The sequence below is a fragment of the Girardinichthys multiradiatus genome, chromosome 4, assembly GCF_021462225.1.
Source record: "Girardinichthys multiradiatus isolate DD_20200921_A chromosome 4, DD_fGirMul_XY1, whole genome shotgun sequence".
NCBI lineage: Eukaryota > Metazoa > Chordata > Actinopteri > Cyprinodontiformes > Goodeidae > Girardinichthys > Girardinichthys multiradiatus.
Window position 1 is genome coordinate 16346482 of NC_061797.1, and position 72089 is coordinate 16418570.

Here is a 72089-nt window from a genome sequence, read left to right on the forward strand (position 1 = left end):
TTTTGAGCACTACCAGAGAATAAACAAAGCCTTCGTCAATCAGAACTTCTTCTCAGTTTTGGGCCAGCTACCCATGGCTTAGAAAACGGCAAGACAAATTGGCCAAATATAGTGAGCTAGTTACAATCATAGAATTACCTACTTTTCTTCGTCAGTAACCTCAGCTCAAACTGATAAGCCACAAGGAAACAAACCATTCTAGAAAAAAAACTGTTTTATTGATTTATTACCTGTACATTTGTTTTCAGTGCTGACAGTAATTGCTACATACTTTGGTGTGAATCAGAGGTGCAGTTCGCCCCTTTTGTTGTACATGCCGGCAGGATGAGAAGCACAGTAACAAAAACCAGAAGTATTTACCGTCAGCTTCATTTGCTAACTACAGTATGTGTTTACATGTAAGTGTGCTTCTCTCTGTCCTCGAAAGCATTTACAGGCACTGAACATTTCTGTGAAGACAGACTGACATGTACAATGTGTCTTCCTCTCCATCACAGCCAAATAAACATAGTCCAAGGATATTGGTAGGATACAAAGGGCACGGGAATTCCAGCAGCACCGGACTGCTGAAATTTAGTTTCAATAGAAATCAGGGGAGCAGCTAAAGAATCAGTATAACATCAAGTTAGAAAAAGCACACAGTCATTCAGTTTGCGCCTGTTGCAATGTTTCTGCTGCCAACTGAGGTCCAAGGGTCAGACTGAGCTTTAACGTCTCATCTGCCACAGGCGATCAATACAGACAGGGAAAGCCCCCACAGACCAGAACATTAGGACACGTGTACAGTTTTTATACAGAAAGTAAATTTACATCCGTCTCTTTTCCTGAAGCAATGTCCCACTTGATCTTGTAGAGGTTCCACCTGAGTCAGATATCCGACCACAGTCTGTCCATTAAGAGCAATGTGACGTAAGGCCATTTTTTTTAAAAGTCTTTATGAAATGTTCAACATTGCAAGTTTCAAGCGCTTCTGGTCGATTCCTGGAAAGATCAGCCTGCAAAATGTTCTATAGAAAACAGTCAGGGTGCAATAGTTAAAAAGTTATGGTCCGTGTTTTGGTTTCTCACTCAGATGAGAGCAACCAAAACGATAATCACAAGTACACCCAGGACATGAAAATATATATTTACTTTTATAATATATAAAATGTCTTATTTAATCCAGTATGTACACAATGTACATGTTTGAGGAACTAGTTTCTCAGAAAAGAAGTTCTGCTCCGACTGATCGGATCCAAAAAATGTACAACCCTAAAACAAGGGACAAAAAAATCCTTCCAGGATAAGTTTCCACAGGCCAACAGTGCAGCTGATATCCAAAAACAGTTTGAGAAAAATGTAGTTTGCCTCAATCTGTTGTAGTCCACATTAGATCTGGCAAATAATCTCAGTAGAAGTGCTGAAGCAGAGTGGGAGCTTCATATCTTCAGTAGATCACCTCATAGACCGTGGCCTTCTTGTCACCAGATCCTGTCACAATATATTTGTCATCTGCAGAAATGTCACAGCTCAGGACAGACGATGACTCCTTTGACTGAAAGTAAACACAAACAAGAGTCAAAACATTGTTTTTCCTTCTGGTTCAATGAGTGCATATTGATGAAGAGTCTAATGTGCAGCAGTGCTCTGTCAAGGTAAACACCGCCCTAAAACTCTCATTTCTGTATGAGTGACTCTTGTTGAATGGCTCCAAACATTCTTACTAGAACCTGAGTTTATTTACAGACTGTCCCGATCCAGTAAGCCTTCAACCACATCGATCAGAAGGACATATACAAAAAATTTGTAGTACTGTTTTATTAGAACACGCAACTAGTTATAAAGTTTTTCACGTGGTTCATATCTGTTAGGAGCAGTATTTGGACAACATTAATGATTGTTAAGACTTACATCTGAACAATTTCCAAAGAGCTACAGAAATGGGGTCAAGACATCACAATGTTCTAATTTAAACCAGTGAAATTACCTGGAATATGCTGGCACCATAAGGAGTCCGCCATGCATTCAGCAGGTTGTCCTTCCCCGTGCTCACAAACCATTTACCTACAGGCACAGATGAGACACATTTAACAAAAAGTGAAGGTAAGGGTCCTCACAGACATAACAGAGCCACTGTAACCATTTTAAACATAATACTTTAATTACCTCATCAACAATCATACAACACATAATGAAGACTCACAGCTCTAACCCAGTTAATTATTGAAATGACCCTCTGATTAATTAACCAACTCACTAGATGGCGGCTGATTTAATCAGCAACACCAAGAGCTCGGTGTCATTTCAATTAATCAGTTCTGTGGTGAAGGAGGTGAGGCTGTTGATTTCTGAGGATAAATTAATGTGAACAGACATTTTTGAAGCATTGGATTTGCTGTTAAATGACCACTGTTTGAAATTTATAACAAATAACCCTACTGGTGTGACTTACAGCTCAATAAAAGCAAAACTGTGTAAAAAATAATCTCCCTTGAGACCTTCCTTGTGTTGCCAGATAATGACAACGCTATTAAGGCTCTGGACTGACTGATGATTATATAAAATGTTCAAATCTCTCTAATTCAGGTTTTAGTTTTTGGACATCCTCGCCATCATCTTCACAGCTGGAATCTGCTACGGGTAAATACAAAGTATTGATGCTGTAACATCTCTTCTTACATTCAGCTGTCGTCACACAAACAAACACAGAGGACCTAATGGTCAGAAATTTCAAATTGCAAAATATTTTATTGAAACAGCAAGTGAAGGGGAGGGTTCCTAAGCCAACATGGCCGCTGTGGGCATAAAATTCATAGTAGATGTTATGAAGGTGTTTGATAGTGAATGGTTAAAATATTTTGAATTACTAAATGGTCATATTTATATTTATAGCTCAATGAACTAGCTTGAATGTAGCAGTAGAACACTTTAATTAAGTAGTGTTTAATTCAGGTGTTGGGAATAAAACATTTTATTTATTAGTATAGTATATAAATGTTCCTCGGCCTACATGCTATTCAGTTTTCTTTAATGGCTTTGTTTTTACAATTTCCCAGATCATCCACCATTACAGTAAACCAGAGAGACACTATTGTATGGTTGATACTTGTGATATTGGTCCTTTAACTGTTTGTAAATGTAGGTTGAAAAAAAATACAATAAAAGCTCCAAAAATGTCATCAAAAAGTGAAAGTCATAGATTCATTAAACAGAGTGAAATATTTCAAGCATTTATTTCTTGTAATTTTGATTATTGCTTATATATAATGAAAAACCCAAAGTTCAGTGTTTTGGAAAGTTTGACTATTACATCAATTAGATCATAAGCAAGGATATTTTAAACAGAAATGTGAGGTTCTTGAAAAGTATGTTTATTTCTATCTACTCAATACTTGGTTGGGGCTCCTTTTGCATGAATTATTGCATCAATGTGGCCTTGGCATGGAGGTGGTTCTGCTGAGGTGTAATTAAAGCCCAGGTTGCTTTCACAGTGTCCTTCAGGTTCAGGCCAGTTGGCTGGTCAATCAAACACAGTAACACCATGGTCATTAACCCAACTTTTTGTACCCGTAGCAGTGCGGGCAGATACCAATTCCTGCTGGAAAATGAAATTAGCATCTCATTACAGCTCGTCAGCAGAGGAAAGCATGAAGTGATCTAATATTTCCTGCTAGATGGCTGTGTTGACTTTGGATTAAAAAAAAACCCAGTGGCCAAACACCAGCAGATGGCATGGTACCCCAAATCACCACTACACACATGGACCCTGTCCACTCCTTATGAAGCTCCCCCAAGTTCCTGAATGGATTTTGCTGAATAATCCTCTCAAGGCTGTGGTTACCCCAGTTGGTGCACTTTTCCCATCCACTCAACAGTCGATAAATATGCTATAACTTTATTCTAGATTCCTGAGACAGTGAATTTTTGTTTTTTATTATCACCAAGGCATAATTTTAAAAATGACAATAAAAGCTTCAAATATTTGACTCTGTGTAATGAATCTATAGAATATGAATTTCTGAATTGAATTACAAAATAAAGTGAACTTTTTCATGCTATTCTAATTTGGGAGCTGTAAACTTGTAAAACCTGATAGATAGCCTGTTTGTTGGCAGTCTATAATGTACAAGTGACAGAATTATTTACCTGAAACAAGCTCAGATGTTATTAAAGAGCATTGTGCATTTCCCAAATATATCTATTAAAGCAAGAAAACGCTCCACTTATGATTTGAGCAGTCTAAAACATAAACACCGGCTCTATTACAGTTTAGGCTAGAGGTTTGTTCAAAATTGTGCTTGTATATCTGCCAACACAATTTCAGCTGTGAAATCTTTAAATATACACTGCTGAAAAAAATAAAGGGAGCACTTAAACAACACAATATAACTCCAAGTAAATCAAACGTCTGTGAAATCAAACTGTCCACTTAGGAAGAAACACTGACTGACAATCAATTTCACATGTTGTGTAAATGAAATAGACAACAGGGGGAAATCTTTGGCGATTAGCAAGACACTCAATAAAGGAGTGGTTCTGCAGGTGGGGACCACAGACCACTTCTCAGTACCTATGCTTTCTGGCTGATGTTTTGGTCACTTTTGAATGTTGGTGGAGCTTTCACACTCATGGTAGCATGAGACGGACTCTACAATCCACACAAGTGGTTCAGGTAGTGCAGCTCATCCAGGATGGCATATCAATGCAAGCTGTGGCAAGAAGATTTGCTGTGTCTGTCAGCGTAGTGTCCAGAGCCTGGAGGCGCTACCAGGAGACAGGCCAGTACACCAGGAGACATGGAGGATGCCGTAGGAGGACAACTACCCAGCAGCAGAGTCTGGAGACACCGTGGAGAGCTATCTGCTGCCTGCAACATCCTTCAGCATGACTGGTTTGGCAGTGGGTCAGTAATGGTGTGGGGTGGCATTTCTTTGGTGGGCTGCACAGCCCTCCTTGTGCTCGCCAGAGATAGCCTGACTGCCATTAGGTACCGAGATGAGATCCTCAGACCCCTTGTGAGACCATATGCTGGTGCGGTTGGCCCTGGGTTCCTCCTAATGCAGGACAATGCTAGTCCTCATGTGGCTGGAGTGTGTCAGCAGTTCCTGCAAGATGAAGACATTGAAGCTATGGACCGTTCCCCAGACCTGAATCCGATTCTGGGACATCATGTCTCGCTCCATCCACCAACGTCACGTTGCACTACAGACTGTCCAGGAGTTGGCGGATGCTTTAGTCCAGGTCTGGGAGGAGATCCCTCAGGAGACCATCCATCGTCTCATCAGGAGCATGCCCAGGTGTTGTAGGGAGGTCATACAGGCACATGGAGGCCACACACAATACTGAGCCTCATTTTGACTTGTTTTAAGGACATTACATCAAAGTTGGATCAGCCTGTAGTGTTTTTATCCACTTTAATTTTGTGTGTGACTCCAAATCCAGGCCTCCATTGATTAATACATTTGATTTCCATTGATGATTATTTTGTGATTCTGTTGTCAGCACATTCAACTTTGTACAGAACAAAGTATTTAATGAGAATATTTCATTCATTCAGATCTAGGATGTGTTATTTGAGTGTTCCCTTTATTTTTTTGAGCTGTCTATATCATTCGCCATAGTACTGTTTCAAAGCTCTTTGCATGTTACTTACCACAGTAGGCAAACTTGAGTGAGAGGACACAGCTTTCGTGTAGATGCAGCTGGTACTTGTCTGGCTTGGTGTGGTGAAGTACTTCAACATTGCTGCTCTCCATTCCCACAGCCAGCCATTCTCCAGTGGGACAGTAGCCCAGTGAGAAGATCTGCAACAACGATAAACAATCCTTGAAGCAAGTCTGTTTTTTTGCCACTAAACACCTCCTGAAAGCAATAACTGAGCCACGTGGAGCCAGTGCATATTTAGTTGTACCTGTGAGGTGAAGTCATGTTGTTGAAGCTGCCGGCCCTCCCTCAAGTCCCAAGAGCGGACTGTGTTGTCGAGCCCTCCGGTCCACAGTTTGGTCCCGTCATGGGAAATATCAATACAGCTGGCTCCATCTGTGTGGCCCTGGAACTGTCTGAAACACATCAGGGCCCGAGGGACAGTTTCAAAATCAGACAGCAAAGCTAAAACTACCCATCACTGTGACAAGGCGCTTTAAATTTAGACGACTAATATGACTTAAGGCAACAAGTGGCTTTTTTGCCCTGTAAAATATACAATTTAGAGTTTGAAGGCGGAGGAAAGGAAATACTCCTTAATAAAAAACTAAAGCCTGGCAAAGACTTGAATATGAGTGGGATATGAATGCATCATACACAAATATGTATGAATTCAACTGAAGAGGACATTTGTATCACTTTAATTAAGCCCCCTGCTGACTCATTTGCACATTTGAAGTTTTTTTGGAAACCTAAAACAAAAACAAAAAAACAGGATTTCTCTTTTTGAGAAGAGAATAAAATATTTGGTAAACTTTTATTGGCCTTCTTTGAACCTTCGCAATACAAGGTGTGCAATGTTTTGTTTTGCCTCAAGTTTATGTCCAAAACACAACCATTTGAGCGAACTACAAACCTGACAAGAGTCTGGTTATGGAGGTCCCACACGGCAATGTTTCCATCGGAGCAGCAGGAGAAGCAGACCTTGGCGTCGGGACTGATGGCCAGAGCATAACAGGCTGGAGCGGAGGACGTGAGCTCGGCCTTTATGCGAGGCGTCTGCGAGGCCAGGTCCCAGATGGTCAGCGTGCTGGCCTCGCCGCCCACGATCAGGGTGCGGCCGTCGGGCAGCAGCTTGCACGAGCGGATGTAATTGTCTCTGTTCTGGAGAATAAAAAAGTTTGAAAATTGTTAGAATCTTGATAACTGGATGTAATGAATTTGCATAGATGTGCTAAATGTAGATGAAATAAAGATCTTTTGAGATGAACAAATACAATCAGGTTGAACCACATAGTATTACTTTAGTACATCCACTTTTAAGGGCTTTTCTTTAACAGGTGAAGCTGCTGACTCACTCTGGTGAAGATGTTAATGTCAACTTTAACAAGAGACAAAGACAGTCGGGCTGCAGGGTCCACAAGAGCAGAAAGACAAATCAACAGCACTGTAGAAGCTATTGGTCAAATGAAAATGGCACTCTGATGGCTTCATAAAACCAAACGACACTCTGGACACACCTTAAGGGTGTAGGAGGCCATATGAGCTGAACAGCATGAAGACACAGAGTCAAAATGAGAAACGGGAGGCAGTTGGGAGAAAGTAATGAGCTGCGTAATGGGAGACAGGGTTGGCCAATCAGAACGTCATTACTCAGCAGGGTTTTTTTTTTCCTCCACCAAGGATAATTTCAGCACAGCAGTGAGACATTTTACTGAATTATTCACATCTTTATCTGTTGGGATCTGTGGACAGCTGTAGTGGGATGGTGAGTCAGGCTACATTTAATACTAAAGAAAACTCTTAATGTATTACTCTGAGACTCATTAATACATTAGGAATCATTTGTGGCTGAACACATTGAAATGCATTTAGCATGGAGCTAACTCAACTCAGTTTCTCCATCTTTGTCTTAAAAGGAAAAACATAATTACCAGGCAGTCAAGTTGGGACACAGGGCTCTTGCTGCCTGGTTGACTGATGTCCCAGATCTTGACACAACCCTTTCCACCAGTGTAGACGTGACGAGTGGGGTTGCTGATAGTGACGGCGCACACCACTTCCCCGTGACTCAGCGTATTGATCTGACGAGCATGGCGCGGGATGCCGGGGCCCATCAGTGCATCTGGAGGGAAGGGCACGGGCTGCATCTGACCGTCTGCACTTACATGAAAAGAGTAAGCTCTGCAAAGAACAAAGAGGATGGAGGTGTGTAAAGTTTGGGAATAAAATCTAATTCAATACAGACGGTAAAGAAAAAATATGCAAACACGTACGGTTTTCCTCCTGAAATGGAAGTGAGACTTGTTGGCAGGCCTGGAGCTCGCATGTGAGGATGGGGGTCAAACCCTGCCTGCACAAGGAAAAGAATCAAGTAAGTAGTAACAAATCGGTAGATTTAAATGCCGACACCTCGAGGAACTCTTGAGCTATAATTTCCAGGAAAATCCCTTGAAATATGCAGATTGAGCTGTACAGAGAAGCTTGACAAACAAGTAAAACATTTACTCTGTAGCCAGAAAGGTAATGAGTTAAGTAAATACAGAATAAACACAGTAGAAACTCAAGATATTGTAGTCAAAAACCATTACCTACTGAAATGATGGGGTTACACATGTTTGAAAGGACTAGTGTTGAATTAAAGAGTATGGATAAAATTTATGTAAAATGGCAGGAGGAACCTGTTACACTTTGTATATCCACATCTTAGCTGAAGACTTCAATATAAAAGCCGTGGTACTTACAATTGGTGAGCGTCCATAGGCGGCAGCAGCTGCAGCGCTCATCTGTGGTGAGATAAGACCCGGATACACGCCTGGGCTGGTGAGGGACCCGTTCATTTCATGATGACCCATCATGGCAAATGGAGAGGCATAAGAACCAGCAATAGACAGAGGAGTACGGAGGGCCGGGGCAGCTGACGGTAAGAAGAAACCACCTTTGACCAATTAATATACTCTTTATATGGTTTATTGGTGTGAGTACAGTAAAACAGTTGTAGCTGTAAACAAGGTCAGAACTGCCACATGTAGAGTCTGTTGCTGATGTCAGTTTTCTTCTAGGATATACGGTGAATTTTGAGTATGACTTGCCTGTTGCAAAGGCAGCTCTGCTAAATGCAACATAATGAACAATGAGAAGGATAACTAGTTTGTCAGTAATTACCTAATGCTTCCATGCCGGGTGGTTTTCCCATGGACAAAGGCCGCAGTCCTGGTGTGGTGCTGGTTCCTGGTGTCGGGGCCTCGTTCCTGGGTGTCGGGGTGTTGGACTTCAGGCTGGGTGTTGACGACTTGTCGTTCTGTAACAGAAGCCTGAAAGTGTTATTTATAAAGTAGTATATCCCTCTCTCTCTCAAATGCAGACATACAAAATAAACTTCATCCGTTGCTGAAGATCAAAATCCCATGAAGAGTTAAAAACTCCCCCACCAGGCAGGAAAATCCACAGTGACAATCTGAGTGGACGTCTCCAGTTAATCCAATCCAACATGAGTGCATTTTCGCAACTGTGGTTGTGAGTGTGTGTGATAATGTGTCAGAATGTAGGCATAAACCTTTGCTTATAAAAACCTTACGCAAGATGGTGGCCCAAACCACTCTTTATTAATCCCTTGCCAATTGAAAGAGACAAGTAGAGCTTCAGCTGGCTGACGCGTTAATAAGGGAAGGATAGGAACTGGGTTTTATAGTGGGAGGAAGGAAGTAGTAACGTGTTAGCTGTGTTGCTAATGTATCGTTAGCTTCGGTAGAATGGTTTATGCAATACAACAATTCAAGCAAGGTTAAATCTCAGTTTTTTGAATAGTTCGTAGAAATCTTAACTCCTCTGTGTGTATTTACTCTAAGATAATTGTTGGTGTGATTATGAAGGACTTTGATCAACTGTTGTTGTTTTTAGATGTGCTATATAAATTCATTTGACTTTGACATTTTAGGGACAGAGAAGAAGCAGATCAGACAGCGTATGTCCCTCTGCAGAGACTCTAGGTTATTAACAGCCTCAGAGCAATGGAGAAATGACCATTTATTGGGTAAGCCATAAAGGAGATTGAGAGGACTGAGCCAGAGGGTTTGATTTCCTGAGAAGACATCCCCCCTTTGCTGCCTCACATCCTGCACATCAGCCAACTTCTAAGCCTCCATTTTAGTCCTTCACCCACCCACTACATTTGACAAATGCTCTTCAGTCAGTCAGTTCAGGCTTCATCACCTCCACCATAACCCCTCTCATTTCATCATCTTGCTACACTCACATGGGCGTGGTCCTTCGCCTTAGATGACGGTGTGCTGCCAGAAGAGGCAACCGAGGCAGGGCTGTTGGGGGCCGCGTCCTTCTTCAGCACTCGGGACTTGTCCAGACCGTTTTCAGGAGGAGAGTGAGCCGGGCTGACTCGAGGGGTGGCTGGATCCTACGGAGTTAAATGACACAGACAGAGTGCAAGACTGAGCAAATAGGCTGGAGGAAAGCCACTGCCATTTACATGTGGGTCAAACAAGCTGGGGCCTCATGTGCAAACACAGATAAATATACTCATGTATGCTCATACTCCCCCCTCACACACATGCATGCACTCCTCATTCACCTGTCACGCCCTTTTCTCTTTGTATTCTTTGTCTTATATTCTGCATGAATGGCAAAAGGAAATTCACCAAGTAAACACTCTCTAAGCACACAACCAATATTATGACAGCCGTTTGGGCAACACAGTGAAAGGTGTTGAGGCTTCACCAGACAAAAGAGGGCTGTGTTTGGTTTTTTTGCAGGCTTCCTGCTAAAGAATGTGGCTGAGCAGCTAAACACCCGTCTTACCTCGTTGGACACGTCCACCACCAAGTCGTCACTTTTCTCCCCGTCACTGTCCTGAAATAAAGGAGCAGCATCAGTCGCAAGGAATTTATTTAAACTGCAAGCATGGAAACAGTAAATAATGAGTGTTAATCTCAACTGTAAATTTGTCTTCTGATGTTTGCCCATACTTGTTTCAAATTCAGCCCGAAAGGCTAATGTTTTTTGAATTAACAGCTAGTTTTTAAGAGGACACTATCCCACCAGCCAACAAAAGAAATACAGAAACACTTACATATCCTCTGTTGCTGTCTTTGTCATCCACTTTTCGTTTCTTTGAGTCCAGGCTGTAGTCTGAAGAGCTGCGGTGCTTCTCACTCGCTACCCGCAGGCTGTCTGAAGGCGACACCGAGTTATTCTGCCACAAACACACAAGGACCACATGAGACTAAAGGTCCCATCAAGTTACCTTGGCATGCCTTGCATGTCTTAAATCAGTATGCTGTACCACGTACAGACAACTGTGTGTGCAGTATAGATTTACATCTTTAGCAAATATTATGCTGAGGATCTTGCTCCATCTTGGAAAAAGACTGTGTGTAAGCATTTCTACATAGATATCAGCCTTTAAACTGCTAACACAGTCCAATATTGCACCTGCCGTGTTATGCCAACCAGTTGTTAATCTTTAAGACTTCAATTCAGCTCGTGCCCAATCATGAAGGGAATGAAACCTACAAAATGGTGCATTTACATCAAGTCATATCTATGTAGTATTTTTCTTTGTCAGGTCAGCGATAATATTGACAGTAAAGCCATCTGCACAATGCTCTTGGACTGTTTCAAAATAAAAGGGGGTTGAAGAGGATTCTTGGAAAGCTTAGCCCTGTTGCTGCTGCCAAGGCAGTGGAGCAAGGAGGAAACAGATGAGGCAGCTCAGCAAAACCACAAAGCCACAAAAACACTGACTGCCAAGGTGACTTGTCACAAGTCAAACTGGAAAGAAAACATGAACTTTAAATAAAACCTGCCAATTTTGTAGACTACAACTGTGGCCAGGCCAAGGCTCAGTATAAAACTACACGAACTTTTCAAATCAAACCTCTGCTGCATTCTCAACACATGCATACAAAAACAACTGAGTATAAATCTAAAATCATGACTGAGACATGGTGTGATGTAACAGGCCAAAACTACAAAAGCAACTGACATGGAAATCAACCAAATTAAAACAGGGGGAGGAAAGAAAGAGAGCATTGAGAAATCCAGGACAAGAGCGATGTGGCGAGACAAAGTGCTGCCTGCAGAGAAGGGTCCTGATGGGGACAGAGTGAGAAAATTACTGGGAAAAAAAGGAGGAAGACAAGAGGCTAAAACAGGAAAGGAACTTGGCGAGCAGTAACTGCCCAGCAGCGTAATCATGAGCTCTCCCCACTAGTGGGAACGCTCAGATAGGTTGGCACTTTCTCAAAAGCTGCAAACTGGGTTTTTGTAATCTGGCAGTACCACTCCACAAACTCAATCAGACTGACTGGCAGGGAATGCGTAGGTGGGGGTAGACGACGTAAGAACATCTTCAGGTCAATTCTTATTGTGAATCTACTTAATAAATCCCTACAATCATTAGAAACATAATATAAAGAGAATGAGGGAAGTAATTAAAAGAACCTCCTGGGCTATGGAGAACATTTAACTGAGATAGAGCAGCTAATGGATTGCTGTTAACGGTCAAACTTTTCCCAAATGAGTTCAGCCTATTTTCTGCCTCCTCCTTAGTTCAAAACAGGACAATAATTTCAGCTGCTGCTGCAAAAACAAAGCCACCAGTCTGGCTTGGTGGGATGCTGTCTCCTACAGTATTACAGCCTGTCTGTGTCTGAGCCCGAGGCCTTTCAGAGATTGCTTAGTCTCAGTAACCCTGCACTTCCCTTTAACTGTGGTATCAGATGACCTGAGACAACAGAACAGGAAGACCTTGTGTGTGTCTCTGCACACTGAACAAAAAGAGGGAGGAGAGGCGAGCTGAGAGATCAGGTAAGGTGGTATTGCAGACGCTTGTCACCAAATGAGAAGGGGGAAGAGTTAGGGTTCCCTTCTGACATGAGTGAGCCCATTCAGGATGGCCAGTCAATGGGAACGTAATCTGTTTGAGCAGCTCCAACAGAGCGTTATACTCCGGCTAACTGAGAGCTTTAAGCCTGTCCAATAAACAAGGACTTTAACATGAGAAGAGATGGAGAGATGAAGAAAACACAAGACATAGGAAGAGCAAAAAATCATGATGAGGAGAAACAAAACACCAAGAGAGGAAGGCAGAGCAGTAAAGAAAGTACAAATCAGAAATATAATGTTTACTGAATGAGAAATAACAACAATGACTTGGACTCATGACTTGGTAAATCCTCTAAAGTGGTGAGGAAGGAGAGCCAAAGTCACTTTTAATTGTGCTGAAATTAAAGGAGGTAGCAGACTACTAATCCTTGTCCAGTGATTGGAGTCATTTTCCACCTGGATTAGAAGGCACTGACTTATTTAGCAAGAAGTCATTTGAATTCAGTCAGCGTATAAGTGTGTGTTCTTACACAGAGAGCATGAATGTCTATTGAACATCGAGCTTAGGTCTATGTAAAGTACACCTAATGACCAAACACAGTGAGCTAGGAACAGACCAAGTCTGGAGACACATAGGAGATGGAGAATCGTAGAGTCAACATACCGTGCTGGACTCACGCTCTTTCAGAGGAATGGCCAGAGGCGAGTGAAAAGATGAGGGGCCAAGAGGGAAGAAAGCAAAACACAAATTAGTATGGAGGTAACAAAGAATGCAATCAAAGAGCAGTAATAAAAGTCACGTTATTCTGAGACCGAACAGATATCTGCAGCTCTGTGTAACCAGGTTAGTTCCAACCTCCAACCTGCTAATAAGGATCTTGTTAATTCTCCAAAAGGTGCATCCTACAATTGTTTTATTTATATTAGAATAGTATTTACTCCACTTTCCATAAATGACTGCACAAAAACCTTAAACCACTTTAATCCCTCCATAGACAGAAGTTTCTTCTGTTATTTCCATCACATCAAATTAGAACACAAGGCAAAAAAAATAAAAAATCTTCTAAAACACCAAGCTCCTCCTCACAGTTGTTCTGTGTGCTGTGCTCCTCACCTCGGTGCTCTAGGTCGTGGTGGTTTTTCTCATCCTTCACAGGCAAGTGGGCCTGACTGCCAAGAGCGCCCAGAGCCAGCAAGCCGGAGCCGGCTCCCGTCACCGGGGGGAGGCCGGGCGGCTGGAGGCCCGAAGGGTGGGGGGGCAGCTGGACTGGGGGGCCGTGGGCAGCGTGAGAGAGGTGCTGAGCCTGAAGCTGCTGCTGCTGTAAACAGACACAGAGAGATGGCAGACAAGACAAAGGACAAGTGGGTCGGCTGGGAAATGACTCCTCCATAAGTGACCGCGCTCTCCCCATGCATTCAAGCGGGCTTTAGAGACATTTTGCTCAAAGCCAAACCATTTGTATTCAACTGTGGATCAGCATACAGAGCCAGCTTGCTTCGGTAGCAGACATGCTGTCTGATGAACAATAGAAGTACTGTTTTCACAGCCCTACATGTTCAGTGAAATAGTTATTTAGCCCAGATGGGAGTGAGGTAGAATAGGTTTAGCTCAGAACCTCTGCATGTGATACGCTCTAGTTGTTCTGTCTTTAGTACTTAGTTGTGCAGTTATCCAACAAAATAGCTTAAATATAATAATAATCATATTTAGCACATGTACATTACAACGAAAATTGTCCTCTGCATTTAACCCATCCCTTATAGGGAGCAGTGGGCTGACATTGTGCAGCGCCCGGGGAGCCTTCTGGGGCTAAGGGTCTTGCTCAGGGACCCAGATATGAACCTGGCCCCTAGTGTTCCCTCTGGAACGCAAACCTCCTGTTCTAACCACTAGGCCACCACTCCCCCAATATGACAACATGAGGAACAGATTACACATTCATGTTGTATTAATGTTCACTTAATAGTTAAGGGTTAACAATTAACACATTAATATTACAATATCAAGATATCCAGAAATAAAACTGCTGCCTTTTATATGACTTCAAACTGCAGAGTAAAATATTAAATTCCCAATATTCAAATATTACATAGAAGTAACTAAAACAGCTGAAAACTTCACTTTTAACCCTCAGCAACATATGTAAACCTTTAACAATATCTTGTCCATAATAATGCCATTTTATCCAACGTCCCTTTGAAATTATTATATATATAATTACTATATATAATTATAATTTTTGAACCAAACTCAATACAACCTAAAGCTGATAACTGATCTGTTAATCTGATCAGTGCTTTGTCATGTTGGGCTTTTGGAGTTTGTTTTTTCCCCCTGACCCACCTTTTCAGTTATGAAAAATGCCGTCTACCACGAGCCACTTCATGCTTGCTTTGATTAAAAAATGATCTAGAGTTACTTTCTAACATTTACTCACACTCTGCTGGAAGGAAATGTGGTTATGTGACTCCAATAAATCATATCTAGCAGCAGAAGATGAAGGTGATTTACTGTGGTTTAATCAGCGACCAGTCACTCAGATTGAATACTGCCCCAAACAGCTATTACACCCAGAATCTAAGGTGACAGAGTGCATTTCAAATTAGCCAATTAACCCAAATCATTTAAACTTGTTCATGGTAGTCTCCATAGAGAAATAAACAGGAAAACAATGGCTGAATTCATGGGAACAAAATTTGTGTAGAGATGTGAAATTTGACGTAGGAAGGCACAACACATGGTTAAGAAATGGGGCAAATTCCTAATCTAACAAGTCTAGCCTTGATTAAAGTTCACTGAAACAGCTTTGTTTTAAGGTTTTCATCCAGATGAGCAATATTTACTTTGCAACTTGGTTTGTGAGAAACTTGGTTTATTCTAGAGGCCTGGTTTTTCCTCAATATCTTCTCACATAAGTGGGGCTTTTACTACTGGTCATTTTCTTTTCTAATGGTGCATGACCTTCAATCAGCTATGTTTTGATTGAACATCACATCACCTCTGGCCACCAGATATGGTACCAAACAGTTACACTTAGTCCCAAACTGCTTCAATCATAGCTGGGACAGAAGAAGAAGAAAATCAATAGGTCTGCTCTTGAAAGCCCAAATCCTTTCAACACTCTGGAAAACCAAGCCAGCATGCCTTGCCTCGTAAAAATGGCACTAAGCAGAAGACAGTGGAGAACACACACATCTCTCCCAAGAGGTCATGAATGTCTGTGAGAGGCAGTCAGAGCCAAGAGAGTAGACAGACAGGAGTTAAATATCCACTCAGGCAAGAGGGAAGCAAGTGCTTTAAAACAAGGTTAAATAACACTTAGCACATCCATCAACTGCCTCTTCAAAAAGTGAGAGGAAAGAAAGAGACTGCTTTTCTGTTTGCAAGATAGAACTTCAATAACCTGATCCATACATCCATTATACACAATGGAGAAAGTAGAGCAATATATATAGGGTGGCTTACCACATTCAAAAGTTGATTTAACAGCTGGCTATTATTCAGGCGGCCCATTGTGTCAGGCTAGACCTGAAACTGTCACATAGATGCAAGCAAATAGGGGCCAGCTCTTCTAATCGATTTTGCACTAGTGAGCAGAGCTGCCCATTTCTGGTGAAAACGGGAAAACCGGGCAAAAAACAGAAAAGGGCAGCCAGGACAAGGCGAGCAAGGAGAGGGAGAATCACAAAAATAACGAGAGAATAAAAGAGGGAGTGGGTGAGGGACTGAGGCAGGGATGTCCCTATTGAGTGTGTCTAATGAGGAAAAGCGTGCAGGGATCATTATCAAGAAGCCTCATTAGCGTGCTATCGCTGAGGAGAAGAGAGACGAGGGAGGGAAGTCATGAGGGGCAGAGAGAGAAAAGCAGGGAGGACATTTTCAGAAAATAAATTGCTTCCAATTCAATATTCATGGATAAAGAGCTAGCTCTCTTTCACACATATCTTTTTTCATTATGTGTAAATGCTGCAGCAGCTCTGGCAACTTCCACAGGAAACAGGCAATTAAAGTTAACTAGGCGAAACTGGCTCCCTGCAGAACAGTACTGTCAGGTGGAACAAGCATCAACAGAACCAGCACAAACCAGCTGGCAGACTAGCTTAATAAGTCTGGCAATGATCGCCACATTACCCACTGTGGCTTACACAGGCTCTGCAGCTCATCAGCATTTCTTCACTCCTCTAAAGGAAAATTAGACTGTGGAATATTTTAAAAACAACAAAACTGAGAGGAAGGACAAAGAGATTTTTCAGCAAGGTAGCCAAGGTTCTGGGTAATCCGTGGCCTCTAAATCAGCCAGATAAAAAAATAAATTAAAAAATCACAAAACATCCAAGTTAACCTTTGTTTCACTTTACCTTGAAAAGGTTTAGAAAGAGCAAAAGCGACCCTAGAAACCTTGAATCTGAATACAGTCAACTAAGCAGACACGATGATTTAGCTGCTGGTGATGTATTACAGGGAGACTTCAGCCACACCAGGAACGCACCTGTTGGTTGTTTGCATGAACAGATTCTCTGGTGCTCTTTTTTTTTTTTTATAAAAAAGACAATGTCTTTCATTCCTATTTCGTTTGTTAAACAGTAAATCATCCAGACTCTTTCAACTTGTAAGACCTTGAACGATTAAAATCTTATAGAGTTTGTAAACAATCATTTTAAATAGGTGAGTAAAAAGAAAGTTCAGTTACGTAGTGAATACATATCCAGATAAAACATGTAAAGAAGAGGACATGGTGGTAAGCAAATGAGGCATAGTAATATTAAAAACAACCAGACTTCCACAGATTAGTATTTACATGATACGTGATGAGAGCCAAACCACCTGTAGCTGGCGCATCAACCAGTACCCAGCTACAATCATGCCTAATGTTGGACATATGGAAATGAAAGCAGGAGCAGGCAAATGATACAGCACCTCTGACACTTTTTTAAAAAGACGCAATCATGCATCGCCTCTGGCTACAAAACTATGCAAAACATTGGAGAAGAGGGACAGAAGATTTTCTGTCCTCTGCGCTGGGGTCCACAGTCCAAGGCTCAGCCTCCTGTTTTCATTTGATATCAAACCAGATTTTAACCCAAACAAAGAGATGGTGAGACACTCCTTAACTATACGTTAGAATAAAACCAGAGCGAACTTCTCCATAGTCTACTTGTCACTACTTGCTGCAAAGTTCTTAGAACTATAACTAAAACTAGATGTATTCCGGTACTATTTGGATGTTTTAGGATAAACAGTAATAAAAATCCTAACCAACAACAGGTGATAACCTTTATTTTTATTTAAAGGTTTGAGAGTGTCTGATGAGTCATCAATGCTTACAACCACAATCAAATAACCAGATATACTACACAGGTTATATTTAAAAACTTTTTGTGAACCTGGAACTAAAGAAACATTAAAACTAGAACATCTGCTACATGTTAAACCCATAGCTGTAGAGCTGTCAAGACTTTCCTGTTCTACGGACTGGGCTTTACTGGGTAGCCTAAACTTTAATCGCATACATTTCACAAATGTTCAGTACCTGCACAGTTCCCACTGCTGTTATCTCTGTTGCAATCATAAAGCCTGTCCTGACCTGAACACTTCACTTCTCTGATCCAGAGGTGAAGGTAAGCCTGTTGGCTGGAACCTTTATGTAATTAAAGAGCAAGTGAAGTGAAATGTGAGAAACTCTATAATCTGATCCCAGCTGGAACGCTGCTTTAGAGCAGAGGCTCACATTGGAGCGACGGCCTGTGGGCTGAAAGGTCAAAACTGCAACAATCAAGAGAAATTACAGTTGTGAACACCATACTGACATATCATGGCAAACATTGTGTATTCTAAAATTAATAAACCACTGAAGACAGGGACAAGTCTGCACAAGTGAAGGGACCGTGGCACAGCTGGTTTGGATATATACTTATACAACATGGCTACAGATTAAAACACTGACAAATCTTTATCCCTGTTATTCCTATTTTTCCTCTGAATCTGAAATCTTTTCAAGTATTTGTTTAAAATGTATCACTTCAGATGAAGAGAGGGTTGAAATGAATCCACAAGCACAATGTAGTACACCCCACTGGTCTATAAATACTCGAGTGCAGTGGTCCTCCGCTGTGAATGCAGTTTTATCCCAGCTTTTTGGTTAAATGAGAGAAGAAGAGGGGGTATACACACAGTCAGAGGCAGATTGGGAAGTCCACGTACCCCGATGATAGCATTCAGCTCAGTCATTGTCACCTGTTTAGCCCTCTCAACAGCTTGAGCCACCTGCTGTTGATGCTGCAAGACACAAGCACAAAAGATTTGAAACATGATAGAGTTCAGTAAAAAAAACAACAACAAAAACACATTGAGACATCTGCTGCTTCTCAGGGTTGAAAATAGACCCTTAGGTCCTCCTTAAAAGCCGTGATAAAAGTCCATATTGGGCGCCTTGTGAGGCACACAGAAAAATGGGTAAATCTTGCAGAGCGTGTGATGATGCACAAAATAATCCCAGGTTAGATGAATTAAAACAATGAAAACTTAAATGTCATTCAGGAGGTCAGAACAAACAAAACTTTTGTTTGGTGAATAAAACATCCAAATGTATCTGGATTATATTATCAAAGAAAGACATTTGTCTAAACATATGTCCAGATACACTGTGGGGAGGTATTCGAAAGTGTTTAACGGTAGCTTTATTTTGAAATCATTTTACCAAACAGACTGAGTTGTGAAAACAAGACACAGTTTGGTGGGTGAATGAGGGTGTAAAACCATTCTGGGGTAGCAGAAAAGAAGTTTTGAGCTAGTTTGACTGAACTTGTTATTTGTTTAAATAAAAAAAAGACTGAGAAGAAGAACATCAGCTTTTCAGTGAGTGTGTATCACATGTGTACACATACTATGAACCATAGCTGTAAAACAAATAGCTAACAGCTTTCCACTAGAACGGTGAATTATTTCTAAAGTAACTGCTGCCTTTGTTAATTTAAAAACACAAAATGTATAATAATAATCTAATCTGTTATTGAATCTCACACTGTGCAAGACTCTACGCTATTCACCTAATAAGCTCTGGAACAACAACTTCTGATTCTGCATGACGGAAATGAGCTTCAGTGTTTTCTTAAAGGTGCGGCTTGCAGGCCTGACACTCACCTCTTGTGACAAGAATGGCATGATCTGAGCCAGAATTGCATTTAGGCGTTTGGCAATTTCAGTCTGCAGGAGAGAAGAAAGAAAATGTTAGAAGAAAATGCTCACAATGTGCTGCATGCACCGAAGAACTGAGCCGTTTAATTACCTACAAAACCACACTGTTTGCAGCGTCCATCAGGATAAAACAAGTTGTTTTTTTTGTTTTTTTTTACCAAATTGCATTTCTAAACTAAATTGGGACCGCCCAAGAACAAATTCATTTCCCCCTCTCCAATGCTTCCATTAAGCTCAAGCCTTTATTTCATTAGGAGGCTGAAATATGCTAATACCATCTGGCTGGAGAGAGCCTAATGAGGTCCATACTTCATAATTACGGCCCATAAAGAGGGGGGAAGGGCAGGCTGAAGCAGACAGGTTAACTCTCCAGCCCCGTATATCAGAGGCATCTTTGGTATCGACCACATAATATTAGCCGGCAGGGTAAGATGATACTGCGGGGCTCGATGTACATAATGCACTTTGCAGTGCTGCATTTGGGCAAATGGATACGCCGCGCTGCCCATCTACTGCACTCGGGAGGTCCCATGACATTTTGCCCAAGCCAATTTCTCTTTTTAAACTCTGCACTTTCCACAGAGTTGAGAAGAATGAGGAGCAGAAGTGGAACACAAAAGTGGCTACCAGAATGAAAGAGCAGAGTAGGGGTTGTGAGTCGTGGTGAATGGGAAAGAGAAATCCTCTGATTTGACACTAAGGTAATGTGGTATGACTGAACCAGGGGAGGTGAACTAATTGATTCTGAGAGATTAGGGGTGGAGGCCCAGCAGGTGTGTGTGGGTTGAAGAGGTCCTTCCCGCCATTTTATACGCCGTTGCATTCCACTCATTTACTCCTTAACCTTGTTTGAATGTGAAAAGGGGAGGGAGGAGAGACAGGAGGTGCCAGTAGCTTTCTGGAAAACCTCTGTCACCCTTTTTTTTTTATTTTCAGGGGGCATGAGAGGAAGGAAAGAAAGGAGGGGGCAGACCTTTGCTGTCCTGTCAGGATTTATCTCACAACCTCTGTGTGACCTCAAACGGACTGTGCTTTCTCCTCTCCTTCATCCGCCAAAAGCTTCTTCACACCCCTTCATGCTAATCTCCACTCCTCTGTTCGGTGCCCTCCCTACTTTCTCTTCCTCTCATCTTCCCCTCTTCTGTTGCTGGGGCAACGCTATCTGGCACAGCTTATCGTTATGTAAATTGGGCTGGGGCTCTGACCAGAACAGCCTGTAAAATCATATTAGGAGCAGCACAGAGGCAGGTCATTAAATTGAATTTTCGGCCTGTCGATCTGTTCGGCACGGGAAATTAATGGGGGATAACTGGGAATGTGGAGGCGGGGTGCTGCGCTGGAGGTGAGCTGACATGGAGACAGGGTGGGGGACTCTTTGGGGACTCATAAAGCATCATCATTAGCGGGGGCTGTATACAATGACACTGGCAGGGTGAGTGTGTTTCAGTGTTACGCCACTTGCCTGGAAATGGCTGCAGGGGGAGCAGCACAGGGCTTGTAGAAACAGCTGTATGCTGATACACTCTCCTATTAGAGCAACTGCATTAAAAGGCCTCGGTCACACAGAAAGGCATCCATTTGCTCATAGCAAATCACCACTTCAGGGCCACTATTTGAGACCAGAAACATTCATGGAATTCAGGTGCACTTTGCCTTTTGTTGAATGTATTATTGCACTGTGGCCCGCAGGAAAAGTTCTCCCAAGCTGGAGTACCAACAAGTGAAAAAAAGGCTGAAATCATACTATTCTGCTTTGTAACGTTAAATGTTATAAAACCTTTGACCTCCTGCTCATTTCAGTTCATCTGGAGCTTTAAAGCAGGAAAAAGATCCATCAATGTTTGTTCTAGCTGCAATTTTCTAGAAAGGGATGGTAACCCGGATGTATGTCAACCTGGAAAAGTCTTTGCAGTTAGTTGCAGCATGTTGTCCTTCCGTTTCCAATTTAGTTGCTGCACTCTGTTCACTCAGTGAGGGTAATTAGGGCTAGTGTATTTGGACAAATTTCTGACAGCTAAACACAAGAATCAAGAAAACACCCACTGTGGCTTACAGAACTCAAAAGAGGACCACTTCATTTTTTGAAATAACCATTTTCCATAGTGAATTCAGCAGCAGTTTGTAGTCACTTAAAGCCGTTGGAAACAGAGGTCTTTAAGCCACCAGAAGCTTTTCTCTGCAGCTCCACAATTACAGGTACTCAGCGTTGTCTAGAAGCACCAGAGCCTGGAGAGGCTCGCTCTCTGCGTCGCATCCCTCTGTCAATGGTGTGCTGAAAGCCGCTTGGCTGTTTGTCGCTCCAGGCATTAGCCTCCCAAGTGGAGAGCAGAGGCCCTGACGAGGATTCAATTGGCGAGGAAAACAAGTGGCAAAATGATGAGGAGGTAGAGATGCCTGTTTGGGAATTATCTTCTCAGCCAGAGCAAGAGGAAGAAAGAGGCACTTAGAGGTAGCTTGTTCATTACAAATGCATGAGGAACATTTTGCATGTGCATCTCAATTTAGTTAGAGCTTATACACAGAAAAGAAGTGGCATTCTTTCTGCAGGGAAACCTCTGGAACTGGACGGTTTGTGATGGATTACAACATTCTTCATTAGAGCTACAGTCATTACGTTGACAATACTCTTATTATTCTGAAATCTGCAAGCTCTATTCAGGTCTAAGCATGTTGAATACTAACACCAGCCAGTTAGGAAACGTATGCCCAAACAATAATTGTTTAACTTTACCAACTTCTCCAGCCTGGCTATCAAAATAAAGCATGTCTCAGAGCCTTGAGTAACCTCAACAAACTCCCCTGAGTGTGTGGGTGGTTGTGTGTGTGTTTCTCGTACTCAGTTTGTTTTGGCTTTGAGACAGATCGACCATCATCACCTTGGCAAACAATTCCAGGAATCCACTATTAATTATTCATTTGCACAAGCTCTGTTCCTCCTTCCCCCCACTTTCTCCAGGAAACAGGCAAGATCCTTCTCGATGAAGCACTTTCTCCTTTTCCTTCATTCATTCAACAAGTGAGGAATTAGATAAACAGCATATTCATTTGCAATGGCTTGCTAAAGTGAAACTAAAAGTAAAGCAGCAAAAATGAACACATTTAGTAGGGATACATTGGATCAGTTCGCTTTGAATCCTTGTGATTGATTACATTTTTTTTTTACTCGCACCACTTGGGATGGACAAAGAAAAACCTGAGATCAAAATGTAGACACGCATGGAAGTGACAGAGAGCAAAGGCAGTCAAAAACAAAGCAACCCCCTCTACACCTACACCACAGTCAGCAGGGCATGTTGCTGAGGCAGCCTAATGAGCTGCGCTAATTAAAATCACTTATTGACAGCAAGCAGGGGTGATTACCTCCACCCTGCACTTTTTCCCATCATAAGAGACACTGTCAAAACAAATTACCTCCTGGCAGACACACACACAAACACACACACCCCTTACATGACAACCACTCGGCTCGACGGCAGCATTGGGGAAACAGTGTGTTGGAACCTCAATTACTGTATGTTTGTGCGAGTAGACACAAACAGTGTTTCCAGGTTGGGATATTTATAGATGTGTGTGTGTGTGTGTTTGCACACAAGTCCCTTTTTAGTCCAGATTTGTTGAGGTAACAACAAAGTGCATTTTTAATGTGTTTTTTCACACTACACTAAATCTTGAACACAAACAAAGCAGCATGCCCACCTGCTTGCAATAATCCAGCCTGCAGCCTTTCATATGAATAACAGGGACAGCTAGGGCCTGTCTGTGTACCTCTCGCTGATGTCATCACAAACACTTGTTCAGCAGGGATGGGAGAAGAGAAAGAAAGGAAGGAAGGAGGGTGGCAGGAACAATAAATTATTCAGAGAGCTCTCCACTGAGCTTATTGACAAACAAAGGAGATGCACAGGACAAGTCGATTAACCCATTTACCCCGGAGTGCCTAGTCTCCAGATTACATCCACATTTTCTTCCTACTCGCTTTGTCCACCAGTATCCACAGCCAGCTTCACTCCCGACCCCGTATTACTTCTACCTGTTTACTGTTGTGGCAGAAAAAAAGACCAGAAACAACTGGCGGGTTCTGCTTCTTGATAATCAGAAAACAGATCTAGTTAGAACACCACGCGCCAGCTAAAACTTCAACAGCAGATGAAGGGAACCGTGTGCTGCTCCTCCATCTGGGCTACCTCTCCACTGATGCTATTAACCTTCTGGATCTCATAGCCTTGACGCCTCCACCCCACCGTTCTTCATTTCTCCCCCTGCCTCTTTCACATACTGCCACTCTCATACATCATATTATACGGCTGATGACACCAGTGCCATCATTCACGTCACCTCGACAGGGAGGAGGGGAGGAATGACAAAACATGAGGGTACAGAGAGGAGACGCACAAAAAAAAAAGAGATTCGAAGAAGCAAAATAAAGTAAAAACAGACATGAATCAGGAAATGTAAACAGAGGAGAAGATGTTGAAGATAAAATAGTAACCACTTTAAATAGGTCTTACATAATCCGTTTCTATAGGTTTTGCTCCTGGGCTCCATCTAGAGTTGCACGACAATATACCACTGTCTGTTGTAGACAGGGTCGAGGACTTGTAGAAAGTGGCCGAACTATTTCACATTAGAATCTACCTGCATGTTGGTCTGAAGTGAGACTGAGGTGAATAAATGATAACGTTACTATTGAACTGGAGAACATGCTCATTATGCTATTTCTCATCATCCATGAAACAGTTAACATAACTGAAATAAATATATATATATATATTTATTTTTTACATAGCAACCACTGGACAGATAGCCATCATATAGTGAAATCACAGGTGTTACCATTGATGCTGCCTTAATATTGACCCATTAATGGCCACTATATTAAAAGCTGCGTCTGCAATAAGTCATGTCAGTATTCACAAACGGATTATTTGAGACAGTGTGTGTGCGTGCACATTTATACCATTGGATGTATGTGTGGGCGGTGTGGGAAAGATGAACATATTTCTGATGTGATTTTTACTCACTCAAGTTTCTGCACAGTTTCTGCATCCCTGTATGCTCTAACTTTCTAAGCAAAGGCGGGGATGTTGTTTGTATTCGTGTGTAGAAAAATAAAAAGAAATCACCAAAGCCAGGCAACGCAACTTGACATAACTGAGAAAGAGCACCCTGATTACTTTTCTAAAAAGTCCAAAAGTAAAACTAATTCACCATCTCTCATGATCCAATTTCTCTGAGTTCTTGCTGCAGAAAGTAAAAGCCCGTTCAGTGGTTCATCTTATTCCGATTCTTGGTATCTTGGTCCAAACAAACAACCCTAGAGTCGTTTCCTCCATTAGCATCAACCCTGACCTCGCTATATAATGTGCCACAGTATCAGTTATGGACAAAATCTTTTTCTTTTGACAAACTGTTAAAACCCCTTACTTTGAAAGTAAACAACACACAATGACTCTCATATCCACTTGGTGAGGTGTGATGTGGCAGTTAAATCCCAAGCATGTTTCTTTTAGGATGTTGATGAGCCGGAAACCAAAGTTGATGAGGGTGGTGTCTCAGCTCCTGGGAGCTCCAGGGCTGTTTCAGGTAGAAGATTGTGCATGACAGACTTCAGCGAGTCATCAAAATGAGTCACTAATACGTCAATGTGTGTAACACGACAGACCAAAAGATAAACTAGAAGCAAACCGACAAGATGATTGTGAAACACAGAAACTATTCTCTAATTATTTTAATCTAACCACCTCCCACTTCTCTTCATGCTTCCAATCTAAACAGATTCTTTAGGTGGTGTAAAACAAACTGGATAATTTTCCAGTTCATCTGTTGAGTGTTTGGGAGGTGGCCTTAGCAATAAAAATTCAGCACAAAAACACAAACTTAGGACAAACCACTCAAAACACACAGTATCGGCTTGTCTGCCAAATACTTCACTTTAATCTTATCAACCGCCCCATCAGACAGTGTGCCCTTAGTGTTGTTTAACCTGTCAGCATTTTTACAACAGGAAGCCTGCATGTGTACACCTCTGAAAAGCATTTAGAGATAAGGGCAGGAACTAACGTCAGATATGCATGCGTGCGTGTGTTCATACTCTTCAAACACTAGGGGAGGAAAAAAAAACAAAAAAAAAGTGTTTTGGATGGACATGGACCATATCTGTTGTGGCTACATACCTGTTTGTGCATTTCAATGTTGAGTCCATAGGACATCTCATAGTACTGTAAAAGGAGAGAGACGGTATTAGTTTCTTCCTATTGAGTCACAGAACCTACCTATGAACAGTGATGAGAAGAGAAAAGAAAAGGCTGGTCAATTTAACCAGACCTCTGAACACACAAATAAAGGAGACGCTGAATAGTTGTTTCAGCGTACAAAAAAGCAGACTGACTTCAACCAAAAATGTTGACAATTTCCGTGTGCTTTTTTTTCTGCCACAGCAACAGAGGGCTGGTTTAATTTGAGAGACAACTTGCTTTTACACTCAACCACCACCTATGACCTCAAAGACCTAAAAAAAAAAAAAAAAACACTCCATGACTTCCAAACAGTAAAGTAACCAGATCCAAACGAAAGCGTAGTCATTTCACTTGTTTATCAAAGAGACACAATGCACAAGGAAACCTTTTCATACCTTAAAGCGCAAAGTATCTTTGAATAATTAAAAGCGATACCTGGGCCATCATCAGTTTTTCATGTACAAACAAAAGAAATTGTGAGACCACATCAGCAGGGAGACAGATTGTTCTGTGTAGACTAAGTAAAGCTTGTATTGGCAAGAACCTTTGAGTTGGGTCATGTTTATAAAACCATGTGTTTTTGTCCCCGTTCTGCAAACTCTGAACAAAGTAAACTACAAAATCATCTCTTGTACCGAGCAGAATTTTACATTTAACACTCGCTTAAAAGAGTTTTCAATTAAACTAATGGGGAAATAATGAAAACTGATCAAAAGTGCTCCCTTGGGACACATGTGGTTCCAACACATGTACTTAGAGCTGTCCACTTGACATCTGATCAAACAGGAAACATGTCAGCAGCAGGTCTGAACAGCCTCAGATGTCTCCCCTGTCTGAGAAAGCTGTGGTTGTGACACTTGTTTCAGTCTGAGGGGGTTACTAAAATAAAAACATTAAACACACACACACAGGAAAACCACTGATTCATGCCCAAAGCCGACAGAGGAGCCAATAACTGCCTTTGGATAATGTTAGGTGTGTGTTAGGGTGGATGATTGGGGGGTTCACAAAGAGGAACCCAGAGACACAGATGTGAGGGGGTTGTCACACCCTACAATCAATAATAGCTGGACATTTGACCCCGTCTAGAATTTCAATTGGCCCTCTGTTAACCCCCACCCTGCACCTCCTCATCCAATGAAAACAAGTATGAGTCAACTATCTAACAAAATCTTGGAAAACAACCGGGTTGCACCACCTGCAACTTTTCACCAGAGCCAAATTGGAGGGTATGGCATTAAATCAGATGCATGGCTTAAAATTAGTGCACTTACCATGACATAGTGGCGCTGCATTTCAGTCTTTTCATTGGCCAGTTTATCATACTCAACTTTTAGACTTAAAGGAAGAAAAAAAACGACAAACCGTTAACTATATATAATAGTTGAGAACTATCAGACACACTGAAAAGCAAACATTTCAATCATCAAGCATTCAGCTATAACAAATGCAAGGAAGCAGTTTCAATTTTATATACCCTATGTCTCAGCTTGCTGCATGAAGCTACAATAATGGAGCAACCAGTAGCAGCTTCCTCTTCCTATTGTTTCCAGGAAGCCATAGTCGTTTACAGTCAGTTAGTCATTACCTGTGGTACTGGGCCTGCAGGAACTGAAATTCGTCTTTGATCCTATCGCAGGACTCCGCTACTGTGAACTTGAAGCCAGGCTGGCCTGGTTGGTGAGGTGCCTGAAAATGTGTAAGAGTGGAAATACCGCAGGTGTAAACATCAGCAGCAGATCTCTTTCCTTCTACCTCCTTCTGCTTTTTTCTTGGTCAACTCAGTTCTTTATCTCTACAGGGTTTTGTGCAGATTTCTACCGAGCCTAAAGAAGCAGAAGAGTGAGCTGCTTTCGGCCATCAACAGATCAGCCACTTAATCCATCCACATAGTACTATTACCTTATGGCTTTTGTCATTTTAGCAACAAATAGCCTTTTACGCTCCAAAATGACCAAACATTTTAATAACACACAAGAGGTAATGCTAACGAACATCTCCCAGTTTCTCCTCTGCTCAAGTAAAAACACCTCAGCACCAACCCATCCCATGAATAGCAAGGCGTGGATCAACAACTCAATTCCCAGGTAATTAAGCTATTTTTAAAAAGGTGGTTCATTTGCATCAATGTACAAACAGTCCTAAAGACAGCTACTTACCGGATGCCGGCCTTGTGGATACATGTCGAGTCTTTTACACAAGGGAATCGATGTATTTTTCTCCTTTTTTTTTTTTCTCCTGTAAATCCCAGAGAAGCTGCGGTAAATCACCGCCACCCCCTCCCCTGTATATGCAGGATGGCGGCGGACAAAGCCTTTTCTGGTCTGCGAGACGCACTTTCAGACCCCGACCAGTGGATGTGTCACCTCCCCAGCCTTGTTTTGTACCTAAACAAACATAAAACGGGCACCGCTGAGGAACTGGATCAAATAAACACACAAAGCAACAAGAATTTAACCTTTCTGACCTAAAAGCGGAGTCGGTTACGTAAAATCAAAAATAATGCCGTTCTTTGTCGTTTTTTTGATTTTATTTCCCAAGTTACGATAGACTCTCAAACAGTCAACCTTAGTCTGCATCGCAGTGAGTGATTCGTTAATTTCAATGTAGCTATGAAAATAAGTCCCAAAGTTTTAGTTTTGAATACACCCAGAGAAGACGATGCTTCGCTTTTCCTATAAATGTACCGAGCTCTTTTCCATAAAGAGAAACAAATCTATTGTTTTTCGGCGGTCCGAGGAGATCAGAAAACAAGAAGTCAGCTCCCATAAAAGCCACACCACCACTCGCCTTGTTAGCGGCTCCCTCCGTGTAGCCCTTTTTACCTTTGTCTCGACTGATTCCTCCCTCCTCGGTACAGGTAAGAAATAGTATCCACACTGCCGAATATGATCGACTTTCCACTGTCACCGCAGATATAAAGAGCAAAAAAACGTCTCTCGTCGTTCCCGTTTTTTGTGCGCGTCGTCTTCTTCGGCCCCTCGAGAATCCTTTAAAGCCCGGTGATTCCGTCCAACCGATCAGACGCTGGAAACCCCTCGACTAGTCCGTCTCAACGACCCCAGACAACTTTTAAAGCCGGCTTAGTTAGATCCTGCAGCCGTACGCAAATTCTCCAGTACCTCCTGATAGTATGAACTGTCGACTGAACCAGTTATTTTTGTTAAAATATCGAGCGTTGTGAAATTCACCGCCAGCTTGCCGTTGGTACCCAGCTCCTCCGCCGCGCGCTGTACCACACACAGACTGTGCACTGACACGAGGACCTCACTGCTGAGAGAGGGCCTCGCACCAACCAATCAGGCTTTTCGGCAGAGCTCAGCACGAGCAACCAATCAGTGAGCGTCATCCCCACGTGGGGTTTCAAGAAAACAGGCGTTCTGATTGGGCAAACAATGCGACCTCACATGGTCGCCATTTTGGATGTGAAGTGACATTCTGTGCGTTCAACAACTTGTTCAAAACAATGGTAATAATTTATATGTCCGTCCATTTCAGCCAAGCAGAGCAAATGCCATCGACATCTATTAAACTTTGGTCATCCAAGCACATGTTTTTGGTGTGAACGTAATGTATGGGATATGTTGATTTAAGATAATTACATTACAAGAATATTCTTTCTAGATGAACATATCAAAAAGGCAAAGTCCCCCTAAAATAATTTATATATTGGAACATGAAGTTCACTCCTCTACATTCAAAAAGGCAGATATGCTAAGAAAAACAGGATCATCTGGCTTGTAAAACCAAGTGCAAGAAAACACTTACATTCATTTAAACCCTAAAATGCGCACAACATAAAAAAGATGCTTTATCTGCAGCAGAGCGACCTTTTGAGTAACTTCAATTGATCGACCTATTTCTAACAAGACCTTATGCGTATACAAGCTTCCCTATCAGCATCAAGAGGAAGACTACAACACCTCTGTGCCTCCGCCTATCACGTGTTCCTCGCTTGGCACACCCCACGTGGGGTCCTCTACCTCCGCCTCACTTCTTTCTATCCAATGGTGTCGCAGCTGTCTGCCTGCGCCACTTACGATTGGCTGTGGGCTGGAAGAGCTGTCAGTCATGAGTCCCGGTTGTCAATTAAACCCACGTTGGCTACCGCGCTGCCTGTGCTACTCTCCCTCCTGCCTGCGAACAGTGCCTGGAATGGCTGCTTAATTAGCTTCGAATGGCTTTTCCTTTCAGCTCAAACAATCTGTCACTACCATGTGGTAGAAAGAGCCCTGCATAAAACAAAAGCAGGAAAAAAAGCTAGTAGGGGCTTAAATATCAGTTTGATTCCCTCCTGCACCCCAACTCTTCACCCCACCCCCCCACATGAAAACATTTGCTGCATGCAAAACAAAGCGTTTACCTCACTCAAACATCGGCTCCTTTCACTCATCTGTTTCTGTCCTCAATTTCCTTTAAAACTGCATTTATTTGTTTATCTAGTAGTCCATTTAGGCCCATCATGTTTCAATTTAAGCACTGAATGTCTGTTAGTGGACCAGGTTTGGTTGACCTACATGACATTTGTGAACTTTACTGGTTTATTAGGGTGCTGTTAAATATTGAACTTAATTTGTAAAATAATGACAACAATTTTGATTATTTTAATTAAAATTAATGTGCAACCCATATGAAGATGGTTTATAAGTGAAAGCAACAATATATAATTATCAAGAAAGACTCACACTACAGCTTAGAGAATTATGCAAAATATATCAAATATTATACAGTGGAAATTATTACTTAGTCACTAAGATCAAGATGCTCATAAAAAAATGCAATTGGTTCCACTTTGAAACATTTTGTTCTTCTCAGACCGAAACGCCGCTTTGTAATATTTCATCATTTTTTTGAAGCACAATGAGGAGCAAAAAGTACTAAATTTGAGCTGTAGCTAGCACGCTGCGTGCTTCAGCTGCTGCTTAGCAACAAATGGATCCCTCCTGCAGATGTGGCGACATCAGTTGGGATAATAACTCATGTACTGAGGGCATGTCGCATAGTGACACACTGTCTGGGAGACTTTAAAGCAGGGCTTCACATAAAACTTCTGCAAATGATTAATTGTTCCAGTAGCAGTCGTAATCACAGAATCTCGGAAGCAGCAGACATTAAACAATATAAAAATCAGTCTCTTTTTGAAAATCCAAGTTTTCCCAGAGAACATGGTAAACAGCTGAAAGTGAAAATGACTGTTTCACTCTGCAATGTTATTACTGGCATCCTAACAATTGATGCAGACAATAACAGGTAAAAGTTCAGAGCTTCTTTTGTTATTAAACTAGCAGCTTGCTTATAACTTCCTATTTATGTCACTTAGTGTCATCAGTCTTAATATTCTTGGTGCCGATATCAGTTCTAGATAGGACTCAAATATGGTCACACATGTCTTCCTCCCGACCTTTTTTATGTAAACAGTTGTATGTAAAATGATACTTAAATGTCTCACTGGCCTCACATCTACAACCTTTCCTTACTGCTACTGTGGCCACTGTCTTCGAGATTCAGCATCCTCTTAAGTTAGAGTAAAATGTATACACAAGGTATGAAAATTTTACCTTATTATACAACCTAAGGACTCAGTGTGAGTCTTATCCTGCATTATTATTAGTGTATTTGCATTTGGCAATACATGCTAGAATTAAAGGTGAGGCTTCCACAAGACTCGACTTGTTAACCAGGATACACAAATTACTTTTGCTGCTCTAATATAGTCAACTTTTTGAACTGCTTTATATCCTACATAGATTCAATGATATCCACCTGCTACCTAAGCTCTTTTACTTTGCTAGCAGTGAATAAATACCGAAGTATGACTGCGTGTGCTAAATTAATTAATGGTGTTAGACAACAACCTTTTCTTCCTAGTTCCTGAAAAGTGCAGCAATGCTAAAATCCAATATAGGCAAATTGCTCAATGTTTTGCCAGTCATTTGCACAATTTAAACTTTTTTGTGTTTAGCTTCCCTTGCAAAACGACGTTAAGATGGTTTGAGGAAGTCTGTTTCATGTTTAGAAACCACTTCTCAGATCAACTCTTTCTGTCATAAACTATCTGCTCACTGTTTGTACAGGTTTCAGTTGAGCATTTGGCTTCAAACTCAGTAATTTATTACTTTTGTATGGAAGAATCGCTTTCTTTCAATTTTAAAGTAAAATAAATCTTCCATCATACTTTTAAGCGTATGCGGTTGACACATTAGGTCCAAATGGGCTTTACAGTGGAGGTATGCATATAAATATTCACAAGTGTGCGTACAGGAGATACATCATACTAAAGAGCCAAAAAAAGGTCAAATCCAGAAGTTTGCAGAAAAATAATACCAGTGCCGTGTGGAGGTCCACTAATGAATCAACAGTTGCACCACATATACTTCTCCTTTACTTTACTTTATCATGGTACACTATTTCAACAAAATCATTGTCAAATACATTATCACATACACAGCAGAAGAAGAGCATAACCACACAAATATGGGACAAACAGTCAAAGGAACTGGTGCCTCGGTGGGTGGAAGGAAGGAGAGCTGTGATGTTTCCAACATCATCGTCCATTCATCATATCTTTAGTCAAGTGGGCATGTAGTGTTGATTTAAGTGGAGCTGTTGGTCAGTGCAGCAGATATTTGACAGTTTGCTCTGTGCTGAGTTTCCTGGGACTGGTATGTGTAGACCCAGTGTAAGGATGTGGGTTATCTGGGAACTAGCAAACACAGCGGTGGTCCCCACAGGCAAGCTTCTGATTCAAGAACCGCATACAAACAGACATTATCGCACAGCTTCATCTGACACGTAGCCGGTCGTGGATGCATCCCCCAACACACACACACTCACACACACACACACACACACACACACACAAACACTCACACAAAGATTCACTTTTCATCCCACTCAATAGAAAGTGGCCTAGATTAAGCAACAACAAAGAAGTGGGCTTCACCGCTGGGAGAAGTGGGGCCGATCCACCCTTCTAGACCTCTGCACTGTTTATTTGCACTGGAAACCCAGACGCTGTGAAACTCTCACTCTGAGGCACTGCACAAATATTGAGGCTATTTGCAGAGGTGGTTTTAATTCTTTACAGAGTAATGATTGGATCGTTGCACTCTCTTCTCTGCAGAAGCTTCGTCAGTGGATTCCTTTGGCATTCTTTGCTTCACCCCCCGACACCAACTTAAAAGCAGCCATTAAATAAATATGATTAATGCATATTTTTAATGGCTTTAGTGGCATCTAAAGAGTAAAATCACATTTAATCTGCTTATCATATCACAGTCTCTGCTCAAACAGGTTCTCTAAACCATAGTTTCAATTCTTAATACTTTAAACTGAACCATGCTCGATAATCAAATACCAGAAAGAAAAACAAAACTAAGTCTGTAACAGTTTTTTGTTTAATTTTTCTTCACTTGTCTCAGTTTATTTGCTTTCTTTTACTGTCATTTTTTTACAGAAACATCTATTGCCTGCAATCACCTGTTGTTCCTTTGCTGTCATTCGCATGCAAACTATCGTAACCTTTTTAAACCAAGGTATTCCTGGGAATAGCTTTATAATGACTGATTTGTATGTTAGGTATACATAATGTAATGGGTTTGAGCATTTAGGTCACCAGATTGGAGCAGAACTGTGACCAAAACAAATGCGAGGTAAACAAAGCTGTGGTGAACATCTGTTTAAATTAGTCAAAATTTTGTTTTTTACATTTTAGAAGTAATCAACTGTGGACTAGACAGACTTGATCTATCATGAAAGTAAAACAAAGCTGCAGACGTTTGGTCCTGATTGAGCATGAAAATTTACACTGATGCAATAGTTCAGCAACGCACAAAAGATGTGTTCTATAAAGTCATCAAAACATTAAAATCTCAGGACATGGAGCTGATTCTGATGAACACTTCACTCTCAGGTCTTGGATGGATACCTTAGAATACAATTTCCACTAGTATAAACGTCTTTACATTTCTACATTGAATCTTAATTTTGAATTTTATAATTATTATATATATATTAATAGCTTTCCAAAATAGGAATTAGAGGGGTGCAGTTGTTGATTAAATGTTAAAATCCCTTGCCATACAGTGCCAGGCTTTCTATCCAATGAAATGTTATGCTAGTACCTACTAATATGCTTGTTCATATCTAATATTTCACATTTTTATAAGAATGATATTTTAAAGTGGATGAATTGTGTTACTGCTATCTAAATATGAATTAATATGTATTTTCTGCTCCTTTTTTGTGTGGACGGACGGATGGACCGACGGATGGATGGATGGACGGATGGATGGATGGATGGATGGATGGACGGACAGATCCTTTTCCAGACATGGAACATACTTCCTTCAGAAACATACTTTTCCACATTTTGCCTGACTGTAGGAACCCTGTGAGAAAATAAATCACGCTCACTCATCTGAATGGTGACTGAAGTGTGAAAACGAGGGGTCTCTGCACAGCAAAACAGTCTGCATAGAAGATTTTTTTTCAACGTTATGGCTTATGAGACTGATTAATGCTTTTTTTCTTCCCTTCAGAATGACATCACCATGGATGCTGTTTATATTCCCGCATCCATGAGATTAATTACTTCATCCATTCAATTGCCGCCATTTTCAGCCATCCCAGTCGCTTTGAATTAGAAGAGTGCAGCACAGGGGGCTGATTTCCACAGCAGTGTGTTCAGTGGGATGGTCGCTGCAGCATTCTATAGCGCCCACTGACTCAGGATTATTGACATGCTTTCACAGGCGAGCTCGGGCCTTGAAAGGAGACATTCCTCACCACAATGGACCCAGTGTGTTTCGCAGGGGCAGCAGACATGAATAGAGCCCTTAAGTGTATCACTGCGACTCGTCAGCCTGTAATCAATGCAAACAAGATGAAAGGGCCTTATCAAAAGAGACGAACACAGACTTGAGCAGCGCCTGATCAAAAAAGGTGAAGCCCTTTTTTGTGTAATCTCTACATTAGTATACACTGTTGGTTGGTTGTGTAGGTACAGGCATAATCAAAGCAGACAAGCTGCTAAAATGATACCATATTTCGCACAAAGAAAACATGGAATCAAATATTCTTCAGAGTCCTTTTTATTTATTAACGGACCCATATTATTTACACTGAATAAATCTGAAGCTTGTCTTTTGGATTTTGTTTTGCTTTGTAATGCAAACAGATGAATTGCTGTAATACCTTCATAGAAAACATAACTTGATCTATTCACTGCAGGGTTTTGTAAATGGTGCTTAGATAAGGTGTTATTGTGCCTCATGGCCCTGGAACAAAGCAGTGAGCGCCCACGAGGTGTTGGTGTTTGCTGTACACTGTATTCACTCTTGTTGATACCTAATGATTGAGTCCGCTCTGCAGAGCCATAATGAATTCAGAATGGCTTTGCTTCTCGTGTTGTTTGTGATTAATAAGCTCATTTAGTGAGTACTCGTGACCAGGTCTATAGGCCGGCTCAGTCTAATGCTCTTTAGGGGGCTGGTGTTATTTTTTGTGATTACCAGCCAAGTGGCTGCTGCTGGAAAAGAAGGTCAGCAAAATGACCTCATCCTGTCCATCAGCTGGAGAGTGAAAGAGGACCTCATGACGTTGGAGAGACCTTCTCTGCTTTTAACAAGTGAATGAGTGTTTTGCACACACACGGCTAACACAGGAGTCTTTTCCACAGCTGTGGTTCCAGTGCTGGTTTAGAGCCAGTGTCTAACTGAGAACCAGTTCTTTCTGTTTTGACCAGAGAAACCCTGGCTCTGGGCCACACCGACTCTTTCAATATCCAGAGAAATGAGCTGCTTACATCCAGGGGTGAAGGTGGTTTTATGGAGAATAACTCAAGGCTTAAACATGTTTTGTGGTGGTGCTCTGCAAATGCACGTCTACATGGAATAGCATGTATCTGCCATTTAGTGGTGGTCTCTAGAGTAAGTGGAACAATCTGGTAATTGCTGCTGGTTTTTGGTGGTGTTGTTACTGTTGTTTTGTAGCTATGCTTTGCTGTGGAAACAATAAGTGGTGCTGGCCAATTTGTCTTTTCCTACTTTTGCAGTTTGGGTCTGTTTTCACCTAGACATGTTGGGACACTTCTTTATGATCATGCATCGGTCCATATTCCTCATAGAGACCATTTGTACACACCTTGACAACTGATGATTGAAAGTATTTTTTTCCAAAATCAGCCAATAGTCTACTATAAGAAGATGTGGTCCAACAAATCACATTTACTATGAAAAGAGGCATCAAGGTTATCACAACTGTATCTAAATAAAAGTGGACTGCCCCATCTGTGGATCAGAACAACAATGTCATATAAAATCTTAAGGAAAATATATACAATTCAGATTAAACTAAACTTGACATTTCAGCACTTTTATTAAAAGTTTTGTCTGTAATTCTTTAAAATATTTAACAGATGAAATAATTAAAGTGATACGCAATAACTACGCACAGGTGTACTAAATGGTTTATGGGTACAAAATGAAGGTAGGTTGGGACAAAATGGAAACACATGGGTACAAATTGGGTGGAGTAATTGGTGAAAGGCAAACAGACTCTTGGCCATCTATAAATTAGATTGAACAAAGATGTCCTTAGTGGTGAAGTAAAAGAAATGTAGAGCTAAAGCTTCTTGAGCAGTTTGTTGTCTGTGTTTTACAGACCAGATGTTTTTGGGTTTGCTCATGCCAAGTTCAGCCACTGAACAACAAAAAGCATTACATAGGACATTTCTTTCGGTACCGACTCTGTTGTGGCAGTTCCTTTGTGTCCAAGTCAATCTTCATTGATATAATAGCAGATACCCTTTAGTCTGGGAAAGCTGACATTTACACAGACAGATACCTCCAAACCACCATGTCCCAGGTCTAAAGCTCTGAAGTCAAACAGGACCTGATACACTGGCACCAGGTCTTTGGATAATTTCTTAATGCGATATCTAAATTCTGATGAATTCTGATGAAGCTGCCTCAGGTAGGGGAGTTTGTTAATCTTTTCTCACTGTCAGACTGATTAACCGCAGTGCAGCACAGCCAATAAAATTCCAAGCTTCACTCTATCCGCAACTGGGACAGTAGCCACGCATTGGGTGGGCTGCTGAAAACACAGATTAATCAATTTAGAACTGTGTGGTTAAAGAAATGGGCCTCACTGTCATGTCTTATTGATACTGCAGGGAATCAAAGAGTCGTAGATTAATAATTAGAAGTTCAATTTAGAAAAATTAAAGTATAATTCAGGAAAAATGGTTCAGGTTTGCTATTTAAAAGAGATTGTTAGGCATACAAATACTTGTGCCACCAGTGATTTTGTTAAAAATAATTATTTCTCAAAGTTCTTTCTCCCCAACTGAATAAATATTCCCAAATTAAAGTTTTGGTTTTTCTTAATTTCTCAGCGTGAGGTTAAGCTACTGCGAAAAAAGGCGTTTTTACTTTTAAGGCCTTTTGCACTTTCTACCAGGAGAACCAACTGTAACTGTGAGATGACAAAACAAAGGTTAGACTGCATTCCTGCAAATTGTAGGTTTTAAAGTATCTGTGGTTTGCACAGAACTACTGCCTTGGTATTACAATGTAAACTGTCTATTAAAAAGAGAAAAAGAGGAACGAACATTGTAGTTGAGAGCAGCCTGACATCTTAGTGACATTTTAAATGTCTCCTACATGTAATGATCTTATTTTCATCAACTGCTCAGCAGGAAACTAAAGAACTGAGTTCATTATGGACCGGAGCAAAATGTGGTTTCCAAGGGAACAAGCACCTACATGCAGGACTGAAGACGAGATGAGATTTTTGTGCTCATGTATACCTCAGAGGGAATTGTGCAGAGTCCGTGCATGCCTGCATTGTGTGTGCAATACACAGTGCACGGCGTTGTGTGCTGTTTTCGTTCATGTGAACCCACTCAGTTCTAAACTACATGGAATGAGGTAAATCACCTGGGAGACTGTAGCCATGCCATTGATTTTATGGGTCATCAGATAACAGCGGGGCTTGCTGAGCGCATGCCCTTCAGCACTAAGAAGGCTATCATTTAGCCAGATCGATAGCTCTAATTACCTCACTCCACCTACGGCAGTAAATTCAGGACATCATGCAGGCCTTAATGATCTGGAATGCAATCAAATCACATTGTGTTGCAGTGATCCAGACTAAGCTAAACATAAACTCTTCCATATTCATATTCTCACTGACTGGTTATTTTAGTGAAAGATTTGCTATGTCCAGTCTGCAATAACTGATCCCTTTAGCAACATTTCAGACTTTATTATGCATGTATAAACATCTAACTAGGAAGACTAAGAGAAAACACATATCATTTAAGCAGAATCACTGACAATGAGTGAAATTATTCAGAAATCTGAAAAAACTTGAAAAGTGCTGGTTAGCTGCTGTCAGAGTGAGAGCGAGAAGCTAAACGCAGCACCACAGGATGTTTCTAAAGGCGACCTTGCATGAGTCAAAACCTGTAACAGAAACTTGCAGTGAGATAAAAACTCTGCCACAGTCGCAAACATGTTTCATGTTTTTGCTTTCTGAGACAGTTAGAAACAAAGAAGGCCAGAGCACAAACGGAAGTCTGGGACTCAGACTTGGAGTTTCACCTTGACTTACTCATCTAGGTACATTTTCTCTCACCACCACTTCTGTTTCATGTATCATTAACACCACACACACACACACACACACACACACACACACACACACACACACACACACACACACACACACACATACACACACACACACACACACACACACACACACACACAGCCAAACAGTGTCTTGTGTTAATATCTTCAAGCTGTCCACTTAGAAGCAATGCTGTTGTCAGTGTTTCGCCCTTGCTGCCTTAGTCTCTCACTTCTAGCATGCTGAGTGCTGCCGGCCCCACTATCTGGTTTCTCCACACTCATAGTCCTGCAGTAGACCACTTATCACTGAGGCTGGCAAACCGCCCGCTGCCCATCACTTTCTGTCTTTTATGCTGAATGAGAATTTAGTGGGAGGAGACAGCTAAAGTGTCTAAGCTAAATAATGTCGCCAAATAAACTATGTGTACACATCTTGAAGCTTTGATAGATCAATTTGATTGTGTTAAGTGGTGTTCTGATGTGACTCTGAAGGGAAGACAGTAACTGAAAATATTAGAATGCAGGATGCTTTACTTTTCAATTATTATGGACAAGAGTTATGCACTGAATTCTACATCCTGTGTATTAAAACCACTTGAATACTCTTCATCTACTTCCATCCATGGTTGCAATGAAAAACATAACAGGTTGATCCAAAGCCAGTCTTTGCAATGTCCTCTTTGTGCTACCATAGTAAGAAGGCAGTGCATCATGGCAGAAACTGCATCGACACCAACCATAGATGAAAGAACAGCTAGATGCCAGATTGACTGTCTCAGCAGCGACACATCAATATGTTCACCATATTGGAAGGGGCGATCAATAAAGAGAACATTCAAGTGAACAGAGAAGTTTCAGTTGTAACTGGATGAAAGGGAGTTTGTGGTTTACTAACAGGTACTTTATTAGCTACATGTTGCAAAATCATTCTGTTAATACTTTGAAGTTTAAGTGTCTTCCTTTATTTGGCTCATAGGAAACATCTCATATAGACAATAGCAACCTTCACCAATGTGACATTACTTACCTAGACATAGATTTATTTTTGGTTCCATATTTATGGATAATTAACAGTGTAAAATTTTTATTTTTCTTTTCATTTTATAATATTGACTGAGTATGATGATCTGTTTTTGTTTTCTTTTTTGATATGAAAGCTCCAACGCTGTGAGAATTAAAAACAAATATCTGTAAAAAAAAGAAAAAAAATTGAGAGAAAATAGGAAATGTGTTTTTAAGAAGAAAATCTGGCCCTCAAAATAAAAATATAATATAAAGAAAAAACTGGTGGGTGCAAATCCAGTACATGCCAGATTAAGTTTTTTAATTAAAATAGTAATATGACTTTAATCTATACTGTGTTTGCTTATTCTTATGACTACATCACCAACAGTGCAGGAAAAGCCCCTTCCAAACTAACCAACAGGCAATAAGTCTTATTTTACTCACATCTGATGATTCTAAGAAGGTAACAAATATCAGAATGGATTTTTGACTATGCATCGCCCTTAATATCAACTACAGCACCAATAAGGAATGAATAAAACAGTAACAATAAAAAAGTTCTGGTTGTGCATTAGGTGAAATTCAATCTATTCTTTTTCACATTTTAACACCCTGTGTTAACACCCTTTTTATGCTTAAAAAGTCAAATTTCATAAATCTTTTAGTGACACGAACAATTTTAGAGAGTAACTTTGGTTTCCTGTAGGGTGTTTGACTCAGCCTGTTACATCGATGAACTCACTTTATAACCTAAAACGGTATAAGATTGATTCTTTACTTTGCTTTGTTTATCTAGATGTGTGTTTCTTTGTACAGCTCCATTTGAAATAATAATGCACCTTAATTCAGGGCAAATAGTGTGTTGTACTTTGTCAACCTATCTATTTATACCAGTTGACAGAAATTAATCTTTGTGTGAAAAACTGCCCAGACTAATCATAAGAAGAGTGTCGGGTTGTAGACAAGCGTAAATTTCCGAACACTCATATAAAACTCTTGAAATCTTTTCCTCTGGACTGTACGCCAAATACAAAGGTATTTATGTTTGTGTGGGGGATCTGTGTCCATTTCTAAAAGATCTGACAAACTGCGGTGCCCCCATGCTGGCAGGCTCCTGCAATGCAGGCGTGCATCCAAACACATCTAAACATACCCAGCAGCTGGCCTCAGGGCCAGTGTAACTGTTTAGCTCATAATAGTGACTGATTAGAATACCAGTGGCAAGAAGTGAACCCAAAGCAGTTGTTGACAAGGGATATTAAGCAAAGTGGGGAGTCCAGCCACAGGGATTGGATGATGCCACCAGGGAAACATGTGCTGGCCCACACAGAGGCTGTCTTTAACACCATAGCATCCAAACAGCTGATAACTCAATCTGAGAGACGAGAAGAGGGTTACGCTGTTTCACCCCACAGCCAGACGCGAAGGAAACTGAGAGGCTGATCATTAATCCCTGTGACTAAACGGTAGGGAGTGGACTTGTGTTACCACTCTTCCATGATACAAATATCTTTTTTTAATAGTTTTTGGCTGATTTTCTTCTTTCCTTCACTGCTCCTTCCACATATACCACAGCTCTGGGAATGTGACCTTATTGGAGACAAGGGCCAAACCAAAACATCAAATATTATTTTGTCTTCATAGCTGCTGCTTATTTATACTAGAGCTGATCTACTTAATCATGCTTCGCTGAGTGAGGAAACTCTTCAGACCACATTTATTGGTCCGTTTTCACCTTCCCTGTGACTGTATTTCCAACCTGATGACATGTTTTTTTTTATTACCCTAAAAATAAAAACATAAAGTAATTTAAATGAAAAGTAAAGCACTATTTTTAATAGATGATCTTAAAAGTTGAGCAGTCTTGTTGGCAATACACCAGTCACTGCATATAGTCATAGTCCCACAAACACAAATACTCTTCTAAAAATAAAACATTCATGATCAAAGACGCTGCCTTAGTACACCAGTTTATTCAAGTCATGCAATTAATCATATTTTAAGTGTATTGAAATATAGTGATGCTCTCAGTGCCAACAGTGGAAAAACAGCTAAAGTAACAATCCTAACTGTGCTGTGGGTTTTGGGGGTTTGCACACATCAGTTAGAGTTTCTTTTTGTGATTATGGTTTTCTCTAGGAATGATAAACAATACGATAAGTGTCCCATCAATCCCTACTGTTCATGATGTCTCAGTTTAACCTTTCTTTAGCAAACATGACCTTGTGATTCTTCCTGGACATCATATTAGACTCAAACTAAAAAGGCAGAATGACCATACTTTGTCCTCTAATACTGAGTGTAGTGCAGTGCTCTGGTTACATTTTCTGATACCAAACCAATGACATAATTACTTATAATACATACTGTTTCCAACAAAATACTTTAAAACAGAATGACACCAAATGTATTATTTAGATCAACATAACCTGGGATCAACTATAAATTAAAAATTGAATATGCATAGAAAAGAAACGTGTTTATGTAATTCAAATACAACTAAACTATTTTTCCCACTAAATGATTTCGATGCAAAACCAGGACTTACACAGGTTTTTAACCAATTTTATGGATACACACAAAAAAAAACGATCGAGTTTTCCAAAACCAGAAATTAAAGTAGGGGCTATGTTACATTACAAAAACATGGTTTTAAGTAGATGCTAGATCCTCCCTCTGTTGTGTTGTGGATTTTATCTCAGTGTGCCTGCTAGAATCAAATAAAGTCATTCTTTCCTTAAGATCGGGAGAGACTTGGTGCTGAGCTTTTAGTGGTAGTAACAGAAATACCTGGTGCTAACCAAGTGCCATTACCAGTTTAGTACCGGGAGTAGATTGGTGGGAAAAAATACTTTATATGAATATTTCAGGGCAGCATGAAGTATTTAGGTTACAGCCTGGCTGCATATTTTCTGGCACATTTACATGTTAATAAGTCGAACATTTGAATTCACAGTTAAAGTAGCTCCAAACCAAAACTGAAGATAATTTTGAATATGATTTTTTATACAGCAAAAGAACAGAAAACAGACTTCCTGAACAGCATTACTGCTGCTACAGCAGAGAACTCTGGAGAATAACATGGACACCAGCTGTTCAAAGAAACAGACATAACTTGTATGTTGGCCCTATGAGAAAGATTTCTGTATAGTTCAGAAAAGATTGTTGGTGAAAGGTGTGCTTTGGGTGATGGTGTGTGATAACAGAAAAATTATATGATCACATGTATAAAACATTGTAAATCATTCAAATGTTCTCATTTAAGAGTTAAATCAGTCTGCAGTCTGAACAATATAGTTTAAACTGAAACAGAAAATAAACCCTTTTCATTATTAGTAAAACGTTTATACCTTTAAAAGAACTTTAACAGTTAAACTTAAAATTATTCAAGGGTATGAATCCTTGCCATTACCCTAATCTTTGGCTCCCTCCATAAATTCTCCATCAGGTTCAAGTTAGAACTCTGGCTGGGTCACTCCAGAACCTCACTATTACCTTTGGTCAGTAAAAAACATGTTGGTAAAAGATTACTTTAAACCTAAATCTTCAAAGAGCATGAACAATTTTGGGCTTAACGGTACATGCACTTTACTACATCGGTTTATCGTTATTATGTTTTTCAAACAATTTAAATTACTAAACCTATTAGAGTGGAAAGACTGGAGAAAAATCCAATTTTTAAGACATTAAAGTATTAACGAGGTTTTGTTCTTCAGGGAAATTGAATGTGATTCATTTTGTCATTGACAGAGTTATTAGCACCTTTCGACACGTCCCAGAAGATGCCCCTTCCATGTTTGATTGTGTTTTGTTACAGAGTGCCACCTCAGTGTAATGAGTTGTTCATAATTTGTCACTATTCTGTCTCTTTTGGCAATATAGCCTCTTGCTCTGCTTTGTTGTCCACTCCACTGCACTCTTCCAAAAAAAAAAGCTTTTAGAGACATTTACTTCAGAGAGGAAAAGCAGTTCCGTGAGTGGAAATGAAGCATAGAGGACAACATGTCTTTTACTTGCATTATTCATGCAGAAAAATGCACTTACTTCGAGCCTTTTCAATGGTAATATTATGTTAATGAAAGGAACTGGGCAAGATACAGTGCTCCTCATTAAAGGAAGAACATGCCGTTAATGCACGTTACTGCCGTTTCATGTCAGATTGATGGCAATGGTTCATCTGGTCTGATCTAAGGTCAGGAATGCTCTACCAGAGCATCCATTTTATGCTCCTCTTAAAACTAACACAATGTTTCTTAGCTAAATTTTTCACTAAAACAAAATTACATTCAACATGTTGAAGCAGAAGTGCAAAATTTCTTCTAGATATTGCACACTGTGCTTTTGAATGCAAATGTAAGAAATAAAACAAAAACACACTCGAATATGCAGGGCAGACCATGTATTTACTTGAGGTGGGCTCTCTACAGATCAGAACAGATGGAAATGCATCCTGCAGCTCAGTTTGGACTCATTCTTACGAAGCAAACATGTCACTCCTGAATCTTCTGTTTCTGCTCTGGGAGAAAAAACGTCACCAGGACAGCGCTGTCAGCAGCGATCCATTACTGTGATCAGACAGGTCTGTACTCATCAGAACACAACACTGGGACAGGGACCAGAAGTTTTTAATCCCAGATACAGTACAACTTTGCCCAGAGAACAATGGTTTGAGTTTCAAATGGTGGTGGATGTAGGATTCTGGACAAAATGTAATATATATATATTTTTATTTAACTGGGGCTTGACCAAAACTACAGACATGAAAGAAAAATGAACAACAAACGAATTTAAGTTGGCTCATTGTCTCATTGATGGCCAAAACACTGAAATCAAATAAAAAAACTAAATTACTTGCAACCACATGTTCCATCACTTTCCACCCTTCTAAAAAGTTATCATTGAGTGGCAGACAAGTAAGAAACTTACACATTTCTGCCACGCGGTGTGGAGCCAACTGTAGACAGGCAGGCAGAAGCAACTTAATAAGTAAAAAGGTTTTATTAAAAAAAATCTGGCAGCAGACAGGAGGTGGCAAATGAAGGCAGATGTGGATCCTGGTGGCATTGTTAGGTGTGGTAAGTGGTCTCCAGTGTACATGGAAGGAGGAAGGCCGAAGAAAGTCTTTTTGGGTTCCAGGAGGAGCCCGTTGAAGAGTGGGCATGCAGAAAGCAAAGGGGACAAAGGGGCAGTCTGAAGACGACCGTGGGAATTGGTCCAGGAATAAGCTGTCTTGGAGAATTCTTACCACGGAGGAATCCACAGTCTGCACGAGGCTTAGCGAGGAAGTAGCAACCTTGGAACAGAGATCTTAGGTAAGTAGGGCTTGAAATGAACACAGCGAAAAAATATAAAATCAAAACTTCAGGTATTCTAGAAGGGTTTGGCTTGTCTCTACCATGTAGGTTAAGCATCAGGCAAAGATGGATCGTCTCCCTGCCCCTTATATCTCCAACAACGTGATGAGGGAATTGCTGGCAGGTGTGCAGCAAGGCGCCTGGAACACACACACACACACACACACACACACACGCACACACACACACACACACACACACACACACACACACATCAGGATCATGACAACAGAGTGCTGTCTCCAATTAAAATGATTGGGCAGGCTGACACAATCGACAGCGTGTTGTGTTCTGCAAAAAAACATTCTCATGTGCATCCATTCGTGTTTCTGATAAGCTGATAAAATCCCTGATATTGCTTGTTTCTTCAGAGCAAGGCTGACACTGATGGTGGATGTGCAGAAACCATTTCAGGAATAAACCCTTTTGTTTTACCGATAGTATTAAAAGCACAGCAGGATTATGATTACCTTCATAAGGTTTTTCAGATTTGCCATGATTTTGTAATGTTTATACAGTCATGAAGGTCTTAAAGACTACGTAGTAGTCTGACAGAAGGAAGAGAATGCTGGCAATCAAATGCTTGTGGGTTTGCAGAAGTAGTCTATGGGACTTCATAATTGTGAGTGCTTAGAAGTGAATGACGGTGGTCGGTACAAAGCGGAGGTCACATATGTGAAGTCAAGTTTTTCCCCAGTGTGCAGCAAAACCGCAAAAAAAGTCCAAGAAAGAGCCATCTTCCAAAGTGTGGGGCGTGACAACAGGCTGAAGGAAAACAAATATGAAGAAACATCAGGAAGCAGGTCATCCTGGGATGTCTGCATGATTTATTTATATCCTGATGTACTATGCTGTTTTACCTGGCTGAAAACTGAAAAACATTTTTGTGTTTATGTTATTAATGAAGAGCTGGAGGCTACCAGCAGCTCTCCTGTTAAGCTGGATGAATCTAATTCCCAGTTAAGATCAAAATACTGCTCTATTTTTCTCTTTTTCCTGTCAGCTGAGCTCCATGAATCTGTTCAATAGCTTGACGGTTGTGTGATGTCAGTGGGTTTTCCCAAAGAACCTGGTTTATAGTTAAAAAGTGTTTTCGATATTTTAATAATTGCAATGGGCAGTGATATTTTTCCTTTCGGTGTCTTGTCCGTTACAACAGGGCTCAGTTGAGTCCTGCTCAACGCAGTGAAAGTGATTGCATCTCAACAGGCATTTTCAAAGCCGTGACTTCTTCGCTCTTAGCTTTTACTCATAACATTTTTCATAACAGGTTTTGCAATATGTCTACACTTTTTCACATGTTTCGAGGATTGATATTTAAAGACTTCATCGTTTATCTGTTAAATTTCAATTCCTGATGATATTACTGTTTTTTTACTAACATATTGGGTGATATTTACTCGCAGAAAAAGTTTTGAGATTTAAAATTTTTGAAAATGTCTTGAAAAAGTAACAACTTTAATCTGTGTAAAGCATAGGTAACTCCATTTTATCCTTAAATAAATATTTCACAGAAGTATAAGGCAAAATATTTCCATAACAAGGGCCTAAAAAAGCCCTCCTTCATCTGTGTCTTCACAGACATTTGACTACATTTACTGGAAAATAGATCAACTAAATTACATTTTAGTCAAAAGATCGAAATGGGTTGTCAAAATTTACACTGGGATGTGTGAATGTGACTTGTGGTGTAAAAGTGGTTTGAGTGGTGAATAGGACTCTATTAGTTGAGTACATGCATGATTTTAATGCATCTTAAAGCACAAACTTCTCAGACTTATTTATAAGTGAAATATTTACTTTTTTTTCTGGTGCATGAAAATGTTTTACACTTTCAATAATTTTTATATTTTATGAATTGCAGTACCCAAAGTAGCCAAAGAGGATTTTGGCTTTCAGAGGTTCTAAATAGCAACATGAAAGTCTATTGTACTTGAATCTGAAAGGTTTAAAAGCTCTCTGGTTGTTTACTGGTGACAAACTTATAAAATCAATGCAATCATATGCTAGTGAATTTGTACAATTATAGTTAATTTATTGTCTATTTTAAGCAGGGGTAAATTAATCCTGCAATCCTTCACATATTCATTGAAAAGTATTCACATTATACAACAGTTAAATATACAAAAACTATATTTACACTGCTATAGGCCCACAAAGAGTAAGTGACTCGTTAAAGTCTTTCTATGAAGTTTAATACAGTGCCTGCTTTATGCACTCCGTGTAAACAAACCTAAACCCTCTTTATGCAGGAAATGTAATTACTTATTCACATCTCCTGTTCAGAAGCAAACAGCTGGAAGCACAGCCTCTGTGCAACAAGGGTTCCTGCCTGTGGAACATTCTACATCCCAAACATCAGCAGATTTTTCTTTGTAGTAGTTAAATCAAGATCAAGGCTCTTTTTATTCATTGGAATTTTCATTTTAGGTCCTCCGGTAAGGAGTCTGCAATTTCCGTAAACACATCAGCCGATTTAAATCCATTCTTTTTTTATATTTGTGGCACTAGAGGCCTTTATTTCACAGTATATGGACAGGAATTGGTCAGACAGAGAAGGAGGGAAGACATGCAGCAAAGGTCCAAGGGTTGGGTATCGAACTCTGGACTGCTGCGTCAAGGACTCAAAGCCTCTGTATATGGTGTATACACTCTACCTCTACACCACATGGATTACTTTCTTACATACTTTAGAGTCAGTTATCTGACTTAACTTTAATACATGTAGGGAAAATGATGACCGATAGATTTGTTTGTTTTGAGGATTTATGGTCAAGCTACTCCAACATCGTTGTTATTGATTATTTCAAATAGTTTTACTGTTATTTACAAATGTTCAGAATGTGTAGGGACATCAGTAAGACAACATAGTTAAAATATGTGAGATAAAAAGGGAACATCATGAGTGTTGTTATGTTTGTTTGTCTAAAGTTGACTTTAGTTTCCTAGTTTCTTATTTCTAGTTTCCTCTCTGGCCCTTTTGCCTCTGTGTTCTTATTACTTCCTGTTATTTTACAGTGTCTGTGTTTCCCAGTCTCCTGTTGGTTTTAAGTCTTTTTTACATCTAGCTGTGTTCTGTTTATGTACTGTTTATTGGTTTCTGGTCTGTGTGTTTAGTTACTGTTCTGTCTTGGTTTCTCAATAACGTGTTTCTTGTTTCATTGATCAGTTCTCTGCAGTATACATTCACTTTTGGTTCTTTTGTCACTGCTGTTTCATCTGCTCAACTCTGTTCTGATTATGTTCTGCTCCATGGTCTTCCCTCCGTGTTCTCAGATTGTTTTTGGATTTCTTTAGTTTCTTGTTCCTCACCTCATGTTCTTGGAATTTGGACGTTTATATTTGAATTATTAAACATCTCTTTTTGTGGATCCAAGTCTGCCTCTCTTTTGCCAGCATTTGGGTCCTCCACACATCCACCATTGTGACATTCTCTCTCTGGATTTAATGTCCAACTGTAAAATTCAACAAAGCCAGATGCCTGAGATGCTAAACTGGGTCTTTACTTCAGGGTAACAAAAGTGACAAAACAAAGCTTGCTGGAACCTAAATGATTAGATGGTACGCTGGATAAAAACAATTATGCAACCAAATTTTAACCAGGTAAATCAGTATTAAAAAATCTAATTGGTTTCTCTTCTCGGCTCTGGTTCTGTGTCCCTCTTAGTTTGTCAGCCCATGACTCTCTCGCTCGGGCCAAAAAAACTCAGTGTTTGTCAGGTCTCACCAGGTTAAGAAAAATAGATTATACAATTTTTCCAAACCCTACTGTTTACATTTCCAAATAGAAATAGAGACTATTACAAAACAAACCTGGACTGATCACTGGGTGGAAGCAGAAATCTAACTCACCCTTTAAAGCGTGAATATTGTACAATTCCAATGGAGTTGGGACGCTGTGTAAAACTTAAAATAGAATACAATTATTTGCAAATCCTTTTAGACCCATAAGCAACTGAATATACTACAAAGACAACATATTTAATGTTTAAACTGCTAAATTGTTGTTGTTTTTTTGCAAATATTCATTCATTTTGAATTTGATGCTTGCGACAAGTTCCTAAAAAACTGGCACAGAGGCATGTCTACCACTGTGTTACATCACATTACATTCTAACAACACTCAACAAGTGTTTGGTAACTCACTCAAGCTATCAAAGAAGATCAGATCAAATTCTGCAATACTGCATGTAATATTCAATGCGGTTTATTTATATAGCGCCAATTCACAACACATGTCGTCTCAAGGCACTTCACAAAGGGTCTGGAATGGTGTAGGGTTATTGGGGAGGTAAAAATAAACCACTGAGTGTTAGTTTGGCCATTTTAGAATGGGCTATGTGTAGGGGTACTAAGTAAAATAATAAACTGATAAGGTTTGTCCATCTAGACCCCAGTGGTGGCCATCGTTATACAAAAAACCCAGAAGGATTGAGGGTACCCGACTCAGTCAGACAACAATGTTAAATTTTGACAGAGGTGGAATCAGTTGATTTAAAGATGAGTCAGAGTCAAATCCAACAGAAGACACAGGTCTGATGTTTTTATTTCTTTAAGACAATGACTTTGGAATTTTGAGCCTAAAATAGTAAAAGTAAACTATGAATTCAAATAATAATATTTCCCCCCATTGACTACTGCAGTAAGACTCATCGTTCGGTACTACTGCATTAATAGCGCTGAAAGCATTAAAAAGCAAATGCAAATCTGTCACTCTGGTGGTCTTAGAAGTGAATCAACTCACAAAATAAAGATAAAAGCAAAATCAAGGAATAGGGCAGTGCTAACAACAGGATTTGTCATGTTCTCCCTGTGCACGAGTGGGTTCTCTCCAGGTACTCCGGCTTCCTCCAACAGTCCTGAAACTTCACAGTTTGGTTAATTGGTCTCTCTAAATTGTCCTTTAGGAGTGAAAGTGTGTGGACAAGGTTGTTTGTTCTGTTTGTGTCAATGTTGCCCTGTGATGGAATGTTGAACTGCCCAGGGTTAGCCCTGCCTCTCAGCCACTGACTTCTTGCACCCCCACCCCCACTCTGTGACCCTGATTAGATAGACTATATATAATTCAGATTTCCAAAATGCTTAATAAGTGCTAGAAAAGTGCTCTAAATTCTGTGGGTCACCGTCTGATCTGGATTCAGCCTGATTTGACCTTGAATCTTGTGTTTACCTGATTCCTAATCTTGTGCAGCTGTGGTGCAGCTCACTCATTAGCCACTTGAGCTCATCATGGTCACCCTTTCCTGCCTCTGCTTAAGCTCTCCATGTCCTCGGAGTCCTTGTAAGATTGACTCAGTTTTCCATTTAATTCCAGACTCCATGTCCAGGTTCAAGTCTTTGTTGTGTCTTGCCCCTGCTCAACCAGTTTGCCTGTCTTGGACCTTTTTCTGACCGCAGCATGCCTGCTTCATCAAGCCTTGCCCCCAATTAACTTTTAAGTTTTAGCCCTAGCCTGACTTCTTATTGGAATAAGTAACTTCTGAACTGGATTTTGTCCACTTGCTTACTGTGCATGAAGCTGTAGCTATTTGTACATTAAGGACAATATACAAAAAAGGTACCTGTGCAACTCGCTGGTATATACATTCCTTTTTTTGTAGACCAACACCAACCACGCATGTTTAGCTTTCAGAGACCTGTACGAAAGTTGAGAGACTGAACTAGAATTACACATTTTGAGGACTGATAAGATTTTATAGTCTTTCTCAACCTTTTTAGTTGTTCTGACTGCTTTCCAGGTCCAAATTCATGTTAGTGAGACATTACATTGTCATCATGATCTAAAATCTGTTATCATTAGCAATAAATGACTGTTCTATTAAATGAAGTAATGCCCCATGCATTTATGAGTTCTAATGTGACCTTTTTTTTAAGTTAAATGATAGCTCATGGTTTGCTCCAGATGCTGCTTATTTAAGTATATGACCAATTTTTGTGCATGAGACTTTTATACAGACGATTAATAATCAAGCAATCAGGGAATAGCCTGTTAACTCTGAATTGTCTCTGGAATAACAGGAGTCAACTGAATTGTTAAGATTGTAAAGTCCCATAAAACTAATCAAGTAAGTTGCATAAATGCCAGGTAATTTTTTAAACAAGTGCAGAGATTTATGTTACTTTTATGTGACTTATTTCACAGATAATAAATTCACTTTACAGCAGCCTTGAGTGGATATAATTTCACCAGGCAGCAAATGATCTTTGACTGAGCAGAACACCTGGGCGGCAGGGAGCGACTGGAAAAACAGAACTGCTGAAAACTGTCTTAAAATCACATGATTCTTCAAATTTACCTGGAATCATAAAGACTGAATAGAAACACGCTCAGGGAAGCAGAGACTCTTATCAGGGTGCACACATGCTTATTGTGAATGAATGAATATTTACAGGTAGCTCTGTGGGAAGTCATAAAAAACATGCAGTGAACATTCTGGATTGTTGTATTCTCACCTGCAGCCACCACCACATTTCTAGAAAATATATTCTACCAGAGCTTGTGGGACAACATCTTTTGACAGAAATGCATAAAAACACATTCATAGCACTCACCTGTTTGGATGGGTTTAAGATCAGCATCCTTTTTAACTTTACACTACGAAAGCACCCTCGGTAAATGCAAACTGACTCTTTGTCTACAAACACAAAGCTTAAAGGCCTGCAGTAGAAATATGTTCTGCCACTACACTGTTTTGTTGCTTCTAAATGAATATGCAAAAGAGGTCGTTCAGTTAAATCAGGAGCACAGAGCTGTCAAGTGGAGGAGATTGTTGCTAGAGGGGCCTCACTAAAATTACAATTAAGCTGTCACAGCCAGAGTCAAGAACACCCTCTTCAAGCTATTCTCTCATTAATTGGGATTTGGGGAGTACCTGGGTCTCCTTGGCAGCGAGGTTCAAGTGGCTGTTAGTGAATGACAGAATAACTACTTGAGCTGTTCCATCTCCCAGGCCTGTGAAGATGGGATTGTTACAAAACGTGATCAACAGCCTCTCAGGGGGTCACAAAGCAGAGCTGTGGCACCTTCAGGAGTGTGTACTCTAGTTCATGCTTTTTGTTGCTTTGCTCACAAATATGTTTTAAAAACTGACTGAAGAGCCTCTTCAAAAAGAGACAGTTCTCTCAATCAAACGGCAACACTCACAGAGCCTCATCTCATCCATGGTCAGGCTGGGGTTAAGTGGCTCTGGCAGCTGAGGTCTTCATAAAGTACAAACGATAAGTCCCTCTTAGATTAACATGTGAGTAATGTAAGTAAAGACAATGTATCTGCATCTAAGAGATTAGATATTGTAACATACAATGAAAAAGTTAGCATAAACATGCAGTGACCAGTCAATCAGGATAAGAGGCAATGTCGCAAAACGTGAGAAAGCTGTCACTCTAAATCAGGATTTTACTATTTTAAAAACAAAAACATAAAACTGTTAGCTGTTAACCGTTACTCATTAGCTGTACTGACTGTAACAGTCTCCTTGTGTATTGCCTAATTAATTTAGCTCCTTAGTTGACTTCTGAGATTTCCCAAAGGCAGACAACATTTCCAAATTCAGGATGATAGAGATTTACCGACTTACTCTGTTCAGGCTTCCTGTTATCTGCTCAAAGTCTTGCTCTCTCTCGCAGTCTGTATAACCTGCTGAAAATATTTTCCCTTTAAATAGCTTCTTGCATCTGTGTTTCCTCTGTCCTTATTTTAATACCTAATACTGATACTGAAAATAGGCAACAACGGGTTTTCCCTCAGTGGCAACTTTCATATCAGATAGTGTTGTTACCGCGTCCCTAGAGTTTAGGTATGGTGTGGTCACTGATCAGAAAAAGATAACATATTTTAATTTCTATTCATTTGGTCAATGGGCTGAGCCGATCAAACTGAAAATTGGCTGATTAGGTTCACAAACTGACTTCTCTATGCATTTTAGTTGTTTGTGTGTAGTGTTATAACATTTCTTGTTGCTTGTAATCGGTCAACTTGCTGGTGAATCAGGAAAAAAAACCACATAAACCAAGTTCAAACTAGGGGCCAAGCCCATATTCAAAATCTTCAAAGAATATAAATGAGCTTATCAAAGCCCAGATAAATTTATTTATATTTAAGCCCTGTAGCGACACACACCAAAGGCCACAGTTTAATATTCCGTAAAAAGGGAGCAATTGAAGAAAGAACATTTTCTGTTTCTGCCAAGCTGCAAGCAAAGGCAGCAGATACAAAAGCTGAGGGTGAGAGAGGTTACTACCATTCAATCTGTATTAAAGCCAATCATCTGCTTTAAAGTCATTTAGATGTGCTCCCAACGATAGCGGTTAATGAGATTAAAGCACTGTGACCAAGCTGAGAGTAGCCATGTGCAGTGGGCGGATAAAACCGAGGGCTTGCTGTACCGTCTCTAAATGAGAACAGAATCCACCATCAGTGTAGAGCCATACAGTGGTCCAGCCACACGGAAGAGTTGGGGTGAAAACACAGATGTTAAAATGAGTCATTCTACACGAGGGGAAAGATATCATTAGGTGCTCCATTATGTTTTTGTGTATAAATATGAGGATTTTTTAAATGTAGATGTGAAACAAGGTAAGGAAACCCTATGAAAGCCTGTGTGGTTCTCTGATATATTTGGGCATATGGATAATTAACATTCATTTTATGACTAAAGTGCAAGCAATATCCAGACAGAACTGAAAAAAAGACATTTTAAAACTTTACAATGTAGAAAAAACCCTGCAAATTCTGGTGAGGAATAAATTAGGACATCACTATACATCTGAGGTCAACAGAAAGAAGTCTATAACAACCTATGACATAAATAAGGGCTTCAACAGAACTTGATATCAGTGCGGAGTTTAAGTTTACTTCAGTTAAGTTTACTTCAAGGGCAGAAAATAAGATGCTAAAAGTGGTCTCCAAAAACCCAGAAATGCCATGACTGTAACAACAGCAGACTGTTATTGTTATAAAAATGTATACATGTACAGTTGAAATGAGACTGCTGTTGTAATTATCAATATGAATATATTATTTAATATTAATACTTTAATATTTTATTAAATAATATTTTGCTCTGTTAAGGGTTGTCCTGTGAATACCAGCCCAGTAAGGCGATGGTATTTGGACAAAATAGAAACGTGTGAGACGAGCTCTGACATTATTGAACAGCATAAACTCTGCACATATATGGAATGATTTCACACAATTTCTTAAAATACAAGAATTTATTAACAAAAATAAGTCAAACAGTTGAAGTCAAACATATTTCAATCAACAAACTCTTTACTATGCTAAAACAATCCAACTAAACTACCAAGCAGAATGAAAGAATAGGGAAGACTAATGGGTTATGTACAATATAAACAAGTTGATTAAAGATGATTAAAAACCATGACCGAAAGAATGGTGCAACATTACCATGCATGTTTATGTTTGAGAACCAAGGATTATCTTGAAGAATCTGGAAGTGAAGTTAAGTTAGTCTTGGAACTAATTTAGACAATAATCAGCAAATGTTTAGACAACCCTTCACAATGCAAGATCAGATAAAATATTATTTTAATAAAATAATATTTTAAAGAATGATCTGCTGAATAAAACCAACCTTCTGGATGACTAATTCTCAACGATGTTTGATTAGCTGCCTTTATTTATTAAAATAATATTTGAAGAAATATTATTTTGAATAAGAACCAAATCTTTGGGAAATGGGCTTAATTGTGTTACTTAGTTATCAAGTTTAGTGAAATAATATTTAGGAAATTATTATTTTACTAGATTGAAAATTAACAACCTTTTTGGGTAAATGATCTTAGTAGGCAAGCACGTGTTCTTAGCTGTTAGCAGTTAAAGCTAACAACAGAAACTTATAGCTTATCATCAGAATCAAACATACTGTTGAAATACCATTAATCAAAGGGTTAAAATGCATAAGCGTGGACGGCGCGTTATGGCCAATCTTCTGTGTTTAAAATCACCCTTTAAATAAAGTTTGTCTTAACTTAAAAAAAACACAAACACAGAGCACACAAACTGAGCACATGTGCTGAGCAGATAATCTGCTAGCACTAAGATTGCTGAGTTTTCGACATAAACAAAACCAAACGTCATAAAATGAAAAATGTTTAGATTATTTCATTCTAAACTACTTCTCTCTGCCCAAACCTAACCTCTTTCGTGAACTATGCTGAGGAAAAGTTGTCCAGGGACAAAGTTGAAGAAAGCATCCACAGTGAACAAAGGGTTAACTGCAGCTAACCTCCGTAGCTGTGGGGAGGGGTGGCTCGTTCTGTCGGCTGGTCAAACTGCACGTTACTGCTGTAACCACGGTGATGCGGTCCCGTTGTCCTTCCTTCAGACCGGGAAAACTGCTCCACTCGACGTTGTAGAGACAGAGTCTCTGCTGGGAACTCTCTGGAACTCAGTTTGCTTCTGTAGACCTGAGAGAGAAAGTCAAGCAACGCTTGTACCTTAATTACCCCGTTCATGAATGAATACCGGATACACAAACAGCAATTCATTCCTACTTAACTTAGTACATATGATCGCATGATCGTATGACACTCTTGGATCCAGTTTGAAGAGTTATGTCTGTTTGCCAGCAAAGAGACATTTTTTGTTCGCGCGCTGTGTCCCTCCGTCCAGTTCCTCTGGGGACCTGCGTGGAAGAGGTCAGTTTGTTGCAAAAGCAGTGATTGTATTTGGACAGTGACGTCATGGGAAGTCCGCTGTTACCCCTTTTCCTGGCTGTGCTGGAAGTAGGTTGATGCAATTTATTTTGAAAGTTCCAGAAAAGTTCTTACTGGCCTTTAATTTTGCAACCCTGGCTGGGGTCCCAACACTGCTAAAGTTGAACTTCCATGCAAGGTGTGCAATGAGAGAGAATCTGCCTTCCAAAAAACGTGACTGTCAGCCTAGAGTAAAGGGCAGGACTTCTAGATTAAAGTTCTTTGGGCAAATTAATTTAGAACTGAATTATTTGGACATCACAACTGAGGACATGTTTGCCATAAGCCAATGACAGCATCCAGAAAAGGTCACTCATACCAACTGTAAACTGGACGTGTCATGATTTGGGGATGCTTTGCTGCAGCAGGACCTGGTTGTCACACCAAGTCAAAGCCCAGATCTCCCTGCATCTCACAAATGAAAATTAGATAAATGTCAGAGACTGATAAATGGCTGCAAGAAGCATTTAATTGAAGTTTTTGGAACTAGAGAATAAGATTACCTATTACAGGTTAGGGTGTCCTAACTTTTTCCTCAGTAAGAAAATATTTTTTTTAACTTTTTGTTGTTTTTGATGAGTAAAATAAGGTTATTTTTTGTTATTTAAAAAGGATTAAATTTAAACTTTCTTTTCCATAGATAAATAAAAAATAAGATTGGACATTAATATGTGAATATTTCTTAATAAATGATTGAATATTTAGTGGGGTGGTCTAATTTTCCACACATGACTCTACCTGCTTCACATTAGATGAAGACTGCACTACAAAAAAACAAGAAAACTGATTGTGGTCTCTGTAGGGGCTTGGTGAAGTCTTCAGGGCCGAACAAAATGGGATATCTCTTGCATGAGATGAATTGTGGAGGGTTTTGAGCATAAACAGTACTTCCACCCAAAGACCATGGTAGTTTATTAATGTTAAGGCAGCAGATCAGGGTCCTGGGCAGAGCATTGGAGATCATGGTGGCAGTGTATCTATGACATCACTGGCAATTTGATACAGGCCATGCGGCTCTATCATCATACCTAGGTAATGACCTCATGACACCCACACCACACTGGCAGGAACGGCGCTCTTATGTGAACTGGATGCTCTCATAGCAGATAAACTTAGAACAGTAGTAAACCAGTTGCTACAAATATTTGTTATGTCAGAGCTCCCATTGCGCTGTCATCTTGGGGCCCGAAGCTCCTAATGGCAACAGTGACACTCTGGTTATGTCAATCCGTTCTGTATGAAAAAACAAATAAAATAAATAGGTCTCAGGAGGCATTCCTCTGCTACATCCCTGAGCTTCAGCTCCTCAAACTTGCTTTAAGAAAAAAATCCTCATTTGATGACTTGACTGTTCCTCTACTTGTTTTTGCCACACAGAAATACAACGCCGACCTCCTCCAGGCACAAGACTTCACACAAACCCCCTCAGTGCCTGGCAACGGACACGGGGCACGCAGTTAAAAAAAAACCTGAGCTATCTTACCAGCAGGAAGTGTGGGAAGAACATCTTGTTTGAGCTGCTGCACAGTCAAATAAGTGGAAAGAACAAAATTATTAAATAAATTAGAAGTAAATGGACCAAATTTCTAAATTTGGTCCATTTACAAAAGAAATTTCTAAAATCTAAATTTCATGTCAAGTCATTAAAAGAACCCATTTTTTCAGTAGCCTTTGAAACTAAGTAAAGATTCATTCAAATTTGAGTCTTTTTAAAAATGTTGATTGCCAAAGTGAGTTATTAACCTCAACAACATCAGGGCCTGACACTGAGAGACAGTAAAGCAAATCAGTATAATGTTAATTTAGGCAATAAAACACTGTTTTCTTCCTTGTTTGTCTTCATGAGGACAGAAAGCTCAGTTCCCTCCAGTGTTTAAATGATGTGCGTCCACCAGTAGATTCCCTTATAAAAAACTTGGCTATGATGCTGGCATTCACCAAACAAGATCATGTGGAAATGAAAGAAGGCTGGAAATAATCCTCGTGACTGAAGAGATTAATTTACTTTATATTAAGACATCATGCTGTGTTGCTCTTGTTTCTTTTATTCATTAAACGTCTAAAATTTTAATCAATCTTCTGGATGTTCTTAGTGTTCAAGTTGTGGTTCTTAAGAAACACTGACCATCTGTGCTCCACATTTTCTGCAGAGGTTGAAAAAGTATCAAGAGTATCAAATAGATTTTCCTCAAGTGCCTGAAGCAGCAAACTCATGAAAGGCTTGGTTTAAGAAGCACAGGCACAGTCTGGACACGATTCAGAAGATAGTTCGATTAAAAGCAGCAGCTGACAAGGCGAAAGGGCCAAGTTTCCATGCTGGCTCCGTTAACTATAGTCCTGCTTTTCACCACTGACACAATGGGTTTGAACATAATTGGACAAGGAACTGATTATATTTACTGCTGAGTGACAATGCACCAAGGGAGGAAATTAAGTCATGAAAGTTTACCCTTTGCAATTTTATAAATCATTACTCTGAAATATAACAGGGGTCAGATTTACTGGCACGGACCTGAGCAGGCCAGGCCAATCCTCACATTTCAGGATTATAAAAGTAAATTTATGGAACCAGGAACTAAAATCAGCAATGCAGTTGAATTTCCTTAAATGGTTGTTCAGTTTATAGACAATCTATGAAACAGAAGTTCTAAATACAGGGTTCCAGCACATTTTTCATATTCTTGGTTGTTTATTTTCCCTATCTGCAAAAGCAAACAAACCACTATTACTGTCCTATGTTACAAACCACTATTATTATCCTATGTTTGTTAGTTTCCTATCAACAAAGTTACAAACATTTGTCCCTTCCCTCATTGCATAATGTTCATGCAGTATGACTGCATGAACATCCTTCAACATTACGGCTAGAGACATTAGCATGATTTTAGAATGAGTATAAATAGTGCAAATGTACCATAGTTCAGGGTGTATGTTAATGTTTTTATTGTGGTACTGTCATGACTTGTGTAACGGAGGACCCCGTAATGCAGACGAGCAGGCAGCATAACGGTAAGTGAAATGATTTAATGAACAAAACTTACTGGAGAAGACGGTGGAAAAAAAACAAACATGGACAGGCTGGCAAGACAGGCTTGGCATGAACGAAGAACATTGCATGAATGGAGATGGTGATCCGAAATGTTTCCGCGAGGAATTAACAGAACAGTTGTGTATATATGGAGCAAGAACCAGGTGAAACGAGGAGACTGAATGCTAGGTGCAGGTGAACCGAATGAAGATGATTGAAAACAGACAGGAGAGAATAAAACATGGCTGGAGCAGAACAGAGACTCTTGAATACAAACTAATAGAAACACAATTAGTAAACTATGAAATTAAAGCATAACCAGATCCAAAAACCTAACTTGACAAAACATGAACTAGAAGACAAAAACTAAAGCACGACCAGGACAAAAATAAACAGAAGCATGATTCAAAACCTATCAAGAATAATAACAAGAAGAACCCAAAAACACCCACAAATCATGACAGGTACTCCACAAACGAAAGACAGACAAAATTGCAGATGAGGCTCCAATTTGTTGGTACCCAGCCATGAACTACAACATTAAAGGCCAGTAAGAACTTTTCTGGAACTTTCAAAATAAATCACATTAACCTACTTCCATCACAGCCAGGAACAGAAACAAGAGGGGTAACAGCGGACTTCCCATGACGTCACTGTTTGAATAAAAACTTCGCGTTCCAACAAATTGACCTCTTCCACGCAGGTCCCAAGAGGAACTGGACGGAGGGACACAGTGCGCTAATGTCTCTTTGCAGGCAAACAGAAATAACTCTTCAAACTGGATCCAAGAGTGTCATACGATCACACGATCATATGCCCTAAGTTAAGTAGGAATGAATTGCTGTTTGTGTATCCGGTATTCATTCATGAACGGGATAATTAAGGTGCAAGCGTGGCTTGACTTTTCCTTCTGAGGTCTACAGAAGCAAACTGGGTTCCAGAGAGTTCCCAGCAGAGACCCGTCTCTACAATGCCAAGTGGAGCAGTTTTCCCGGTCTGAAGGAAGGACAAAGGCACCGCAACACAGCACGCCGCTCTGCATGCATTTCGGCCCTGGCCGGCAGAACTAGCCGTTCCCTCCCTACAGCTACGGAGGTTAGCTGCAAGTTAACCCTTTGTTAATCGTGGGTGCTTTCCTCAACTTTGTCACCGTGAACAACCTCTCCTCAACACGGTTCATGTAAGAAGTAGTGTTTGGGCAGAGAAGATTAGTTTAGAGTTAAATAATCAAAATAATGTTCGTTTAATGACATTTGTTTGTGTTAAGAAACTGTGCTACAGTAAGTGCTAGCAGTCTAGCACTCAGCTAAGGATGTGTTCTGTGTCGTGTTTCTTTAAAGTTAAGACAAACTTTATTTAAAGGGTGGTTTTAAACACTGATCTACCATAACGTGCCGTCCACGCTTATGCATATTAACTCTTTTATTAGTGGTACTTTAAAGGTATGTGTTTGATTCTGGTAACCAGATATAAGCGTCTTTATCAGGAGTGTGCTGTAAATTACATAATCTGAAGTTGGTTGCTTTACTTCTGCTGAAGAAATGAAGCTCTCATTACTCTCTGGCACAAGTTCATCTATTGTCAACAGTGGAAAATGAGAAAATTGGAGCAGCACACAATTTTCCTCAGAGGAAATCAACTGAACTGAGACTTCCAATTAAGCCAACATTCATGTTTCGTATGAAAGTTGATTAGTTTGCTTTGTTTTTCCTTGACCGTCACACTCCTCCCTCCTCTCTTTCTCCTTTCATGCGAGCGTGTGTCACAGCACTTTTCTGCGATGAGTCCGATGAGATCTATTCACCTCCTCCCTCCATCTCTTTCTCCCTCTGGACTCCTTCCATCACTCGTTCGAGTGAGAAAGTGGCGTGACAGTGATGTGATGGGGCTACACAGACTGTCAAGATGGATTGCTACCCTGGGAGATTTTCTAAACACACGTGCACACACATGTACACTCTGAATGTGTGATGTACAAAACGCACAGATAGAATCCCACATGTGTGCATGCACCCATCTTCACACACAATCGCGCACATGCATGACGGTACAATCACAGAGCCTTCTGCATGCACACACACGGTCCAGTGAGCTCCTGGGCCTGTCAGCCGAAGGTCGCTCAATCTGACACAGTGTTCCAGTTGGAAACAGGTCCAGGGAGGCATCATGGCTTCACTGCCTACACCCAAACTTCAGACATATGTACACACACCTGGGTAATTTCCTCACTGCCTTTCACCTATGCCATTTTTTTCATCCATAAAGCCTTCTATTTCTGTCATTGCCACTTACAGAGAGCTTCAAATGGTCTTCATATGCAAACATGGGGTCAGGTTGACAAAAAGATGAAGAGTAATTATGTGCAAATAACTAAAATTATATAAACACGCTCATCCTTTCTACATATAATGGTCACACACATGGAGGTGCAGGGTGATACTTGATGTTTGTAGCTGTGAAACTGTCACAGATCAACATGCCCTTCTTCATACAAAGAAACCTCCATGCTCTGTAAACCACACACAGACACAGAGCAGTCAAGGATGATCAGTGTGAATTGCTGCCAAACAGAGCTTCCTCTCCCCCCTGACATGCAGCCATACACAACCGAAGATGAGGAAGCAGAGGCCTAACCCCACAGGACAGCATGTCAGGCAAAGATCTGAGAACACATTTTCAACTTGGCTGAGCAATCGAGCAGCCCGGGGGTCCGCTCGGGTGCTGGTCTCGGCCCACCCTCCGTCTGCCTCTCCTTCTGCATCGCTGATCAGCAGCAAACAGCAGAAGAGGTCAGCCAGACAGAGATAAATCTATACTCTGTTGGCACGGCTGCTTATAAGACTCAATTGCTGTTTTTCATTTACTTTTTGTAGAGCACTCTACGATGATTTCATTCAAAAGTTATGATTTCAGCATCTGATTATTGCTCTGTTTAACGTTTGTTGATGATGTTAGGTTGTTTGAGAACACAGTCAAGAAGTCAAGAGAATAAAGCATTTTAGGCAGCGGTCTCAGAGTCCTGTCCTCTGGGGCAGCTGTCTTGTAACTTTTAGATGCGTCTCTGCTTCAACCTGAATCAAATAATGAGGTCATTAGCAGGAGTGTGAAGCACTTGATTTCATGGGGAGGAAGAAATTAGGCATATGATTCACAAGTGAAAGTTTCAGGACACCAGTCTTTCAGGGCTGGAGCTTGAGAACCCTGATTTAAGGTGTAAAATTTCAATCCATCTCTATTTTGTACAGCGTGGGTATGAAGGATATAATCTGCACATACTTATACTGAATCAGGCTCCAAATTGGTCCAATAATTATTAGTGGAATTAATTAGAAAGTAGGTCCAAGTGCATCAAATAGAGCCACTCCAACTATTTCAGTGTCCCTGAGGTTCAGCACAGGCTAAACATCTGCATTGTGTGGTAAAAGATTAAGTAATGTTATTACTTGATCATTGCAGATAGCATTTAACTGGTATACATTCTGTAGCCGTATGCACAAATGCTGGGTATAAATGGCGTCTTAGCATTGTTACACTGATGCTGCAGAATTTTTGCAGCATCTCCAAAAAACATTTGTGGCAACATTTGTAAACTGTGTATGTCACAGTATCTAATGTGTAGGACGGCATTGTTGAAGCCTTTACTCACAGCTGTGCATCTGCTTACATCACTGGAAAGCAAGGCTGATACTAATTTGTGTGATGGGGTCTTAAGTGTAAATACAACCAAATAAGAGCAACACCATATTGAGATAGCCAAAACTAAACCGAAGGTTGCTGAAAGCTGATGGTGGGCCCCGGTTAGCTAGTCTTCGCTCTGCTTAACAGACATACTGCTCTAGATTTTCAGCAACTTTACTTTTAAAAGGGCACAACCCTAATAACAGTAATCCTGTTAATTAAGATCATTTAGTTTTTATCCCATAATTTTCCAAGGAGCACGATCTATTTCTTGTAAGCAAGAAAAATATGAATGCATGATGAATGCAGTGGTGTTACAAACCAGGGAAGGAAGGCCAACATGGACAAACTTACACTGTGATGAACATCCCTAAAATAAATTTCATCCCAAATAAAGTCAAGGGAATTTTGATGTCTAGTCACTTTTTTACATGCATCCTTTTTTATTTGTTTTGTGCTAATTAAGGTAGATTTGCAGTTTCCCTGAACTACTTTAAATCAAAGCTCTTCTACAGTGCATATATACTGAGCAGTAGCTCCACAGCTGTTACTGAGGCTAATAACTGCTGCAAATGCTGAACAGTAAATGTAATATCTATAATCTACAGTATGTTTCTTCGAAGACATACATATACAGTGCCTGACAACAACTGTGACCAGAACATGGAAAATAGAATCTCTCGTGCATAAATGATACCTCAGCATCTCTGATTTTTGCACGATTATGTTTTTTTTCCAACAATTCTCTTTTTTTGCCTCATGGTGTGAAAAAAGTTCACACACAAGTGTTCATGTGCACAACAGGCAAAGCCACCTTCAGTGCAAACCTGCTACTGTGCGCATATACGCCTACGAAAACGTCAAAGACTAACAGCATATAGCTTAACGCATCAGACAACCACTAAATCTAATCTTTTCATTGTACTGTTAACAGCAAACATTATTTTCATTCTACCTTTTAGCCGCCGGAAAGTAGAAACTTTCCATTTCAGTGTGCTACATGTATTTTTCAGTTATGTCCATTTGTCACGGAACAAATAACAGACTTTTGATATTTAGGAAGGAAATGAAAGTAAGGTGCAGCGTGAACAGATGTGTCGGATTTACACAATTTAGTTGATAAGCATACGAGCTTTTGAATAAACTGCAACTATATCTCTGAAAATTGAGCAGCCAGTCGGTGTGTCCTCCTTATCCTGTACAGAAAACACAAATGAGGACAGACTCATTACCCAAAAATATAAACATCAAAGTTTTTCCAGCATTTATGATTGATTAGCTCTGCATTAGCTGAAGGGCTAATTAGGCCTCTTGAGTATGGCTCCTGTTATTTGCACAAACTTGTCCCCGTGACACAGAGACGAGCACATTTCTGTCCCTCAGCCTGGAGCCAGATGGTCTTTGTTTGTGAGCTGCAGACGTTCTCAACAGCACTTTTTCCTCTGAAGACCTATCTGTTCTCCGCGCTCCACTTAGACCTCGAGTCTGAAAGCCGCAGGGGAGATGAAACACACACACACACACACACACACACACACAGAGACAGAGGAAGTGGTGCGTGAGGTCACTCTAGTGCAGTGACAGTTTATGGTACAACACACACACACTGCGTCACAGACAACGCTGTGTTAAAACACAGACTCAGAATGCCTCAGCCGCCACCAGTGCCGTGTTTGTGAATGTGCATGCAAATGTGTGCATTAGTACCATGAGAGAAGGAGTCACGGTTCCTTGTCGTTATTTTTAACCAACACTGTGGTGGCTGAATGGGGAAGTGCGTCTGTCTGGTTTAGTGTCTTGCTTCAGGCACACCAGTCATTTCTTTCTGTCTCTTTCTGCAGCTCTGTCTCAGAGAGAAAAAGGCAAAGTGAGAAAATGGAAAGGAACTCTGTTTTTAAATGAAATGCACATGCAAAACTGCTACTCTGTGTTTTGATGCTAGGCAGAGCGCCGCGCTGTGTTTAACAAGGTCTTCTATAAAGTCAAGTGTGTTGCTGTGCGAACACATCCAACAGCAGGTGAAATGTGAGTCTGCTAATGAGCAGTGTGTATGAGCTCTGTGCTAACCCCGACACTCACACACATAAACACACACGCACGTCCTGAGAGATAAGTGTGGAGACAGTAGTCCCAGTGTGGGGGGAGTAATTAGAATCCCATCCATTAACACGAACTCTGCGGAGGAGGACGCGCAGCAGGTGTATGGGTGGGTTTTTCTACATGTACATACCAACAATGCACAGATACCAGGAGATGTAGCTGTATGCTAATGACAGTGTGCACGGTGACCCTAAAGTATGGACGCATCTGTTGCAGGAACTAAGCAGCAGGTGTGAACATGGTTACAGAGAGCGAGAAACCATGTTCAACGACATGTTTGTTTACACATTCAGAGGCAATGAGGCACAGAGGAGGAAAAGCTCAAACTGGTTTTCTTCACAGCATGCAACGGGTTGGTAGTTTCTCACAGCCAGAACTCTAAATAAATCATGTCTAGCTTAGCACGTCTGCCTAATCTGCATCACTGAAGTAAGTTTTATCTGGATATTATGCAGAGTATGAACACATGCTTTTAGGCAGAGTGTACCACTGCAGTGATGACTTCAAAATGACTTAAAAGTTTAAGATCAACACATGCACTAAGGGTGCTGGTGGTAAGTTAATGTTCTTTCTTCAGCTGCTCATCTGTTAATAACATTGTTGTGAGCTCACAACAGCAAAACTACACGATAACACATTTGCAGACTGTGAATCAGAAATGGATGTGTAATACTGTAATTATTTAAGAGAGAGAAAAATATCACACTGCAAAGATTTTATTCATGAAATGTTAAGAATTACCTTCCAACCGTTTTACTATATGCAGAATTTAGCTGTGTTGAACTGTTACACTGTTAATGACAACATTAATATTAAGCTTTTTTCTTCCAGTTAGGATTAACCTGTTTGTTTACATCTCATAACCTGCTGCCCCAATGCGACACTCAAGGTGTTAAAGGGTCATAAATGTTTAATGTAGTTAGTGTCAAATAAAGGAAATTAAAATGCACAAGTCCAACTTCTAGTTTCTTGCCAGTCTTTGGTGGAAAGATTTGTTTGATTTAAGGCAGCCATTTTTTGGGCTCATGAAGGTAAATAAAAAAACACGGTGCAGTGTCTCTGTTCAGACACATTTGCAGGACAGATACACCTTGTACAGATATAAAGAAGAGGCTTTAATGATCCTTCTGTGATGTAAAATATGAGCAAGTGTGGAGCTCATTTTTGCTGTCTTGTCGTAAATGTTGTCCTTGCTTTGTTATGATGCACCGTTCTAGTCGAACGTTTAAATCTACTCATCATCTGTATGAATGTCAGAATTTTGGTGATGAGACTAACAAACTTAAATGAACTCTCCCATTTATGATAGAAGAGTGATACAGAAACCAGGCATAAAGATGCCAGCACCTTGTTGGTGGCGACAAAAAGTGTGTTTGAGGTGCAACTGCCTTTAGGGACATCTAACTAAATATAAGTAGGGGTGCATACATATTTTTGAGACTGTATGCATATTTGTCTCCCTGTGTGAATTAAAGAAAATATGGTTAGGAGTTAACCCTAACTCTAAACTCTAAACCTAACTCAACAGTTGTGCACTTACCTGAAAAAAACATCTGTTCAAATGCATAACTGAAAGCCCAAAGTTCATGTGAAGTTTCATGTCCATGGTGAGAGTGTGTAAACGTCTATCTGGATCTAGACAACACTGAGGACACAGTTCTGTGTTCTGAACAATCCTTAGAAGAAAAGCTGCACAGAATGTTTGTTTTGTTTGTTTTTGTCCTGGTATCTTTTACATTATGGGAAAACAACATTGTCATTAGCTAGTTAATATTGATCAATTAGCAAACTGATCAACTTCCCACCAGGACAAAAAAATTATTTTCTCCCCTAATCTTTTTTTTTTGGTTTCTGTGAAACCTGCGAAGCTCATAAAGATGAATTTCATCGTGTGAATTTTGGTGTTCAAACTTTTTACGGTCAAAACCTTAAATGTCAAGTGTTGCCTGCATCCCTTCCTATATGACAAATAGCAACTTCGCAACATCCTTTGTTGTCTGTCTTGTTTATCTAAACAGGGTTTGTGTCAGAGAACATCCAGCTGAACTGATCTCCAAATAGCCCCTGGGGCAGGCTGGATGAGAATACAGAATGATGCAACATGTAAATGCCATCTGATGGGATTTTCTTTACTCTCCTTATAATGAGATCCCATTAGCTTAGATTTTCCCACAGGATTTGGAGCCAGTAATTCGTAGGATTACTGGTACCTTGATGAGGTCAGGAGCTTTGTGGGTTGGAAATCTTGCCAGAGAAGATTTTTTTTATTCCTGGTCCTGCCTTGGTGACACCTGTGGGAAAAACCCACCCAAATGTCTTTACGTGTGAATTTATGCTTTCATATACCTTTATGCATCTAACCTGAAGACTGTTGTCAACATCTCCAAACACCTAAGGGAGCTGATTAGGTCTGATTATGTGAGGCAGAAAAAGAGTGAAAGGAAAAGCAAGTGAGTGTGCGAGTATGCTATGTACAAACCACAGCTTTGCTCCGTGCTGTAATTTACCCTGCCGCCAAAACCGCCACAACTTCTGCTTCTGCTGCTACAGCGGTAGAGTTCAGCTTCTCGTCATGGTACTCGGCTGTCTCATCGGCTGAGGCGGGTTGGTGCTTGTAGATGGGGGCCGTGTTAACCCTCTGACTATTTGTTTATCTTGCAGCCAGAACCGACCATTAAAAGTGGGCCCTCAGTCAAAAGCACAAAAACAGATGCTTGTCATGTTCGAGGGCTGTAATTGTAGCTCTCGCGTGATGTTTTTATTTTCCCTCTGACCTCTTTGGATAAACTCAAGAAGCCACTTAACATTGGGTTTGGCTTGCCGGAGCCCAGAAAGAGAATTATGCGACATGCAGTGAAAGGAGACATGTTGGTTTCCCCTCCCTTCTTAATTCATGGGAGCATTGATGTCACTTTTCACTGTACTTCTTACCTCAACTTAAGATCTGATGGTTTATTATAAAATCCTAATGTACTGCTTCTGCCACTGAGCTAAAATCGGCACCTCAGCAGGTTTGTTAAATGCTACCACACAGGATGTTAATGGTTTATTTACTGTGAGAAAAGGCACCTTTTAAATTAACCTCCTGCAGATTGCTATGTGCACATAAAGACCGGCTCCACAGCTGCAGGGATATGGACAAAACATAACTCATACAATGACATCACAGCAACATAACTGAGCCTATGTTGTCTTACATGTTTGAAATGTTAACAGAAAGAAGCTTGGAAGTTTCAAACTTTATTTGTGGTTGTCAAGAACAAAGATAAAAAAACATTCTTCTTTCCTTCACTCTTTATCTGCATCTATATCTGCTTGGTCTCATGATGAAACATGCAATTACAGTTGGTTAAAAGCCACTGCTTTGCAGACTGGTTCACTCAATGAAAAACAAAAACAAATGGCAAAAACAGAATAAAAAAAAGACAAAGGAATTTGAGAGAAGAAAGGGAAGAAGAGAGAAGAAATTGGCTTGGTTTCCATTTTCAGTGTGACAGGCTTAATTGACAATTTTAGCAAAGCCAGGGGAGTTTCACCTGGTGCAGCCAAGGAATTAAGCGAGATTAAAGGTTAAAACGGGCTAATTGCTTTAGTAAGACACCCAGACAAGTTTAATACTGTTGTTACATCAACCCACAATCCAAAAGGGAAGATTATAAATGTATAACTGCAACTCAAAGAACATACATTGGAGAGAAAAATAAATGTTTCACCAAAATATTCTGCTGAGAGCCAAATTCACCTAAAAAACATTACATCAGGTTTAAGCATTAGCCTAAATGTAATAATACATAAAATATTTAACTTGAGATACATCTCACTTAAGGGACAATAATTTACTGTTTAAATATGAAATATGGAAAATAGTATTTTCCCATAGTTCAAGAATAAAAGGAAGTACAAAACCAATGGCAAAGAAGTTAATATTATTCTCAAACACCGAACATCACAAATGGAGCATTGTATAAGCTATAACATTTATATTAAATGTTTACCATATCTGTCTTAAAGTTACAGTGTGTAACATCTAAGGGTATTAGGTTCTTGAAATAGTTTTCATAATCCCACTGAAATAGGATTTGGTCATTTTTTACAACTGGTGCCGCGGGTCAGGTAAATAACTGAGTTTAGTCAAAAGGATTCATGCACTCAAAATTCCAAACCTGCAAGCTTGTCACTGATAACTGAGTTTATATAATAAGCCCAGTGAGCCAGGTATTTCTTCTCATCCCTCCTCATCCTCAAATACAATACTAAGGCTTCTCTTTGACAGCATAACAAACATACAATTTCCTTGAGCCTGACCCAACATCCAGTCCGAATGTGCAATTTGGTGTTGCGTGCTCCATCTCAGATCAGAGCCTTACTCCACAAGGAGAGCACCATACAGGGGTTGGTCAACGAAACTGAAACACCTGGTTTTAGACCACAATAATTTATTAGTATGATGTAGGGCCTCCTTTTGCGGCCAATACAGCATCAATTCGTCTTGGGAATGACATATACAAGTTCTGCACAGTGGTCAGAGGGATTTTAAGCCATTCTTCTTGCAGGATAGTGGCCAGGTCACTATGTGATACTGGTGGAGGAAAACGTTTCCTGACTCGCTCCTCCAAAACACCCCAAAGTGGCTCAATAATATTTAGATCTGGTGACTGTGCAGGCCATGGGAGATGTTCAACTTCACTTTCATGTTCATCAAACCAATCTTTCACCAGTCTTGTTGTGTGTATTGGTGCATTGTCATCCTGATACACGGCACCGCCTTCAGGATACAATGTTTGAACCATTGGATGCACATGGTCCTCAAGAATGGTTCGGTAGTCCTTGGCAGTGACGCGCCCATCTAGCACAAGTATTGGGCCAGGGGAATGCCATGATATGGCAGCCCAAACCATCACTGATCCACCCCCATGCTTCACTCTGGGCATGCAACAGTCTGGGTGGTACGCTTCTATGGGGCTTCTCCACACCGTAACTCTCCCGGATGTGGGGAAAACAGTAAAGGTGGACTCATCAGAGAACAGTACATGTTTCACATTGTCCACAGCCCAAGATTTGCGCTCCTTGCACCATTGAAACCGACGTTTGGCATTGGCATGAGTGACCGAAGGTTTGGCTATAGCAGCCCGGCCGTGTATATTGACCCTGTGGAGCTCCCGAAGGACAGTTCTGGTGGAAACAGGAGAGTTGAGGTGCACATTTAATTCCGCCGTGATTTGGGCAGTCGTGGTTTTATGTTTTTTGGATACAATCCGGGTTATCACCCGTACATCCCTTTCAGACAGCTTCCTCTTGCGTCCACAGTTAATCCTGTTGGATGTGGTTCGTCCTTCTTGGTGGTATGCTGACATTACCCTGGATACCGTGGCTCTTGATACATCACAAAGACTTGCTGTCTTGGTCACAGATGCGCCAGCAAGACGTGCACCAACAATTTGTCCTCTTTTGAACTCTGGTATGTCACCCATAATGTTGTGTGCATTTCAATATTTTGAGCAAAACTGTGCTCTTACCCTGTTAATTGAACCTTCACCCTCTGCTCTTACTGGTGCAATGTGCAATCAATGAAGACTGGCTACCAGGCTGGTCCGATTTAGCCATGAAACCTCCCACACTAAAATGACAGGTGTTTCAGTTTTATTGTCCAACTCCTGTATATAAATCTCTATATGTGGGGAACCTGAACTTGACGTGTGGCCAGTAGTCCTTTCAATTCTCTGATGACCATGCCACACAGGCATGTGCAAGCCACATCACAGATAAGCTACCTCTGCTGATGGTGTCTACCAGAGAAGAGATGCTGGACACCAGTGATGGGCAATACAATAAATATATTTGATGAATTATGCCTTGTTTCATGTGCAATGTCTAAAATGACAATATCTTTCGTTTTTGAGGATAAATTCCCATAGCAGCCTTTGCCTGTTTGCATCTAATTCAGTGGAGCTCGGTTTCTCTTAGCACTTCTGAAGCATTCAGAAGTGTTAAGAGAATTTTAGTATGAAGTCACCCTGGACAAAAGACTTCCACTTGTTTCCACCAAAACTAGTGTTACAGTAGCTACGGTTTGGCAGCTAATCTTACAAAAGAATGAAGAACTTCATCACTGCTACATTCATCAATGGGTGAGTAATTTGGTCCTAAGTATTTAGCTAAACCCACCAAAACCAATTGTGATTTCTGCTGTTTTTTGCAGATCTTTCAGTTCATTTGCAAACATTATATGATTTATGTTGCCTAAAAGGAGGTTTTCTGTAACAAGACAGTAAATGTGTTAACGCACTTACTATTCTAATTGGTTCTCTCTGAAAAGTGATCTAATGTGTCAATGCTCATTTTCTATCTGCAATATAATACTGCATATACAGGTCCTTCTCAAAATATTAGCATATTGTGATAAAGTTCATTATTTTCCATAATGTCATGATGAAAATTTAACATTCATATATTTTAGATTCATTGCACACTAACTGAAATATTTCAGGTCTTTTATTGTCTTAATACGGATGATTTTGGCATACAGCTCATGAAAACCCAAAATTCCTATCTCACAAAATTAGCATATCATTAAAAGGGTCTCTAAACGAGCTATGAACCTAATCATCTGAATCAACGAGTTAACTCTAAACACCTGCAAAAGATTCCTGAGGCCTTTAAAACTCCCAGCCTGGTTCATCACTCAAAACCCCAATCATGGGTAAGACTGCTGACCTGACTGCTGTCCAGAAGGCCATTATTGACACCCTCAAGCAAGAGGGTAAGACACAGAAAGAAATTTCTGAACGAATAGGCTGTTCCCAGAGTGCTGTATCAAGGCACCTCAGTGGGAAGTCTGTGGGAAGGAAAAAGTGTGGCAGAAAACGCTGCACAACGAGAAGAGGTGACCGGACCCTGAGGAAGATTGTGGAGAAGGGCCGATTCCAGACCTTGGGGGACCTGCGGAAGCAGTGGACTGAGTCTGGAGTAGAAACATCCAGAGCCACCGTGCACAGACGTGTGCAGGAAATGGACTACAGGTGCCGCATTCCCCAGTCCTGGGCTACAGAGATGCAGCACTGGACTGTTGCTCAGTGGTCCAAAGTACTTTTTTCGGATGAAAGCAAATTCTGCATGTCATTCGGAAATCAAGGTGCCAGAGTCTGGAGGAAGACTGGGGAGAAGGAAATGCCAAAATGCCAGAAGTCCAGTGTCAAGTACCCACAGTCAGTGATGGTCTGGGGTGCCGTATCAGCTGCTGGTGTTGGTCCACTGTGTTTTATCAAGGGCAGGGTCAATGCAGCTAGCTATCAGGAGATTTTGGAGCACTTCATGCTTCCATCTGCTGAAAAGCTTTATGGAGATGAAGATTTCATTTTTCAGCACGACCTGGCACCTGCTCACAGTGCCAAAACCACTGGTGAATGGTTTACTGACCATGGTATCACTGTGCTCAATTGGCCTGCCAACTCTCCTGACCTGAACCCCATAGAGAATCTGTGGGATATTGTGAAGAGAACGTTGAGAGACTCAAGACCCAACACTCTGGATGAGCTAAAGGCCGCTATCGAAGCATCCTGGGCCTCCATAAGACCTCAGCAGTGCCACAGGCTGATTGCCTCCATGCCACACCGCATTGAAGCAGTCATTTCTGCAAAAGGATTCCCGACCAAGTATTGAGTGCATAACTGTACATGA

General features: G+C 40.5%; 1 protein-coding gene across 1 annotated transcript; it reads right to left on the reverse strand.

Moving 5' to 3' along the window:
• Nucleotides 1-208: 208 nt before the first annotated feature.
• Nucleotides 209-29145, reverse strand: tle3b (TLE family member 3, transcriptional corepressor b). Its single transcript, XM_047362951.1, has 21 exons — nucleotides 28719-29145; nucleotides 28053-28280; nucleotides 27482-27582; nucleotides 27168-27231; nucleotides 25831-25875; nucleotides 19604-19666; nucleotides 18665-18739; nucleotides 13577-13781; nucleotides 13127-13143; nucleotides 10706-10828; nucleotides 10435-10485; nucleotides 9878-10033; nucleotides 8788-8923; nucleotides 8367-8539; nucleotides 7899-7975; nucleotides 7557-7806; nucleotides 6539-6786; nucleotides 5891-6038; nucleotides 5633-5783; nucleotides 1967-2043; nucleotides 209-1534 (listed from the first exon to the last, which is right to left on the reverse strand). The coding sequence occupies exons 2-21, from the start codon at nucleotides 28074-28076 to the stop codon at nucleotides 1427-1429; spliced, it is 2292 nt and encodes a 763-aa protein (XP_047218907.1). The 5' UTR covers nucleotides 28077-28280; nucleotides 28719-29145; the 3' UTR covers nucleotides 209-1426.
• Nucleotides 29146-72089: the final 42944 nt, after the last annotated feature.

What these genes read in the sequence shown, in the direction of transcription:
- tle3b (XM_047362951.1), bottom strand. Translation starts at nt 28,076, where the DNA reads ATGTATCCACAAGGCCGGCATCCG. An exon ending in AGCTGAATGCTATCATCGGG is followed by an intron (nt 13,782 to 18,664) that starts GTACGTGGACTT and finishes GTCTGTTTACAG; the next exon opens with CAGCAGCAGCTTCAGGCTCA. An exon ending in ATGGTGCCAGCATATTCCAG is followed by an intron (nt 1,535 to 1,966) that starts GTAATTTCACTG and finishes GTTTACTTTCAG; the next exon opens with TCAAAGGAGTCATCGTCTGT.